The 72,089-nt window shown below is 43.7% G+C and overlaps 1 protein-coding gene across 1 annotated transcript; it reads left to right on the top strand.

The window, feature by feature from the left end:
• Nucleotides 1-34,396: 34,396 nt before the first annotated feature.
• Nucleotides 34,397-35,344, top strand: LOC147712735 (olfactory receptor class A-like protein 1). Its single transcript, XM_086919699.1, has one exon. The coding sequence runs from the start codon at nt 34,397-34,399 to the stop codon at nt 35,342-35,344; it is 948 nt and encodes a 315-aa protein (XP_086775825.1).
• Nucleotides 35,345-72,089: the final 36,745 nt, after the last annotated feature.

Below are 72,089 nucleotides of genomic sequence, written 5' to 3'. Positions count from 1 at the left end.
CTCAGCAGCTTTTCGGGCTAGGGTCAAAATGTCTGTTTGCTGCATGCCCGCTGAGGCTGGAGTGACGTCTATGATGACTGCATCGTCGTTGTGAGAGTCTTCATCAGCAGGATTATACGCCACTTCTTGTTCAGCGTCAGCATCACACTCCATAACTATGAGAGTTTCGGGGACTTTCCTTTTACGCTTAGCTACCTTTGTCAGATCATGGTGTGCCTCACTCTCAGACGGCAGTGGTGGTTCCCAAGTTTGATCCGTATCATCAGAAGGAGGTGGGCTTGAAGAAGATGTAGACACCATCCTTGATCTTTTTCTTGCTAGGGATGTGGAAGACAATGAATGATCATGAGGAGGAGTGGCTTCCTCAAATGATACCTCGGCTTGAATGTCGATTTACTGATGTGCCCCTACTTCGGGAGGAAAACCTGTTCTGGGCACTTGTGCCCCTCCATGCCCCTCTGCTTGCGCATCTCCTTGCGCTGCCTCTCCTTCCACATGTACTTGGGCTTGTACTTGCACATGTGGTTGTTGTTGCGGCTGTGGTTGTTCAACACTCATCAGATGAGTTACAACAACCTGTGTTGATTGAGGGACATTGCTGCTACTTTATTGCGATGAGCCAACATCACTGGTCGATGGTGATTGAACAAGTAGACTGGCTGCCTCTGCAGCACTCAAGGGCTTGGACTTAAGTTGGCGTGGTGGTGGTGGCACTGAGCCCAATAGAGCGGGGTTGCTGCTCCCTGCTTGGTCCCCAGCAGATCCCGCTGCTGCTACAGGCGTCCTTTTTTTTTTATTCCCAAAAAATGTGGCGGGCAGCACACCAGTCTCCATGGTAACTTGCTTCTTCGGCTCCTTACTGGCAACTTTCCTGCTAGAGGAGCTACGGGGAACTTTTTTTGGGGCCATCTTCTTCAGAGATCAGAACAGCAGGCTGCAGTTGCACAAGTTGCAGAGTTGTCTGTGGCCAGACGTGATGTCGCGTGACGTTATGCTGCACACACATACCGCTGCAGGACTTCTTCCTGGCACTGGTGGTTCTCTTGAGTCTTGTGCACCTAAAAGCAATGGAAGACAGAGGAACATCAGTTCAGTTATACACCCCAAAAACACGAAAAACACATAAAAATCAGCACAATCCCATGCCATCCATGCCCTCAATGATGTTTAAATTCAAGACACACCACAGAAAGACTAGGCCCATGCACCACTCACTAGCACTGGGCAAAAGGCCCCAACAGCAGCCAAAGAAATAAAAAAACACAGAAAAATCAGCACAATCCCATGCCATCCATGCCCTCAATGATGTTTAAATTCAAGACACCCCACCCAAAGACTAGGCCCATGCACCACTCACTACCACTGGGCATATAGGATGAAAGCTAGGCAAAATGGGTGCAGGTCTGAGAACACTGCCTGCCTTCAAAATGGCCCCTTGCCCCCAGCACATGGCCAGGGCCTGTCTGTACCAGCACTCAAAATGGCCCCCACCCACATGGCCAATCCCCAACAGCAGCCAAAAAAATCGAAGAACACACAAAAATCAGCACAATCCCATGCCATCCATGATGTCTACATTAAAGAGACCCCACAGAAAGACTCAGTCCATGCACCACTCACTAGCCCTGGGCAAAAGGCCCCAACAGCAGCCAAAAAAATCGAAAAACACACAAAAATCAGCACAATCCCATGCCATTCATGCCCTCAATGAAGTTTAAATTCAAGACACCCCACAGAAAGACTAGGCCCATGCACCACTCACTACCCCTGGGCATAATGGATGAAAGCTAGGCAAAATGGGTGCAGGCCTGAGAACACTGCCTGCATTCAAAATGGCGCCTTGCCCCCAGGCACATGGCCAGGGCCTGCCTGTACCAGCACTCAAAATGGCCACCACCCACATGGCCAGTCCCCATCAACACCCCAAAAAATCGAAAAATATACAAAAGTCAGCACAATCCAATGCCTCCATGCCCTCCATGATGTTTACATTAAAGAGACCCCACTGAAAGACTCAGTCCATGCACCACTCACTAGCCCTGGGCAAAAGGCCCCAACAGCAGCCACAAAAATCGAAAAACACACAAAAATCAGCACAATCCAATGCCATCCATGCCCTCCATGATGTTTACATTAAAGAGACCCCACAGAAAGACTCAGTCCATGCACTACTCACTACCACTGGGCAAAAGGCCCCAACAACAGCCCAAAAATCGAAAATTCCAAAATTGTAGTTGCAGCAACTGTAATGCCCCAAACAAACTTACTTGTGAAATTTCTAATCCAAAAGTGATCCAAAGAAAGTCAAAAATGCCTCAAATCCAAATATCCAGCAGCATCCACAAAAAGTAATCCTTTCTGGTCAAGATCCGAAGGAAAGTGACCAGCACATGAAGGAAGAAAGCACTGGGAGGAGCCTGCTGGACAGGAACAGTAAGTTGGAGACTGTGGGGCACTTCCTTCCTCCCACCCCCCCCTTAAAATGGACTCCTTCCAAAAAAAAGTGCAGGCAAATGTCAACCTGAGGAGTTATTCTGATAAAAATCATAATTTTCAGAAGGTTTATGCTGCTTGCTGGTGGATTTCTTGTGCAGAATTGCAAATTTCGTAATTTCGCGAGTGCGAAATTGTTGCTGCCCGCCGCATCTACGTGTTCGCATTTGCTAACTCCCGCGATACGTGATCACGGCGTACTCGCTTTGACAAACTCTCGCTGTGCAAGGTGGCAAGCCGCAATGACGAAATCGCGGTCGCCAAACTCCCGCGGGATCCCGCAGCAAGATCCAAAATGGCGCAGCACTCGCAAAATATCGAGAAAAACAACTCGGCAAACGCTGAATGACAGTAAGTGGACGCCGCGCACAGCAATATTGTATCACCAAGCAAAAAAATCCGCCGCGCGCGAATTTGCGGATTTTCGGCAAATTCGCGAGAGTTCACGGATTGCGAATTTACCGAAAATCCGCAAAATTCGCGAGCGGAACGGATTTTACGCCCATGCTTACTTAACACTCTTATTGCATTTATGCAGTTATACATTGTTTTACTGAATTTATTCAGCAATATGTTACAATATTATGAGCAAAGTGGAACCAACACTGAGTAATCGTCAATTACAAGTGACCTTTTCGGTGTCCATTGGGGAAAGCAGGTTTACTCTATAGTATGTTGTCTATTTTCATGGCGTATTCCACAACATATAAGAAGAAGGCTTGTAAATTTGCATTTCACTGTGATCAAGGGCATCCGCCTGAAATGCGTCAGTCCGCTGCGTGCTTTTTTGAAAATTGGTGTAATAAAATGTAAATGTGTAAATGTACATGTATTTATATAGCGCAAATCACCGACCCGGTATCTAAGCGCTTGCTTAGGGAACCCGTCCTGGTATTCCCCTGTGAGATAGCCCCGGCAGGGTATCCACAAGGTGAAAGCCAGGCATCCCACCGCGAGGGGCCGTTGTGGAGATTAAGCAAGCTATTTCCGAGAGTCACAGAGTGTGAACCCGTGAGTCGAGTAGGCACCGGAGCGAGAATTGTCGAGTCCGTGGAAATTTTGTAGCCCAAGACCCGCCGAGGCGGGGAATTGAACCCTGGTCCAGGGCCGATCTCAGCTTCCAGGTCTGCCGCCTCTAACCCCTGAGCCACCATCTTGCCTTACTTTGGGATTCGCTGGTCTTTGTTCGCCACTGGTTGGAGGTTCGAGATCGTCTACTTGGATTTATATATATATATATATATATATATATATATATATATATATATTACCTACTGGCGATAGCCAGTAGGTATATATAGTTAGGATTATTTGTCTATGGAACTTTTGAAAATTCTATGTCTAATAACTTTGGCGTTTGTGGACGGAATCAGCTGAAATTTTCAGGAAAATGGCACATTTTGTTTCTGAGCAGCCCCTGAAAATTTGGGGGGGTTTCGTCAGGGGGGGCCGAGAAAAAAGGAGGGTCCCAAAACACGTTTTTCCCATGTTAATTTCCATAGGGCCTTTGGCCTCACTTTTAGCTCGAACGGCTGAATGGATTTGCACGAAACTTGGCAAAATTGTAGGGACTGTTAGCCCGATGTGCCTTTGCTAGGTCTCAATATATGTGCTCCAGTGGATTTTGAGAAATTAACGTTCAAAACAAGATATATATCTGTAACAGCGCTCCGGGCTGCGCTCCGGTCCGCTTACTTTTCGCGAAACGGAACTTTGCGATGCGAAGCTGATTGGCTCCCCGGTGTCTGTCAACATTCTAAACAGTCCGGAGCGGCCGCCATCTTATCTCTCGGTAGGATCGAGAGAGAAGAAGAGGTGAAAAACGAAGGGGGAATTTAATGAAAGGGGGCAAGGTATACCCCTCTTGACCCCCTAGGAATGTTGTTGGGGTTATTAAAGGGTCCCATGGGGAAAATAAAAAAAAAATTATTTTTCACGGTAGAAGCGCTTCACGGGCCGCGAACTGGGCCGCAAACTGGTAGCGAAATGGGAATTTGCCATTTTGTGCTTCGTTTTAATTAAATTACTAGGTATAAGGGGGTGCGGGAGACGTATCCTAATCCCCTATGTTTTCTGAGGGTGGCTGAGGAGGCTCATATATGTTGATACATCTCTTCCAGCGGCTGTGCGTGAGCTTTTTTTTTTTTGCTGCGTGACGTCTGTTAACGTTCGATTCGATGGAAATCAGGAAGTGTTGACCGCCAATTTGTCAGTGCGATAAAATATTTTGTTATAAATGAATCCTTATTGATAAACATTGTCTGCGCCATCTTGCCTTTTTTCCAATGCCACAATTTTGTCGTGCACGGCAGCCATTTTAGATGCCAGGCCGGTCCCAGGCTATCACCTAGCCCTGCGGATGTAGTTTATGGCCCCAGCTGTAGAGAATCCAGACATGCCAACCCTCCCGATTCAGGCGTGAGACTACTGATTTCAGTGCTAGTCTCCCGCCTCTCGATTTCTGCAAGCAAAAACCCGGGGGCATATTACCAACAACTAGCGATAATTTTTGTCTCTAACTTGTTTAGAGACAAAAATTATCGCCGCACATCGGCGATTTTTATCGCAGATAAACCTTGCTATTAGCAAGGTTTATCGCAAATGCGATAAAAAACGGCCGCAATGCATGAATATCGCAGAAAAGTCAGCGATATTCATGCATTATCGAGCAAATGCTCTTAGCCATGTTATCCACCTCCCATTGGATAACATGGCTAAGAACTGCTCAGGTCAGGTGTTAGCTTTTGGAGATATTCGCGCTTAGCGCGAATATCTCCAAAAGTTGGTAATAGGAGATAGCGATGTTAGGGACTGTTTCCAGTCGCTAATATCTTGGCACGCCCACTTTGCATGTCATTAGTGATAAATATCACTGACATGCAAAGCGGGGCCCAAGATGGTTGCTATCTCCTTTTAGCTGTCACTAACTGGTGTTAGCGACAGCTTGGTAATAGGGAGATAATTTTATCTCCGCTTTCTTGGCTTTTAAAGCCAAAAAAGCGGAGATAAACCCCCTTTATAATATGCCCCACGATTCCTCGGGGGTTTCAGCTGACAGGGCTTGGTATTGTGTTACGTGGTAATTTTTCCAGGAAACATCAGAGGGTCGATGCAGGGGTTCTAGAAGGGGTGATAAACCATTTAAGCCTCATGAACAAGCGCATGGTCTTTTAAAGATCTGTGAAGTACTCGGGGCGGCGGTGTGTGTGTGTCCTCTTTCAGGAGCGGGCGGGGGGGGGGGGGTCACTGCCAGCAACTTCCAGGCCAGGCAGTGTTCAACAGTTGCATCACCCTTTCTCTGCCTGCTATTGCGCTCCATGCTTCGGAAAGATAAGAAAAAGAACGTGCATTTGAGTTTGAAATGTCCGATCCTGTAGCAGTACACTTGCAAAGCCCACATATGACAATAACCCGATTCAAGGCCCCATTCACCCGTTTTAAAAAAAATGTATAACACTCCGACAAAGTAGGATTATAAAACTTTATTAACTTTTAAATATAACGAACGGAACAAAAACTGTAAAAACATTTAAACATTTTTCACAAAAAAAAGCAACAATGGTCAGAAGCTGTCTTTTGTGCGAATAGTCCCAAGGCAGCACAACGTGCTGAGTTCTGGACGGCACCCAGGTGATGTCACCTGGGTGCCGCACTGGTTTTTGGGATCCTACAATGCAGCAAAGAAAAACAGCGTGGGGCGTCCAGGGTGTTGCGGAGGGAGGCCTCGTCAGTAGCGGTCTGTTGTGCGAATAGTCCCAAGGCAGCAGAACGCGCTGAGATGTTGATGGCACCCAGGTGATGTCCAGTAAACTGCCGCACTGGTTTTGGTATCCTACAATGCTGCTCCGAAAATTGGCGTGGGGCGGCCCGGGGGGTGGGCGTGGGGGAGGCGGCGTGAACGGGCATCCACAGGTGGCGGCCATCCAGCTGAGTTGCGCCCGCTCTTGCGGCTACAGCGTCTCGCTCACCATGTTGTTGAGTTGCTCCCACTCTTGCAGTGCAGCGATAGGCGGCTGCCACATGACTCTTAAAATGGCGGACGGCTCTTCAGTTTTGGGCCTGGTCCACTAAAATGGCCCTGGGACACCTTGGAACTCGGACGCTTGCCTGCTAGGGCTTGGGCTCCATTCTCGAAAGCGTCCCCTCAGCCGTGAAGATTCTACAAAAGTCTTGGGGGCCTTCGACTCCTGCAGGCTTCCGGTGGGGAGCGGCTGCCATGATTGCTCGCGGAATGACCACGACGGAGCCACGAGATGGTGGTGCTCTCATGCTGACGCCAGCTTCAGTCTGAATCATCCAGAAACAAGGTGGGGCTTTCATCGTTTGGGAAAAAAAAATGTTCTAAACCAATGAAAAGTGTTATTTTTAGGTCATATGACCAAGCCTTCCATCTTTAGGAAACCAAAAGTAAAATGAACCAATGAAAAGTTTTATAAACAAGTCACATGACCTGTTATGCGGCATAGGGCTACAAAAAGCGTAGAAAATCCGTTGGCACGTGAGGCGGCGTCAGTAGCGGACCGATGTGCGAATAGGCCGAAGGCAGCACAACGCGCCGAGATCCGGATGGCACCGAGTTAGTGTCCAGCAAGTTGCTGCACTGGTGTGGCTATCCTACAATGCTGCGCCGAAAGTCGGCGTGGGGCGCCCCGTTGGCCTGTGAGGTCGCGTCAGTCAGTGGGGGCTGTGCGTCTCCCCCAAGATGGAGGCTCCTCGGCTGCAGTGCAGTGCCCCTTAGCGTTTCACTCGCCGTCCAACTGAGTTGCGTCCGCACTTGCGGCTACAGTAGGCCGAAGGCAGCACTACGCGCCGAGATCTGGATGGCACCGAGGTGGTGTCCAGCAAATTGCCGCACTGGTGTGGCCATCCTTCAATGCTGCGCCGAAAGACGGCGTGTCCAGTTGAGTTCCGGTCACTCTTGCGGTACAGTGACTCGAACGCGCCGAGATCCGGATGGCACCGAGGTGGTGTCCAGCAAGTTGCCGCACTGGTGTGGCCATCCTACAATGCTGCGCCGAAAGACGGCGTGACCAGCTGAGTTCCGGTCACTCTTGCGGTACAGTGACTCGAACGCGCCGAGATCCGGATGGCACCGAGGTGGTGTTCAGCAAGTTGCCGCACTGGTGTGGCCATCCTACAATGCTGCGCCGAAAGTCGGCGTGGGGTGCCCCGTTGGCTTATGAGGTGATGTCAGTAGTGGACCGATGTGTGAATAGGTCGGAACCAGCACAAGGCGCCAAGATCCGAATGGCAAGTCCTGGATGTTGAGTGCCATAGTTGAGAGTTCTGAGCAGTGCTTGTAAGATTGTCTGAAGCTTATTTGCACCTGCTGCAGCTTCACTATTGCCCTGGTGTGGCCAAAGGTCGCACATGACATAGGCGGCCGGCTCCCGAGGTCCGGCGGATCTTTTTTCCTTTTCTTTTCTGCTTCTTGTCCTACAATCCGTTTCATCTGAAGACACGACCAGGTCCCTGAATGTGTGCAGGGGGACGCTATTGATTGAATGAAAATGGCGGCTTGACACAAAGCTGACTCAAGCGTTGCTGTTGATGCTATACAGACAAAAATTGGTTTTCAGTTTGTACATTCTTCTGGATTTTTTTTTCCATCCAAGGCTGATTGAGAGTTTGTAGAAAAATGGCTTCAGATTTTCCACATACTACTCTTCAACATTCTTCCTAAATGTAACAATGTGAGACTCACTAGGAGAACGGCTGTTTATGTTTCCTTTCAAAATGCTGCGAACAATATTTTCTGAATGGAAGACACCATCTTGTAGCATAAAGGGCCGAAAGGGGTTCTGGTCTGGCCGATGGTTGGTGGAGACATTTTGACTATATCTTGGACCTGCCCGGCCTCGCCCAAAATGGCGCCGGTATAAATGGGACTCGTAACTCATTGTTGTGTAGTGGTTGAACAACCTTGATATCACGAGATATGAATGCAGTTTTGATGCTCATGGCGGGTGGGGACGAGAATTGATTGAATATTTCGACATCTCTATTGATATTAAGTTCTGATGTGTTATTGATTACTGTACTATTGAAAGTTCGAATTAACGTCACCCATGGTACTTGCACGCAAATGTATATCTAGATAACTTTTTTGTAAGTGGCCCTGTGTATTTTAATTACAAAATGTACGTCCACCGATTCCGCAACTGTTAGACACCTTAGTTCTTGCAACCTAATGGCTAGTTCGTTACGTTCCTCTATAATGTAAATGTCTCCTCATCATATACGATTCCAGTTTGCTCCGTGGCCGGCCCACGTGGTTATAGGCCCGTATTTGTATACTGACATTTTCACAATAAAGGTTTTTAAAACAAAACATGGTAGTAGTATTTACATTGGTAACGTTTTTACTTTTAGTCACTGTTTTCGAATCAGTTAAAGGCAAGTGAAATAAAGTAGTCCAATTACATGACGGATAAAAGGTATAATATGTAGGAACGCAGTAAAGATAAATGGTCAAGGGCAGTTGTGTTTTCCACTTCTGCAACATAAAGTGATCGATAAGAATCTGATAATCAGACGTATCGGCGACTAAGACAGCAGGCCGAGTCTCTTTTACTCAACGGCTCCGTCATGGAACGAAGAAACGCCCTTTTTCTCGAAAAAGGAATATATTTTACTTGCAGTTGTAAAATTTTCCGGGAAAGTACATTAGCCTGGAATATTATAACATATATGTTTTTAAAAAAAAGTTCGAAATCAATAAAAAGCGTATTTTTTAGGTCATATGACCAAGCTTTTCATTATTAAAATAACAAAAGTAAAATGAACCAATAAAAAGTTTTATTAACAAGTCACATGACCTGTTATGCTTACGTTGCGCGCTGCGCCTCGGATTACTTCCGGGTGCGCTAACGCGGCGTGTCATATAACGCATTACGCGACAACGTAGGTCAAGAATATAGTCAAAATGTCTCCACCAACCAGCGTTCGGAACACGACCCCTTTCAGCAGTCCAAAAAGTTCTGTAAAATGACAACAGACGGGACAGGCAACAAGAACCATCAGTCAAAGAGGGGAGGGCAAGTTCTTCTCTACCGGGTCATGTTGGGGCGCTACCGGAACTGATCGAATTGGTAGTCTACAGTGTTTCTGGATGTTTCAGACTAAAGCTGGCGTCAGCATGAGAGCACTACCATCTCGTAGGTCCGTCGTGGCCATTCCACGAGCAAACATGGCAGCCGCTCCCCACCAGAAGCCTGCGGGAGTCGGGGGCCCCCAAGACTTTTGTAGAATCTTCACGGCTGAGGGGACGCTTTCGAGAATGGGACCCAAGCCCTATCAGGGAAGCGTCCGAGTTCCAAGGTGTCCCAGGGCCATTTTAGTGGACCACGCCCAAATCTGAAGAGCCGGCCGCCATTTTGAGAGTCCTGTGGCAGTCGCCTATCGTTGCATCGCAAGAGCGGGAGCAACTCAACTACATGGTGAGCGAGACGTTGTAGTCGCAAGAGCGGGCGGTAAACAGCTGAATGGCGGAAGAGGCACAGTGTAGCAAAAGCGGGCGGAATGGCAACTAAAACGGTAAAGGGGCGCCCCACTACAGCGTGTCTTCAGGTCAAACGGATTGTGGGACAAGGTCCAGAATAGAAGAGTCATCAAAAGGCAAAAAGTTCCGCCGGACCCCGGGAGCCGGCCGCCTATGTCGTGGGCGATCTCAGGCTACACCGGTGCTATAAGACTTGGGGAGGGGGTCGGAGCCAAGCGTCTTCTCCGAGTCCATGGCCATTACACCGCCCCTCGGGGGCCTCCGTCAAGCGGTTTAGGAAGGTAACATATCACATTGTTTTCAAATGCAGTGAGGTCCACAAACTACACTCACTTACTTTGAGAATAGTGAAGCTGCAGTAGGTGGAAATAAGCTGCTCAGAACTCTGAAGTATGGCACCCAACATCCAGAACTTATGCCATTTGAGAATGGCAGTGACATTGAAGCAACTCAGGGACCAAAACCATTAACGTACTTTCACGTATGAAAATCTTACTTGGGGAGGGGGCAGGAGCGAAGCGCCCCCTCCCAGTCCGCGCCACCACACCGTATGTTGAAAATCTGAAGCCATCGTTCTACAAAGTCAACCAACCTTGGATGGAAAAATCTAGAAAAATGTACAAACTGAAAACCAGTTTTGGTCTGCATAGCATCAGTAGCAACGCTTGCTATCAGAGTGCATGAGTTTCATGCTCGATTGATTGAGCTAGCCGGATCGGGCAATAAAAAGTATAAAATAGTTATGTAAATAGTTATTTAATAAAATGTTTTACCCTGTTTCTTTGCTGGTGTGTTGTCTATATTTTTAATATTTGCATAGGGTTTGTCGTTATTTTGGGCGGGATGGGTGACGGAGCCGAGCTGTCTTGCAGCCCTCATGGTGTGGAGCTCAGTTCATCTCACTATTTTCGTATTTCTCATGAAGGGTTGTTCATAATATTTCTATTTTAGCGAGGTCAAAAAGAGATCCAATTAGTGGCCTACTGATTTTGCTCGATTACTTTTATTTTTTTACACGATTTTTCACTATCTGCAAAGACTAAACAGAGTATTGCGACTTTGTGCTTGTTTGTAAATAGAGAATGAACTAAAGAGAATCAATTGTAAAACAGTAAATGCTTGGATAACAATCAATCAAATGGAGAGACAAGCAGGCAGGACGGATTACAACGGGGGTAAAGGCCTGCGTTAACTACTATTCACTATCTGCAAAGAGAGAGTACTACTAAGAGAAAAGAGGGGAGGGGGGCAGCGTTCAAAGCACATCAGCGTGCATAAACACGAAAAAGTTTTTACCTATCACGTACTTGACATTTTACAGCTTTTGATATTTGCTATTAAAAAACCAATGAAATTCACTGAAAAAAACCATAGGTTATAGGCCATATATAGTTAGGAATTTGCATTTACAAAACCTTGAAAATTCACTGAAAAAACCATTGGTTATAGACCATATATAGTTAGGGATTAGCCTTTTCAAAACCTTATTTTACTCACACAAAACCATTGAAATTTCATATATAGTTAGTTCCACTAACTATATATCGCGCACCCGCAATCCACTGCTGATGATGTCACATTTTACATCATTCATGACATGGTTAGTGACATCACTGATGACATCACTGATGACATCTCAAATGACATCACCGATGACATCTCAAATGACATCACTGATGACTTCTCAAATGACATCACTGATAAAATCACTGATAACATCTCATTTGACATGACTGATCACATCACTGATGATATCATTCATGTGATAATACCATGAACCTCTTCAGACTCTAATATAACCTTAGATACAATCAGTGTAAATAGACAGTCACAGACTGTCACTCATCCATGGAGTTACTCACACACCTAGTCAGTTATGCAAAAAATCAATCACACCTCCATTTTCTCAACTATACAGTTATACACACCTTACTTATTCAAACATATACTAACACATTTACTTTACTCTCTTATACAATCCCTGATACATGTTCACAATGATCCATACAGCCACTCACACATTCACTGGCTCTTATGCACAGTTATTTATATATGTCAACTCTCACATGTACTGTGTTTTACTTATGTACTTACTTTGACATGTAGTACTGAGATATCCATTCACTCACTAATACACTCATGCACAGTCAACCGCCCATACAGTTGTTTGCACATGCACTTTTGAACCCATACATATAGTGAATCAACTACTCACACATCTATGTACAGAGTCACACACCTCCCAGCCACCCATACACACACACTCAGTTTCCCATACAAATACTTGGACAACCAATGAATAACCCATACAGTTACTCATATAGCTACTGATCAACATATGTAGCAGTTTGTAGAACAACAGATATAATGATGCACAAATTAAAACAGTTTAGTCACTAACCCATGCACTCAGTGAGACACATTTAATCACTCACTCATACAGTCAGTCATGCACCTACTAAATCCTTCATCCAGACACTTATACATCCACTCATTCTTCAATATGTAAGACATATTTTAACTTTACAGAAACATACAGTCACTGGATGTTGTCATCAGTGATGTCATTTGAGATGTCATCAGTGATGTCATTTGAGATGTCATCAGTGATGTCATCAGTGATGTCACTAACCATGTCATGAATGATGTAATATGTGACATCATCAGCAGTGGATTGCGGGTGCGCGATATATAGTTAGTGGAACTAACTATATATGAAATTTCAATGGTTTTGTGTGAGTAAAATAAGGTTTTGAAAAGGCTAATCCCTAACTATATATGGTCTATAACCAATGGTTTTTTCAGTGAATATATATATATATATATATATATATATATATATATATATATATATATATATATATATATATATATATATATATATATATATATATATATATATATATATATATATATATATATATATATATATATATATATATATATATAACATAACAAAATGTTACTATCTATGATCCAGCTCTGTCTAGAACAGAGCTATTTCCTGTTTAATAATCAAATGTACCAACAGGTTAGGGGGGTTGCAATGGGGGCCTGCTTCTCCCCCAGTCTAGCTTGTCTTCATATGGGACTGTGGGAGGAGCGGGTCCTTGGTGACATTCTTAAACATGTTACTCAGGAACATATACCGATTTATTTAAGGTATATTGACGACCTATTCATGGTCTGGAAAGGATCACGAGAGCAAGCACAAGATTTTGTCAGAGAGATCAACAATAATGATTTAAATCTGAACTTCACTGCAAATATAGATGCCAGATCAGTGGTTTTTTCTGGACACAGAAGTATATATAAAGGATACAGGGATTGCCACTAGGTTACATAGGAAACCAACCGCAGGTAATACAGTATTACATGCGTCTAGTCAGCATCCTTATCACTTGATTAGCAGCATTCCCTTTGGGGAAATGCTGAGTTTCAGGCGTAAAAGCAGTACAGATGAGGAATGCATCAAATCACAGGATGAAAGTAAGGCACATTTTCTATCCAGAGGCTATTCCATCAAAACTATCCAGAGAGCCATCAATAGAGCAACGTCTATAACTAGACAAGAAGCTTTAGCAGTCAAAGAAAAAATGATTGTACAAACAACAGAGGATAATAGGATAAAACCTAGAGTCATCATAACTTATAGCAGACAACATAAGGAGATACGAAGAATCTTTTACAAAAACTGGAACCTAATTTCAGGGGATCCTGTTATTGGGAAATTTGTAATGAGTAAATCTGACATTACTTTTAGAAAATCTATTTCGATGGGAGACAAACTAATGAGTAACTTCCTGGAAAGACCAGTTTCTGATACTTGGGGTGCCATTGGAGGAGGGTTCAAGAAATGTACTGTCTGTAAGGCATGCAAGAATGGATGTAATAAAACCCAATATACGGTGCCTTTTAAAACCAAGCCCGTAATGATTAAGAAACGCATGTCGTGCAGAACGGATTTCGCAGTATACATATTACAATGCCCGTGTGATCTCCGATATGTAGGCAGCACGCGTTTGCCATTACACAAGCGCATGCTGCAACACATCAGGGCTATTGTTGGAAAAGACCAGGCGTATCCGGTGGCTCGCCACTTTGAAAGTCTACACAATAGTGACCCTTCTGTCCTTTTATATTATGCTATTGACTGTATAATGCCACTTAAGAGGGGAGGAGATAGAGATGCTCAACTTCGCCTACTAGAGACCAGGTATATAATAGAGCTCGATAGTAAGGCCCCGCGGGGCCTGAACGCGAGCAAAGATCTATATACTTGCCTATAAATTTATTTGCCTGGGTCCAGTTATCGGTCATTACACACTTTAGAGTTCATATCTTCCTTCAGTATATCAGTCTCACTGTAATCGAAAGTTGGTTTCTAAATGAAAATGAAAAACTTAATTAAATAAGGATGAAAAAGAATGTGATGCTTTCCCCTGACCATTTCCTCTAATTTTCCCATGAATATGTTTTTAAATTACACAGAAAGAAATATAATATTTTTGCTTAGATGTTTTGCACATTAATTTGCACTAGGGTTTTAGGGAAATTTGTTGATGAGGTACATTTGGTATTGAATAGCAGTTTACATTAAACGTGATGAATTTGGGCCCTTATGTATTTTTGTATTGAAATGCAATTTGATCATCTTTTTCAAAATGTATAGGTAGGGATGACAGGTTGATTAATGATCTAATTTATCTCATGGTCGCTAATTTTTTGTATGGATTTTATTAGGGTTTTTTATCAAGCCTGATAGATTTTGTACTTTTATAATCTTGGAATGTGTGCCTTGTGCTTTATAATGACATTTTATAGAAAGAATATAGGACACTTTGTCCTTTATTGTAAATAATGTACATATTGCAATGATGATGAATTGTTTTTATGGATATTTATACATATATCTAACATATATATATATATATATTTTTTTTTTCTAGTCTTTTATATTGTACAGTTTTGTATAGATTGAGATAAGTTAAAATTTGCGTGATTTTGCACAAGTATTCTATTTTGCACATCATAGCGACCATTGATTGTCTTTTGGAACCAGGGCACTTGCCCTTAATTGTCCCAACTAACCATTATGGTTCCCAATTTTCAATGTAAATATATAAAAAATGATGATCACTATGGGGTTAATTGGAAAAGGCGGGTTGGAAATAAATAGCACCGCCCTCCTTGTACATTTACTCCTTAAATACCCTCACCTATGTCAAGCAATGTATCATGTGATCAAGCCTCTGGCTAGAGGCGAAACGCGTCATACGGGCTTGCTGCGTTTTATTTGCTAAACTGAATTAAAACCACTGCACCTAACTTTGGGTCTGCCTTATTCGTTTTTTTGGACAGTCTGGATTTGACTGTGGATGCTGCGAGTGTGGTATCGAGCGAAGTAAAAGCAATATATATATATATATATATATATACACACACACACGCATGCTCACACATATATACATGCACACTCATATACACATATACCCACAAATATACAGGTCCACCAGGCCTTTTGGGACTCAGGGCCTTTAATTACTCGCGGTCTAGTAAGTCAGTATCGACCAAGCAGAGATCTTCGATCTAGCCAGGCTTTCATGGGTACAGCCCCGAGAATTAAAAAGACAAGGTCTGGTGGAAGGACTTTTGCCTACAATACCGCCAAGATCTGGAACTCCCTCCCTTTCCATCTTAGATCCAACCCCAACCTCTCTTCTTTTCGTAAACAATTAAAAACATACCTGTTTAATTCCTCTTAGTAAAACTCAGCCTCCTCTCTTGGCTTGCTATCTAATTTTTTTGGTTCCTAGCACTTGGACGCCTCCGGGCAGCAATCGCGCTGTTATAAATCTACTTTTCATTTCATTTCATTTCATTTCACACACACACATATATAAATTACCTACTGGCGGTCACCAGTAGGTAGTTATAATTAAGACCTTGTTTCTATTCAAAAAGCGTGTTTTGTTTTGCCAATATCTTTGTCGCCGGTTGACGAATCTTCGGGAAATTTTCAAAGCTAATGAGGAGCTCCAGTCAGCTCCTGTCTTGAAAGTTTTGGTGTGATTCATCAAGCAGGGGCCGAGGAAAAAAAGGATGTCCCAAAACGCGTTTTCTCCATGTTAATTTCCATAGGAAATTTAGACAAAGTTACAGCCCAAACTGATGAACGGAAATTACACCAAGTTTGGAAAAAGGTAGCTCTTGGTCCAGAAAGCACCCTTTTTTTAAATGATGTAAATCCGTTCAGTAGTTCCTAAGAAATTATAAAAAGAAAACTTTTGATATCTGAGCACTGAGGAGGGTTTGCAAACCCTCCTGGTCACGAGCTTCACTCTGATTGGCTGCCAACACTCCAAACCTGGAAGTGTTGGCAGGCATCTTGTGACCCGGTAAAACCGAATCATAAGAAAGAAGGTGAATAAAGGATAAGAAAACAAGAAAAGGGGGCAGGGTAGAAACACCCTGACCCCCTAGGCCTTCTCAGAATTTTTTTAAAATAATTTCAGCTGAATTTGCGCTGGGTTCATAAATCCGGTGCAAATTTTTTTAAATGAAGCGCGGGCTGCCCGCTTTGTTTGTTTCAAGCCCTCAGATGGGCCAGGTCCCGGGGCAATGCCAAAATAATTAACGGGGGTCCGCGAGACTCCCCCCGGATTGCCACCTGCTATAAGTCAGGCGGGCATTTGAAAGTACAGTCCAGCATGGCAGAATGCTATTGTTGGAAATTTTACAGTAACAGGACTGCGGTGAATAGTCAAACGCATCTTCAGATTTACATTTGTTTATATTGACAGAGTCTGGATAAAATCTGATCGTTTTAGGATACTGTTTGAGGGATCTTTAATAGTGCCCATATCGGCCCGCACACCAGCCCCCCCAGCAACAATCATAACCCGAAATAAATAGACCAGACAAATTGTTGATGGGAAAACGTAGCTGCAGGTTTATTAGCATAAACAATGCCAACAAGGTGGGTTATCTTACAGATGATCCAAAGGCAAGCTGCCCCTCGCAGCTTACTACCTGATGGGCCTTGTAGCATCGCAGCCTTGGCCAGACGGTGCTTCGCGGTTGTGGGGAGAGGAATAGCCCCTCCCAATTCCGGTGAACTCTTAGTCCACCATCTTGCTCACACACCCCCCTACGAGGGGCGGAGCGTTCAAGCCACCCCCGGTTGTCCAGGTGTCCAACCGCCCATGGGATAACAGGCGCTGTCCCTCCCAAGGGGCCACCTCACAGATCTCCCGGGGATATTAGGCCTCAGAACCCTTTTTGCTCCTGAATAGGGTACTTCTGCATCCCTTTCACCTCTGGATCATCCTGTAACTCCGCCACAGCTCTGGGTAAGGTGACCGCCACAACCAGGGCCCCCCACCTGCGCACACTTAATTATTTACATCCTGCTATTCCTAGTGCTTCTTCCAGGTCTAAAAGGAACAGGTCCATCCCCACCAGGGAAAGGTGAACCCCATCATCGTCAAAGCAGCCTGTGGATTTGGTGTGTAACTCCCCATGTCTTATAAAGCCAAAGCCCCCTTGGTCAGTGAATTTGTGCATAGCGCAGTTAACTCTCCTGCGTGCAACCTCCAGTGCCAGTCCTGATCGCGCCCCGTGCCAGACTAGGCGTGGCGTGATATCTGACCACCATAGTTCACAGGACCCCAACATGTTGCTTATTTTGCACATGGTCTCCTTCATGTCCCCCAGCAAAATTCTTTTGCCTAAAGTCGGTAAGTCGTTCCCTCCGAAGTGAATTACTAGCACATCTGGAGGAAGGGAGGTTGTATCCAATTCACGCTGTAGTGTGCACAACAACCCATTGCAACGCATGCCTGGGACTTCCAGCCAAAGGATGTCGGTGTGGAAAAACCCATGTTTCCATTTCCTGCTTTCGCCCCACTGTGCTATTCTGGCGACATCCGAGTGGCCCATCACCCAGACTTTCTTTCCTGGTAAATAAAGAGATGTGTTTGTATCAAACTTGTTTATTAAACACAACAACACACAACACTGGACTTCACTTAACACAACACTACAAAATTAAATAGAATAGGCACTTGTCACCAATGAATTCTAACATTTTCACCCTGTGACAACTCTCCCACTGCTTGTTCGGCAGTCATGCCTGCCCCCCCTTTCTGTTTCATGGTCTAATGTATCTTTTCAAACAGTTGGATTGCCACCAGCCAACCTTCTTGATGTCTTTCCCTGCCAAGCCATCAGTAAATACTGTGGTGGCTGCGAATATGCGGAAGGAATGCATACAAAATCTCTTACCAGGAGCATTGCCGCCTGACAGCGCCAGACATGCGTGCATAACATGTTCTACCTGGTATTTGGTGAGGGGGGTGCTGTCTGCATAGATCAAAAGATAGCCCTCCACTGCTGGGCGTGCTGCTAAGTAGGCAGAGAAAAGGTAAACTGGGCAGTGCTTGTCAGCTCCTAGGCTGTTCAGCAAAAACACTTTCCCTCCCCCCGCTGATCAGTCTTAGATTTTCGTTAGGTGATTTTGAGTGTGTCGCCAACAAGAGATACTTCCAGCAGCTTCAGTGCCAACCCTGATGTGTCATTCTTCGATCTAGCCACCAGATCACAGATGTTGAATCCCAAATGCAAAAATTGCACTCGCAAAGGGCCAGATTCTCAGAATCTGGCCCTTTGCGAGCGCAATTTGGCTTGATGAATCGGGGTAAATATCTCCAAGCGGGATGTAAACACATTTTACCAGTCGAGGATGCATTTTTGCCAAAGTGCTACTAGGCTAGTCTGTGTGTGTCATTGTCTGCCTCTTTCACACACCAGCGTCTCTCCTGGCATGGTAACCCATTTGTTAGACTGTTTTCAAGACAGCCACGTTACACCTCACAATGGCCCAAACCAGACAGAAGCGAAAGTGATAGTGGGACGGCAGACACAAATGCTCAACACATTATGGCCAATCTAAGCGAAGCACAAAGGCAAGGGAGTCACTGATGTGTAAATCAAACAACAGAGGAGGGGGGAGATGGGGGTATTGAATGTGGGTTTACCATACTGCTTGTGAATTGGTTATGTGCACAGCATTTTCCATATTTGTATATTTATCAAGAGGTTGCGTATCTTATGTTCCCCACATTATGTAAATTATGTGCACCTGCTCCCTCCATCGTGTATATGTATAATGCCTCACAGTACTACTAGCACACAATAGCAGCACAGCCGTTCCACTTTGTGCCACACTTCAAAAACCCTTCCATACACGCGGAGGTCTCTTTTCACTGTCTACCCTTCATGGGTACTGAGCACCGGATTGAACAGCTTTGCAACTATCTCTAGCCAGGCATGGGCGCAGGAACTGTGGGGGACGCGGGAGATATATCCCCCCCAGATGTTGGAGTGCAGGGGACGCGGGGGACAAGGGTGGGGGGGACGAGGGGACAAATTAATTTCCCCTCTCCCTTCTGTTATTCACAGGGCCATTAGTGCACGTACGCACCATCTAATGGCCCTGCACTTGACCTGCCTGGAGTCAAAGAGGCCACCCGCCCTTTGCCCTTTGTTATGCTGCAGGAAGGCTCTACGTTTTGGAAAGGGCAGAGAAGGAAAAAATTCCGTCTCTTTTCCTTCATGCCCAGAGAAGGCAAGGACAGTGTCAACTTCTCCTGATCTACCTCTGGCAGCTGCCCTCCTCCCCTCTCTCTCTCTTTATTCCTCCATCTCTTTCTGTCTTTCTCGCTCCTCCTTACATCCTGATTTCAAGAGACAGCTCCTGTACTATCTCTTGCCTCTCCTTTTCTTTATTTGTTCCCCTGTGAAATGGATCCAAAAAAGGTGGAACACTTTGGCTGGAAATGTCCTCATTTTTTTGACTGTTTTCTATTCAAAAGAAAAACGTCAGGACTGAGAGAAAAAAATATTTAAATACCAAAATAAAGCAATACAGAGTGGTCAGCAGACATGCCAGATTATTTACACCCACACACATTAGCGCCACTTTACAGAGCTTGCCAGTGAAAGCGCTACTTTCTTTTTATCTTCGTGCTTTGAACAACATTGTTTTCCCAGGTGGGGAAGTGCACCATTCCTAAAAGGACTGCAATACCTGGTTGAAGGGTGGAGTGGAAACTTAAATATGAGCGTTTTCAATTGTTTTAATTATTTTAGCCTATAAAATGCGGCTCTGTGTTCGGGGATGTGGTCTTTTTTAAACCAACCTGCTTACATTGTGAAAGGATATAAGCGATGGATATTGAAACGGGTCCCTTCCTGGTCCTGTAGCCATGTCCTGAACTTTTCAGGCAAAATTACTTACTGATTTCTGAATAATGAGTTTAAAACCATTAAGGTAACAATGTTGTTACTGATTACAGTTCACATGCTTTGCTTATTCTTGCATTCCCTATGAGTGTTTGCTTTTTCCATGGTGTTATTCATTTTTTCTAGGCAGCATTTTACTGTTGTCTAGTGCATAATTTGAATTTAGTCGCATCACAATTGAGTTGTAGCTGAAGGTAGTGCGAGTTTCTCTCAGTGGGGCAGTATGGTGTTCAGTGTGGCAGAGGATGTGGCACTCTGGCCAGAGATGCTGAATTTGGAACTGGAGAACCATGTTCAGCCTTCATGACCAGTCCACCAGACCACACTCCTGACAGACCTCATTCCGATGCTACACCTTAGAAGGACCAATAGACCTTAGTAGCCCTGGTGTCTTAGCACCTGCAGGTGGACCCTAACGATGGCAAGTGTGAGTTAACCTTGAAGGCCTGTCCACCACAATTCATACTGCAGTTCACCTCCTGACTTGCGAGCAAGCATACGAAGAAGCACACCCTAGATCGACAGTGACTCTGTCACTGAGGTCACAAGACCCTTGAGGGCAGTCCACCTCACCAATTGGTACCTCCATTGGCCTTTGTCTGCAGTAGTAGTGCAATTTACCAGGGTTTGGCAATGTAGGATTTGCATGCACACCAAACTTAGGGGGTGATTATAATGGCGGTGAGACCGCCATGTTGCCCCTTCGGTGGCGGTCCCTCCGCCTTTGGTGACTGCATCACTGCCCGCCATATTACAATGGCGGCTGGTTCCCTGGTGGTCGGAAAGACCAACTGCCACACACCCAACGGGCTCCTTCAGCCCGCCGGTGCGGCAGAGGGGCTTGTGGTTCCTACAATGCTAGTGGTGCCTACCAGGCCCCCCACTAGGGATTACGATATCCCTTACCAGCCAGCCTAGCCATGGCGGTTCACCCACCATGGAAAAGCTGGCGGAAAGGGACATTGGGGGCACGTAACATGCCTATTTCCCCCCAGACATGGGACCTGGGGGGGCATCAAATCACTGCACCATGTGGCAGGCACCGCATTGTGCCTGCCACGTAGTACAGTGATATATGTCACATGTCCCCTTTTTACATTGAGGGGGATGATGCAGCCAGCAGCACCGGCTGCAATGTAAAAGATAGGCATTACGAACGCCGCAGTGGTGGTCGTACTGTAATGCCTATCGTGTGGCCGCCACCTTGAAGGCCAGCAGTCCCATTCCCCGATTCGATGGCAGACAGACTGAAGTCTACCATGAGTCATAGGGGTCTTCCCGTCCCTCTACGGGGCGGGGCGTGCTACGACCTACGAGGTACGCAGGAGCACTGATATTAATGACGATAGGCTATGTGTGATGTAGGACAGTGATAAGTGATACGAGTGTAGGGACCTAAATACGTGGATGTAAAAAGATTAAAAATCCCCTGGCTAGTGGAAAAAATTGATTTATTGGCTTCCCTTGATGGGAATAGTAAAAAGGGGTTAGAGAGGTAGAACAGAATACGTTAACTACCTAGTCGACATGACATGTTTCGTAAGCAGTCCCCTACTGCTTACTCATCAGGACCTCTGATGGTCCCTACTAGTAAAACTCAATTACTAAATGTTGTATGCCTAAAGTCCTATAACCTAGTAGGAAAAATCGGATACTTGGTTAGGCTTCGGGGCTTGAGTGGGCCCTCAGTGAAGCAAAAAAATGTTTAGACCTGGTGTGGTCCAGTTCTTTTATATGCTGTGTGCACCATGAGTCTGCATGCTGGGGATCGCTATCTTGCGGTCTAGTAACCGCTACAGATATGCTTGCATTAATCCTACCCCTCGGCAGATCCGTGGCATCAGCAAGATTCATATACATGTTTTTTTTAACATTTGGTCTGACTACTATATGAATGTAAATAGCAATAAAGCATAATTCAAACTGTGACTACATGCCTGCTTTTCTCAATATTGCACTTCGAAAGTATGCGATTGTATTTGTTTAATGGGCGGTGATTTGTATAGGGTCACTGGAAAGTCCACAAGGTTGTCCCTGTCCCCCCAAAATGTTAGTGTCTCCTATGCCCCTGTAGCCAGGCCTGCCAATTCTCCATTCAGAATGGCAGAAAACATTGTATAAAGCAGAAATCTTCTGGAGTGATCAGTGTCACTGTAACATGGATTGAAGCTGACTAACACGGCTTTCAGAAACAGACACGGAGATTCGTCCAGCTGAAATTACAATCCGGGTAAGGTTAGATCCACAAGGCCGATAACTTTCACGCCCGTCCTTTCTTCAAGACATCAACCTTTTCCCATTCCTTAACTCCGCAGATTTAGACAGTGCACCGTCACTGTATCCAGCACTGACCAGGGAATAAAATAACCGCTACGGCTGTAGTGAGTTGATGGAAGAGCCTATTGGCCAAATTACACCCCTGAGTGCCAGCTCGCCCTCACACTGAGGTAAGAGTACCTCCGCAAACCTTTTTAAAAGACACATCCTGCCTTATCTCACCGATGTTGCTTAACCATAACTTTCTTTCTCTCTCATCGTATCACTGTAGTACCAGGCGGGTCCTCATGTGAGTAACACCCTTTCTTGCAGAGGCCGCCCCCGAAGGGGGCCTCGAGGGCCGGCGCCGTAATGACTGCCTGAGCCCAAAAAGGAACAGAGCCGGATTGCGCTGGGCAGCGCCGCCGGGAATCGCTGCAGGGCGAAAAGGCCGAGGCAAGGCCTCTCCTTCCCCTCCCCAAAAACAAAGGGAAGAGGAAAAGGGGGAGGGGGATATAAGGGAACGCTCCCCCTGGGCAGCTCACCTTTTGCATCAGGGAGCTGGGGGAGCGGCACCAACGTTTTCAAGTCCCACCCACCCACGCCTACACCAGCAGCGTCGCAGTGCTGGCAGGGATGGAAATGACGAAGGGTGCAGCGAGTAGCGATGGAAACACACCAGGAGTATGGCCAGGCACTTTTGGATGCCTCACGGCTGAGTGCAGTAGGCTAAGGAAAGGGGTAGCAAACGGAGACGGCACTCACGGCCCAGCCCCTGCCAGTCGGCAGGGCACAAAAGAATCCAACATAGTAGCGAGCTGAGGCCTAACTCCGAGAAGAGCCTACCCCCATACGGAGTGCGGGGGGCGCGCAAAGCCAGCCCAACGGGATGAAAGCCGGAAACAAAAGGTGTATTGGCTTGGTTATGACACACACCGACAGGGCGGTGTTTAAAAGGAGGGCCACTCACTCTTGGATGCCTCACGGCTGGGTGAGTACGCCCAACGAAAAATCAGGATAGCAAACGGATACAGCACTCACAGGCCTGCCCCTGACAGACGGCAGGGCGCACGAGAGACAAGGTAGCGAGTTGGGCCTGGCTCCGGGAAAAGGCTACACCCCCACATGCAAATGGTCATGGAAAACAACAAAGAACAATCTACAAGCTATCAGGGTGATTGATGACCATAGGATATGCACATGAGCAAAATACAGACCAGCGATTTATGGCCAGCCGATGATTTAAGGCCAGTGATTTAGGATGCCCATGCAAAAATGATTTATGACAACAGAACAATGACCGATTTGTGACAGAATGATTTATGACGTCCCGAGGATTTATGGCCACGATGTAGGACGCTGATTGATAATGACAACAAAACGATGACAGAATGACATATGATACCTGATGATTTATGACCCAGGATTTATGATGACCAAATGACAATGATTGTTAACCTATTTTGATAATGTATGATAATGATTTATGACCCCGGCCCGAGAAGGTGTCCAGGGGAGTTGTACAAAGAGGATGAATGTAATGAGTAATAAACTGCGGCCAACAACCACCACAAAACAATGACTGTTGGCTGTGTGTAGTAATACAGATACACATGTATGGTAGGGTTCCTGGAATGGCCACAGTGAGGCTGTTATTCACCTCTCACGTGTGGCACATCACTTTCAAGTGGCTGCGCATTTAGCATTTCAGGTATTTCCCTCATTTTGATTCCCTTTTGAATATTTCTCGCATTTGTGCGATGTGGGGTCTTATGCTCTCATTATTTTATTATAGTTACTTGTCCCTGCATCACTCGTCCTGAGGAGACCCCGCACTGATAGAGGGTCGAAACGCAGTTGACAAGCAGAAAGAGCGAACCATTACCCAGCGCGTATTATTATAATCTAATGCTGTTTAGAAAGAAACTATACAAGAATGGTCGTCTTTCATGATTTTCTGGAAACCTTGTATATAAATATTCACCTTGTCACTTACATTTAGGTTCCAGTTTCACTTGGGGACACAATGCACAAATATTTGTTCTTGTAAATTGAAACATTGTACATATCTTTTCTGTTTTTCTTGAGAATCTATAAAAAATGTTACATGAACCATTTGTGTTGATGGTTCCTTGCCCTCTGACATTATACTACCCTTTGTATTGCGATTGTGCATTTTTATTGCTTAAATCAGTTAAATTAGTCCACAGGAACCACTGTTTTCCCTTTATATAACTAGTTCCTTTAGTGAGTAGGGTTCCCCTGTTCTTCTCTTTGCTCAAACAAACATCGTCATCCTGCTAGAGCAGTTGCTCTGTCACTGGCATGTAAATACAACACTGCAGCTGGAAATGTACTCAAGTTTGGCTATGGGCACACAAGTAAATGTAACAATGAAATTGCTGGTAAAAGGGCCAAGGCTGAAAAACAACAGCCTTATCAGCAGGCCTGCTCCAAGGCTGGACATCTCTGAGGGCAGTCTCCTATCCTGAATGATTTCTGCACAACTCCAGCTTACTGACAGACGCCATGGCCTGCTGCCACCTGACCGTGCACTCACCTCCCTATCACTCCCTGGTACTGGAATTTGCTGACACTGACAGTGCTTGGCAGCGTGAATGCTGGGTGGGGGAATAGACAGGCAGACTCTCACAGCCCATGCTATGTGCACTTTTTTCCTTTTACAGGGGCACCTGGCATTCCTGTACATTGAACACATTTAGGCCTTTTCTTTGATGCTTATTCAAGTTTCTAAGGTATAGGTGCCCATGGCAATTAAAAAAAATAAATCGAACAGCATGTTCATAAGAATGATGGCAACTTTAAACAGCAACTGAAAGAGGTTTCTATTTTGTATTAACCTGCACAGTTGATAGAGTAAATGTCAACACTACAGTCTATTTCACCATTTCTATGGTGAGTTTCTGATGGAAACACATGGGACACTTTGGAAAGTGTTATCCGAGTTTTCTTTTAACCAGCACCCTGCTACTGAACTGGGTCCCGAGGCAGCCTCATGCGGATTATATTATGTTCTAACTGAACTATCTCATGAAACAATGATAACAAATTATCTTACCCAGCAGATTATGGGTGTACAACGTGATAGACAGGGATTCCAGAAACTCTCTGCCTCAAGCACTTATCAGTTAACTGAAGCCAGGGCAGAAGGTACAGAACTGGAAGGTTGGAGACGTGGTTGATAGAACTTTGTTTATCCTTGATGACGGTTTAGTTGCAAGAATATTCGTGCTTACGTTTTCAAAGTTACATTTTGCAGGGGAAAAAAAGGCTTATGTTCATACAATTTACCGGCACAATCATCTCCTGGTTCAAGCAAGGAACCTTTAGTCCTTCACCGCAGAAGTATATGGCGGTGACATAATTTCCTGTTACCTGCTCACCACAATAATCTGTCAACTCTCTACATTGACATGCAGGAGCACAACGCCCATTGGGCTCAAAGGGCTTCAGTCATCCCCCACAAGCCCCCTCCCTCGCCCCCCCCCCCCTGTCCTGTGTGGCAGCCGGGCTGAGACAGCTTATTGCAGCCACACCTGAGTACTTCACAGGTCTTTAAAAGACCATTCACTTGTTAACGAGGCTTTGTTGTTTTTCACCCCTTCTTATAGCCCCTGCATCTCCACTCTGCAATTTGCTGGATGAGTCATCCCACTCCCGCCCCCCACCGTGTAGTACCCCCTCCCCCGAAAATTGGGTGTAGTTGCGCTTCTGTTGACGTGACTGTGTTTGGACAACTTGAGATCACAGTATCACCGAGCCTCAACAGCACTCTTATGTGAGGTACTGCATGCCATAGTACAGGGCACCAGCACTGGTGTGTTATAGTACTGAACACTGAGGCTCCCACAGAGGCCCATCAGCACTCGTGTGTGGTACTGCATGTTGTGTGTATTACTCCATGTCATAGTACTGAACACTGAGGCTCCCACAGAGCCCCATCAGCACTTGTGTGTGGTACTGCCTGTTGTGTGCGGTACTCCATATCAAAGTACTGAACACTGAGGCTCCCACAGAGCCCCATCAGCACTTGTGTGTGGTACTGCATGTTGTGTGCGGTACTCCATATCAAAGTACTGAACACTGAGGCTCCCACAGAGCCCCATCAGCACTTGTGTGTCTTACTGCATGTTGTGTGCGGTACTCCATATCAAAGTACTGAACACTGAGGTTCCCCTCTAGAAACGACTCTATTCCTCAGAGTGAACTTCACTTATAGGCACCCTTTCTCAACAAATGCATCCATGGAAAACACTTAGATACCCCCCATAGGAAAAAAATAAAAACATTTGCCGAGTCTTCCACTCCACTCTGTAAATCAAATCCTATCTCATATATCTGGAACTGGCTGTGAGTCTAAATGGAGGCACAGGTTCGTGGTCCAGGTTATGAACACCTATGTCTCCATAGGTTTACTCTGCACTGTGCTATAGTCATCACCAATGGAATTATGTGGCAGGAGAGGGCCAATTTTTGTGGCAGGGATGAGTAAATTATGGAGCAAGAAAAGGCAAATTATGCAGCATTATACTGCACATTTTTTTTTGATATAGTATTATATTATTTCGTAATTTTTAAACTTGATAACACTCTCTGGGAATTGTTTGCACCTCACTGGTATCAGTTTAATGCCCAAATATAGCAATAAGCAATAGAAAGGTGACCAGTGCCACTATGCTAAGAGCCTTTCGTAGCACGGCAACACTGTAAAAACATTTTTGTACTTTTGAACTGTTTGAGCTAGAAACATTTTTTTTAAAATAAAATCTGCAGATTACTCAGCAGATAATAGATTATGTGACAAATACGGCAAAAATGTAATTATGCGAAATCGCTGAATTGCATAATTCCAGTGGCCCTGGCTATACTATGACAGCCTGCAAGAGATGCAACACCTACTCTCTGGGTAAACTTTCATCTGACTCCCCCTTTTTGTGCATATTTCCTGCAGGGCTGATTAATTTATTGTCCACGCCACATGTGAGCAGTGGGTTGCGAAAAGCTGTAAAGTGCCCTATGGCGTCCCGTGGGGAGAAGAACAATTAAAGTATTTTCAAATAAATAAAGTCGTCTTTTTGCTGCATTTGAATCTGCATGTAAAGCATGCGAGAAAGGGGTGCCCAATACACTATGTTATCATAAAACACTGCAATAAATCAGACTAGCATCTTGAAAATATGCGTGCATCCTATTTTCTCTGGCTGGCAGTTTAGTGCTGCGCCTATTGTCACTGATTGGTGTTGAGAAGTACTTTAAGACCTGCCATATTTGGTCTCTTAAGACGCATAGCTCCCCCTTGGTCAACACTGAAGACAGTATGCCAGTGCCCTGCACTTGTCCACACGTTCTTTGCATGGCTGTGTTGCACGTTCATAACTTGAACTGAAACCTCGGTGTTTGATACAAACCGCCTTTGAAATAACGCTATATGTATTTATTTCTGCAGTTTATTATCCCGCAAAGTCGTCCCAAGGGCATTGGAGCACTTTACATGAGCACTAGTAATATAAAATTACACAAGGTCAGATCTACTTTTTTGGCACAAGGAGATTGAGTGATTTGCCTAAAATGACAGGATATGGACTAGGCGCCGGGACTCGAGCCTGGTTCCCCAGTTCCGAAGTCAGCAGTTCTGGCAGTAATGTCACATCCTCTCTCCAATCTTGTAATCTTTACAGGTCCGAGTAAAACACTTATAGGGCCTGCTTTTGCCAAAAAGCACCTTAACAAAGGTGTAGATTCGAAATTATCAACTTTTGAACCTCCATTTGTCTGAGCCAGTTGTCTCAGAAAAGGTACAGCACACTGAAAAAAACATGTTTGGTGCACGTTTAGAAGTAAACTGCCTTTCGAGTCTGCCTTTGAAAACTTCCTCGTGTAAATAGTTCTTTTGATAGAGCCTGCAAGCTCAGACACTTTTTTCTTTCAAAGAACTTTAACAAACATACCTCTAGAAACCCCAAGAGAATTAAGGGTCAGTCAGCTACTTAACAATGGGACTGCATAACAAACCCAGAAACCTCACCCATTTAGCTACTTCATCACAAACACCTGTACACAGCGCCATCCTGTAGTTGGTGCCAGAACTGCGTTACACGTATGGGCAGGGGTGCATACTCATTGTCTTTGTGGCTCATCCTCAATTTTCATCTAAATTCAATCAGAAGAAAGCCACCTGGCTGAGACATCTACTAGTTATTGCGCAAATGCTCATGGGTGCCATTAAATATTTTATGAACTCTGATTACTTTAATAGTTAGCACCCCACCAATGGTGTAAGTATATGATGTCACCCCTCACTATTTTACTGGTGCGTTCTAAGTTGGGGAATTAAGTCCCCTTGAATACTGAGGGTCCTTGGGTCCAACTAGCCCACCAGGTACCTCCAGTAGGTGCCACATAGTGATGTCATCAGTGATGTCATTAACCATGGCATGAATTATGTATTATGGGAAGTCATCAGCAGTGCATTGCGTGGGCGCAAGTTATAGTTAGCTAAATTAACAATAATGGCTACATTTGTCTGGTTTTGTACAAGTGAAATGTTCCACCAACTTTAACGTCCCTGAAACCTGTGTTTTTTTCTGTGAATTTCTAAGGTTTTTTAAATGCTAATTTCTAACTATAACTTCCGTGAAACCTATGTTTTTTCGGTAAATAGATATGTATATATATACCTCTTCACAGGAAGAAAAACGGGCCGCACACTCAAAATGGATTTTCCTCTTTTTTTTATTTTTTAACTTTCATTAAATAAGGGGCTGAAAGCGTGTCTGATCGACGCGCTTCGATGTTACTCAACACCTTGCTCACGATCAACTGTCCTCTTGATTCAACTTCCTTAAAATGTTCAAAATTTGATTACATCACTTCCTGTTTTTTTGTGGGCATTTGCATTATGGTTAATGTAGTTGCCGCTATTTCTATTTTTGCAATCATGGAAAGTTCCTTTTTCATTTAGCTTGCCTTGTGTTGTTTTCCATTTCCACATGAGAACAAGTGCCACAGTTCAATAGTCCTTGTATTTATATATGGTACATATCATTCATTTTGTTTCATTTTTTTCTCTTTTTCTTTTTTCGGTTTTTAATTTCAACATATTGAATTGACTTATCCATTTATTCCCCTCCAGTGGGGCTAATCATTTTCATTTTCATTTGAAATTTAATGAACTGATGTATCTTTGTTGCTATTCATTTATTCTTGTACATGTTTATTGTTAAAGTTCCTCATTGGGGATCATAGTCACATCGCAACTTGTGGCTTTTTTTTAAATATACATTTTTTTTTATATGTCTATTATGTATGTTTTTTACTATTTACAGATGAATATACATTTCTTCCGACTGATTCAGACCATGTGGATATAATGATCTTAAATTTAAGATGTAGCGCAATTCTTTTTGACGCAGCAATTTTTCCCGATCTCCCTCGCAAACTCTTTTAGGGATTGTCTCTATTCAGTAGAATTTTAGCTGCTTCGAGTCTCCCTGATGGAATAGTTCCATGTGCTTTGATATTGTATTGGCCCGATCTTTATGAATTGTTGCTCTTACGTGCTCCAATATCCTCTTTTTCAATTCACAAGTAGTACTTTCCACATACAGTTGCGGGCATGGGCCTTCTACTATGTATACTGTGTAAGATGTTTTGCACGTAATTAGTTAGCGTATTTCCCATATGGCTGAGATACCCGCCACCCCCTCTCAACACAATCCCCAAATGAGGGAAACCGGAAACAGTTCTTGAAGTTTTTGGAAGTGGGAGGGAGTGACCCTCCCGGCCGTATTTATTAAAACAAAAAATTAAAACGGTTAAACATTAATGTACAATTTCATACCACATTGCGATGTTTGGCTAACTTTAACAGATTCTCTAATACAGAGGTTCTCCTAGCCGATCTAACATCCTACAAAACATTTACTTGAAATATTGAAATTGTACATCCTAACGTTTAAGGGCCAACGGCAAGGTCGTAACCGGTGTCAAGATCCCTAACCAGACATACCCCCCCCACTTGGGAGGGGCGACCGCACTGAGGCGTACTCACGTGCAACTACTACAATTTCCCTTGTCTTGACGGGGGCACTTATCAACTCGACGCCATTTAAAGGTCGTTCGAACTCGTGTGAGGTATCTAGAAGGTATCGTAGACCTCCCCCCAACCCCACACAACTTACCGCATCTGCCGTCGCAGATGTCCCTGGCCCCGGGAAATTCCCCAGGAGGGGGCTGTACCCCCTCCTACACAGGAAGGGGCCTTGACCGCCTTTCCTCTCCTTTCGGCGACCCATCCTTAGAAGGGACCGCCTCCCCGTTGAGGGGCCAAAGGCCACCTCCCCCGAGCGCTCCCATCCGTGTTGGGTGACGCCCACTCATAGGGATCTTCCAATTAGTGCTCACCGATCATGACCTTACCGCCTACCGCCTGACTGAAATAAATACGACAAAATGCTACTTAAATGAAACTACATTGGCCACTATGACCGAAACAACCTGTACTAAAATGGACCTTAAATCCGAAATTCTTTAATCACACAACCTGAAAATAACACCAATCTTTATTACACACTAAATATTAACATAACACCAACACAACCTGAAAACGAAATAGAATAACTGATCAACTTTATTAAAACAAACTAGCTGTCCTCAGGGGCTGGTGGGTGGGTCAAAATTGGCTCTTCGTTCCGTCTCGAGCTCACGTGCAGCGAGGAGGTGCAGCTTCAGAGCACAGGAACAAGAGGATGTCTTCTGGTCTTGCGTCTCCTTTTATCCATCTTCAGGGCGGGCGTAAACCCGCCCCTGCCTGCCCCGAGGGCGTGGCCGGCGGCATCAGTGTCTAGGCCAGCCCACTCAAGGGCGGGAAAAAACGCGCCCCGGCTACGCCGCTTCGGGCATACCAGCCGAGACACGCCTCCCGCCCAAAAAATGGCTTCCCGGGGGGATCGAGGCACTCTGCCATACGTTCGGGGGGACCGAGTGGTCGCCCCTTTCCATACTTTCTTGTTCGCCAATTTTATTTCTTTTGTAGGCTTTGCTATTTGGCACATTTTACATGAGTAGCACTTGACAAAACCCTTTGTTTTTAGCCAGGTTTCTTCTTTCGTTTTGCCTTGGAAATGACTATGAATCATATGGTCCTTCAAGTTCTTTGCTCTTCTGTAAGTTACTACAGGGTGATTTCCCACTATTTCCTTTACAGTGGCATCCAGTTGGAGAATTTTCCAATTCTTCCTCAGAATTTTCTCTATTTGTCTGCTTTCTTGAGCAAAGTCAGTGATCATCCGTATTTTTTCTGTTGTCTTTATGTCAGATGGGATTTTCGCTGCTAGGCACTCCCCTTGTGTTCTGGAGTTTGCTCTCTCCCAGCATTTTGATACCACATTTGATTTGTAGCGTCTTCTCTTGAAACGCTCCACTGTTTTCCCACTTTGTTTTCTCCACTCATCTTCTTCACTACAGATCCTACGGATCCTTAAAAATTCTCCATATGGAATACTGGAGATTAGGGAGTTCTGGTGGAAGCTAGTTGCTTCAAGGGTGGCATTTGTGGCTGCTGACTTTCTGTGTAGCGTTGTATGGATTTGGTTCGCCTTAATATAGATCTCTGTATCCAGGAATACCACTCTTTCTTTACTCATTGCATATGTGAATTTTAGATCCTTTGTGCAATTGTTGGTGATTTCGAAGTATTCCTGGAACTCTGCTACCGTGCCATTCCAAATTATCAGTAAATCATCAATGAATCTTTTCCAACTGACGATTTTGTTGACAAACTGATCGTGTGTTGAATTCCACGCTTTCTCCTGCTCCCACCATCCCATAGTGAGACACGCATAGCTAGGACTGAAGGCAAATTCCATTGCGGCCCCGCTTTTTTGTCGAAATAATTCTTCCCCAAAGGTTAATACATTTTCACTCAAACAGAATGATATAATTTTCAACAACATTTTGTTATGATCACTGTATTTGACATTTCTGTCTTGAAGGAAGTCATTGCAAGCATGTTCTCCAATTTCATTTCCAATGTTTGTATAAAGGGCAATAACATCCATCGTTATTAAATAATACGATGCTTGCCAAGGTGTGTCTTCAAGCGCCCTTAATAAATCACTTGTATCTTGTATGTAGGAACTCAATTTTGTTACATATCGTCTTAGAAAATAATCTGTGTAATCAGCCATTGGTTCCAATAGGGATCTGCCTGGAGGTTTTTTCTGATCTTTATGTAACTTCGGTAAGAAGTACTGAGTTGCCATGATTGGACGTGTGACGGTTAGAAATGTATGTTCTCCCTCGTCGATCAAACCCTTTACTGACCATTCTGCCAGATTTTCATCAATCATTCTCTTGATTTCATTTGTGGGGTTTTGTTTCAATTTTTCATAGTATTGGGTGTCTCTTAACTGTCGATGTGCCTCTGTCACATACGCTGTGCGTTTCCAAATAACGATGTTTCCCCCCTTGTCAGCAATTTTTATTTCTTCTGATTGTCCATTGATAGATTCTTTAACGCTTCTCGTTCTTCCTTTGAAAGATTGTCGATGTATTTGGGGCATTTTAACTTATAGAGGTCCTGGATCACAGCCCCTTGGAAAAGGTCAATTTTATTCCCTGGGCCTAATTGCGGATAACATTTTGATTTTGGTTTTTTTTCCACTTAGACCTGCACCAGATTGTTTGCATGCATCTTGGGGAGAGATTTCTTCCGCTCCAGTTGTGTCAATATTCCTTAGAGTTAAGAACCCACTTGAGTCTTTCACTTGAAGACCACCCGATGTTTCAACTCTTGTTTCTTTGTATTTTTATTTTAATGTTGATTCTTTAAACGCTTTTGCGAGTTTTATTTTTCTGATGTACAGATATAAGTCAATTTGTAATTGTGCCAAATCCATTCGACTTTTGGGGCAAAAGTTAATTACTCTTTTCAGTAGTGCTGTCTCCATGGTGCTTATAGGTCGTTTTGATAGATTCACCACCTCTAAGTCATCATTTATGATTTCCTCCTCTGGCGCATGCTCCTCGTTTCGGTGCCTACTTTCTCCACTCCACCGCTTGCTCCTTTTTCCTCTTCTCTGATTTTTCTTTCCTGCCATTGCCTTCCTCTTCCACGTTGTTGTTGGAATTGTTGCGTGGGACGGTTCTGCTCCCACTGACGTTGTTGGAGCATGAGGCGCATGTCACATACTGATATAGTACATAGGTTTATAAGTTGGTCTAAACGTTATTCATCCTGTAATTCAATTATAGACTTTACATCTTAACTATTACATTTATCGGTTGTCCCTACCTTAGAATTGATTGTGTTAGGAATCGATAACATATCTGTTGATCTAGCCTCATCTTATAAAGCAATGTTTGTAGACATAATAATTGCATATGGTTTGTTTGCTACTTCATGGCTGGATGCTAATCCCTCCTCCCATGACTTTTTTCAATTGTGAGCTTGATATATTGTATGCTTAAATTCAGAAGATTCACTTTATCAGTGTATGGATCTTGCTCATAATTGGGAGTCCCCAAAAGCAATCAGCAGGAATATCATTAGTTGTTTTAGAATGCAAAGAAGGAGAATGTTTGTATAATAGCATTTATTGTAAACTTTGAATCATGTACCAGTGGCTTTTAGTCTTTTTATTTTAAAAAGAATATGTATGAATTTGAACTTTACATTTTCTAAGAACAAAATAAAAAGAACCATAATATTTAACGACATGAATGCACCAACTTCTTCCTAAAATATACTAATTATTTTATTATATTTTGCCAGGTTTTATATTCCCAGATGTACTTGTCATAATATTTCTTCTTGCAAATATGGAATTCTACAACATTGTTCAAGGGACATTATACTTTATTGTGACATTCACTGGCACTGTGGGTAACATCCTCATCCTGCTTTTTATTTCCCTTGCTGCCTACCAGGAAGGTAAGCACACAACCTCAGAGGTCATTTTCTCCCACCTGGCTGCGGCAAATGTTATTGTGTACCTAACCCGCACACTCCCAGATGTGCTCTTCAGGTTTGGACTTAAAAACTTCTTTGACGACGCCAGCTGCAAGATCACAGCCTTGGCCTTCGGGACATGTAGAGGAATGTCCATAGGTTTGACTTGTCTACTGAGCTGCTTCCAGTGTGCCATTCTTAGTGGAACCAAAAGAAATGTAAGTGAGAAGCAAAAGATTCATAGATGTGTTAACCCAGTCACGGCGATCCTATATGTAATAAATATTGCAGTCAATATAGATTCAACCATTTTTGCAACCAACCCCTACAACTTAACAGACATGAAGTATGTATTCAATCCTGGTTACTGCATTATAGTTTACCCAGGAAAGCTGGCCTTTGAAGCCAAAGGATATGCCACAGTGACCATGGATGTTTTCCTTGTGATTGTGATGGCACTAGCCAGCTGCCAAATCTTGCTGATCCTTTATAAGCACAGGAAGAAAATGCAAGGTGTTAGAAGCTCTAGCCAAAGTCAGACAGGTGCTGAGTCTCAAGCGGCACAGAGTGTAGTGCTACTGGTCTTCTGCTACACCATTTTCTTTGGAATTGACAATGCACTCAGGCTGTACCAAACTGCGTCCAATGAGATCCTCACTATGCTGTCAGATATCCGTGTTTTATTCACCATGTGTTATGGCTCTGCATTTCCTATTATTCTCCTCTTTTGCAACAACAAAATTAAAAACATAGCAGTGTACTTGTTGTTTGAAAAAACCAAAACAGCTAAAGCTACAGTTTTTTATGTTTCCCCATAAAAACATTAATCTATTTAATTTGTATAGATGTTTCAAATATCTTGCTTATTTAGGTTGGGGCTGCATTTTCTTTACTGTCTTAAGATCTTAACGCTAGAGGGTGAGATCAGAGGAGAACATAAAGGATATTGGATAAATGGACTACACCTTTAAAGATATCAAGTAAACATTGACCTCTACACTTTTTAATATTAAATCTTCATATTGAAATTCCTGGCAATTCTGCCAAGCCCACAATCATACAGAAGTTCAAAAGTGTCTGTCTTGGCAAAAATGGTGGGACTGTGTTCATTCATTAACTACTTTCCAAATCAATACTTTGTGGCCTTTTATTACAAGATTAAAGTTTGAGACAGTTGTCATGAATCACTTTTCTATACATATTTGACTTTATTTATTATTTCCTTCATTAAAAGAGTCAATAATTTGTTGTTTCCGAACGACGCCGCATTTCTGCATCTAAGCATCTCATGCATTGAGTAAATTAGTACTCAAATTATACACACCTTTCTCCAAATGCATTCTCCCTTTTCCTTGTGCAGAAAGGAAAATTGTGGCATTTTATTCAATATTCAGAAGTATGGGGTGGTCTCTTGCAGGCGCCAAGTTTCTAGAGAAGGGTCAATTGCTATTATCCAACTTTAAAATAAGAAATCTTCCATGACAATGAATATCACCAAGCTATCTTCTTTGGATACCACAGTGACCCCAAGGTCAAAGAGGCTTGTCTGTCGGGGAAACAAGCTGCAGCATTATTCCAGTTTTGAAAAGTACACACTGTTAGATCTAACAGCCTTGGCGTGGTCCTACCTCAAACCTTTGTCTTCTTCCTTCCCATTTTGCTTGAATTTGTTTTTGTTGGCTTTAGAACTCTGTGGACTTTACCACCGCTAACCAGTGCTAAAATGCTTGTGCTCACTCCTTTAAACATGGTAAACATGGCTTACAACCAATTAGCACATCTAATTTACTTGACGGTCCCTATTAAAGTGGTACTACATATACACAGGGCCCTTAAATTAAATGCTACTAGTGGGCCTGCATTACTTACCGTACCCCATCACTTAAATCACCCTTTAAAATTATTATCAAGCCTACCTGTGTTTTGTTTTAAACTGCAATTTTGACATGGCAAAATAAACCTTTGCCAGTACTAAGCCTTCTGTTTGAATACATATAAGGTAGCCCTAGCGTAGGCCAAAACATCCCTTAGGGCAGAGCACAATGTATGTAAAACAATGGACATGTACTTTTAAGCTTTACATGTCCTGGTAGAAAACTCTTACATTTGTTTTTCACAACTGCAATGCCTACCTCACCATAAGATTGCATTGGGTTACCCTATTACATTTATTAGGTGATAACATTTGATTGGGAGCAGATAGGAATGTCATATTTACACTCAAATGAATTGTAATTTCAACCCCTCTTTAATGGTAAAGTTGTATTTTAAGTTACAATTATAAAAATTAAGCATGGGCTGAAAATTTGTACAGCTCGCGGAATTTGCGGATTTCTGGCAATTTGGCGGTCCGCGAATCACGCGAAATTGCCCAGAAATACGCAATTCGCTACTTGGCAAATTTGTTTTGCTTGGTCGCGCTTCAAAAATACAATCTGGCGCGCAAGGCATTGACTTACCGTAATTCTGAGTTCGCTGAGTTGTTTTCCTCCCGGTTTGCATGCGCTGCGCCATTTTGGATCTGGCTGCATGATCGCGCGAGACTTTTTGAGTGCAAGTACGTCATGGAGTCCCGCCATCTTGCACTGCGAGACTTTCAGAACGCGAATTCATCATAAGGGCCCGCGATCACACATCGCAAGAGTAAACAATTGCGAATACGTACATGCGACGCGCAGCTGACATCCGGGGGGAGATCTGACAGCTCGCTTTCTGCACAAGAAATCTATCGCTGGCAGCATAAAACTTCTGAAAATGATGATTTGGATCAGAATACCTCCTCAGATTGACATTTGGCTGCACTTTTTTGTGCAAGGAGTCGATTTTTGGGGGGTCGGAGGAAGGAAGTTCCCCAGAGTCTCCAACTTCCTGTTCCTTTCCAGCAGGCTCCTCCCAGTACTTTGTCCATGTCCTGGTCACTTTTCATTTGGATCTGAAGCTGGAAGGTTTACTCTTTGTGGCTGCTGCTGGATATTTGTATTTGAGGACTTTTTGTTTGGATCACTTTTGGATTTGAGATTTTACAAGTAAGTTGGTGTTGTTTGTTTGGGGCATTGCAGATGCTGCAACTACAATTTATAAACTTTTTCACAACTTTAAAAAAAATATATTGTGGGTAACCACAGTATCCAGTAGGCCCAGGGTTAGTCATGGGTGCATGATACAACTGTTTCTGTGAGTTTTGCTGAACTTATCATTTACGGCATGGATGGCATGGAATTGAATAGCTCACTGTTTTTTTAATTTTGGGGTATGTGTTAAAGCCACACTAGCCAGTAGGCCCAGGGGTAGTCAGTGGTGCATGGACCAAGTCTTTCTGTGGGGTCTCAGAATTTAAACATCATTTAGGTCATTGATGGCATTGGATTGAGGTTTTTTTTGTGTGTGTGTAGTTTGATTTTTTGGGTGTTGTTGGGGCCTGGTCCAGGGCCTGATCATGTGGGTGGGGGCCATTTTGATGCCTGTTCCAGGGCCTGGCCATGTGGGTGGGGGTCTAGGGGCCATGTTGAAGCCAGGCAGTTTGCTTTGTGCCATAGACCTGCACCCAGTCAGCCTTGCTTTCATCCATTCATCCATTATGCCCAGGAGTACTAAGCATGGGCGGAAAATCCGTTTCGCTCGCGGATTTTGCGGATTTTCGGTAAATTCGCAATCCGCGAGATCCGCGAATCTCCCGCAAAATCCGCAAATCCGCGAGCAGCGGATTTTATGGCTTGCTCGCACTGTTCGCGTGAGTTTGCGGCTTGCCAGTACAACTTCGCACCCCGTGAGTAAGTGCTAAATTGCAGAAATACGATCTTAGCAAAACTGAAACTACTTACCAGGTTCAAAAGTTCAGGCTCATCATTAGTAGCCATTTCCTGTAGTGCTTCCTGAGGGGCCCCTCCAGAGTTCAGTTGCCAGTTGCAACTATTATGTGACCCTGCTCTGAACCTCAGAATAGTTACACATATGCCACAAAGGTCCTGAATTACAGCTAAGGGAGACAAGCAGGAGCCAGGCTGGAAGTTAAAATCCATTAATCAGCCCCTAATTCATTATTGTCAGTTGGGGCAGGGCAGGTGTTGTAACTAATTTTGCAACAATGAAAGCACTTAGCAAGTGCAAAAGATCACTAATCAGGAAGCACTAAGGAAGCAGGTGCCAGCTAAAGAAATATTCTGTGACACATTAATCAGCCCCAAATTAATTCAGGTCACTTGAGGCAGGGAAGGTGTGCTTTGCTTTGCCGAAAATAATGTACACTGGACAACCAGAGGGTGTGGTGATGAAACAGAGGGTGGCATGGGTGGGCCAGAGGGTGGCATGAGTAGTCAGAGAGTGGCAGTGGTGACAGAGAGTAGCAGTGATGAAGAAGAGTGTCCCAAACAGGCTGGACACGTAGAAACAACAAGTTCGCAAAACTTGCGACCCGACAGGTAAGTTCGCAAATTGCCAAATTGTAAAAACCCTCGCGAACTGGCAGAAACACGCGCGAACACAAAAAAAAAAAAAATTGCGGGAATTCGCGGATTTTGCAGATTGCGAGTTCGCAAATCCGCAAAATTCGCGAACGCGAGATTCGCAAAATTCGCCCATGCTTAAGGAGTACTCAGTGGTGCATGGACCAAGTCTTTCTGTGGGGTCGCTTGAATTTAAACATCATTTAGGGAAATGATGGCATTGGATTGGGGTGATTTTTGTGTGTATTTTGATTTTTTTGGGTGCATGAAACAACTCTCTCTGTGTGGTCTCTCGTCTATTAATTTAAACATCCATTTTTTGCAATTTTTATTTTGGTTCTTTCTGTTTTTGGGTGTGCTGTGTTAATAATAATAAATGCCTAGTTGCAATCGTATTGTTTGAAGCACAACATATGCAACGGTTATTAAACTGATGTTCCTATGGCTTCTTTGCTTTTAGGTTCACAAAGACTGATAACCAGGAATCATCCTCATCATCATCACTTGTTGTAGTGGCAGGAAGAAGTCCTGCTGCGGTGTGTGCACAACGTCATGTGACGTCACGTGTGGCCATAGACAACTCTGCAACTAGTGTAACTGCGTCCTGCTGTTCTAGATGGGCCCAAAGAAAGGTGGCTGTAGCTCCTCTACCAAGAAAGTTGCCAGTGCCACTGCCAGTAAGAAGGAGCAGAAGAAGCAAGTGGCGCCACTTACCAAGGAGACTGGTGTGCCGACCGACACTTTTTTGGGGGGGAAAAAACTACGCCTGCAGCAGCAGTGTCCGCCGGGGACCAATCTGGGAGCAGCACCTCCACTTCATTGGTCTCAGTGCCACCACGCCAAGTTAGGCCCAAGCCCATGAGTTCCGCAGAGACAGCCACTTTAATTGCTCTTTAACCATCGACCATCGACCAGTGAGTAAGTAAGTAAGTAAGTAATCGTTTATTTGTACATGATTATTTAAAATCTTTACAAAATTATAAAAACATCAGTAAATACGTGTAAAATATTTGTTTGTACTTAATCTTATCAAATTAAAAAATTGGTTAAGATCAGTTCGTGGTTATCCTCAGAACCTTATAGTGTTCATCAAACGCTCTTAAGTCTTTTTCCTGTTAAATCAAAGAACTTTACAACCTGGCAGTTCAATTTGGTGTTGTTTAGGTTGAAGCACAGTTTAACAGCCTGCCTGCAAGTCCGAACGCCATGTAGTTTGAAGGATGGTCGTAATAAGTTATACCTCAAGTCCTTTAGTTTGGGACAAATGCAAATTGCATGGATGATGTCCTCCTTGCCGATTTTGCACAGGCGACACTGCTGTGGGGAGTTATTTCTCTACCAGGGTGGCAGGTGTGGGAGTATAGGGATTACTCTGAGGCGTAATTTTAGAAACTTTTTTATTTTCATACCAATATTGAGGTATGCTTGTGATTGTATCCTTCCATAATCACCCAGCGTTATCCAGCCATACACTCTGTTTGCTAGTTCCTTCTTGTCTTCAATTGCTGAGATGATACGTGCTGATTTTTTTTCGACTTTTTTGAAGGACAAGAGATCTATTGAGGTTTCCCAGACGTCGGTCAAGCCTAAAACTTGCAGTGATTCAAGTAAGTAATCTCTGGCCGAAGATTTACGGTGCCTAAGTAGCTCTTCCCATACGTTAGAACTTAAAGAGCCAGTCTCTGCAGTGCAAATCTTATGCCAGCTGGCTACATACGCACACCGCCTTTCTATTGTTTGTTTAAGGATGCTGAATTCTAGCTGGATCTGGGCAGGAGAGACATATTTTGGGAGGTTAAAAATAGCCCTGTATGAGTTGGCTATGACTATGTCCAGTAATGCGGCATCCTTCCCATGAAGCGATTCACTCCCGTATGTAAGGGTTGGCTGTAGTTTTGCAAGCACGATTTGGAGGAGAGGTTTAAGTGTGAGATCGGGAAGTTTGGCCTTTAATGATTTTATAGGCAAGTAGGTCATAGTCGCCTTCCCTCGTAAGGAGTCAAGTTGTGCCTTAGACGTATTTTTTTAATCCAAAATTACTCCCAGGTACTTGTAAGTGGTTACCAGATCCAGCTTTTCTCTGTTCAGGTGCCAGCAAACTCTCCTTTTTTCCCTATAATTCATAGCCATGACCTTTGACTTATTGAAGTTTATTTGGAGAGCATTCTTTACTGAAAAGGTATAAGCTACATTCAAGAGATGCTGAAGGCCCGTTGGCGTCCAACTTATCAGAACAAAGTCGTCCGCGTCTTACAGGTTGGAGAGGTTGATTGTCCCTCGTTTGGGTGCATGATTAGTGCATTTGTCAAGTTCCCCAGGTAGATCGGCTAGGAAGAGGTTGAATAAGATAGGTGCTAATACACAGCCCTTTATACAGCATGGGTGGAATGCCATTAGGCCCCGGGGCTCCAGTGGGCCTCCCCCTTGGTATTTGCCGTTTGATGTCCGCTGGCACAGTTGTCTTTCACCCGGGCTCGACAGACTTCGAGGAGCTTGCTTCCGGCTCTGATTTGTCAAGTTTAGATGGGGTCATAGCCCCATACTCATGCATTTCTTGGGTCCTTGTGGCCATATAGCAGTTAGCTTTTTCTTCTATTTTAGACCTCGTGACTTCTGTGCAGGGTTTATTTGTTACCTCGTCCTCTGTAGTATCCTCATTATTAAAATGCTTCAATAGGTATTTTGTCCATACCTCCTCTGATATGTGGGAGTTTTGGCCTAGATGTTCAGGATTCTTTATTCTTTTGACCCTTTGCCAGAACTTAGAGCTATTTTTCTGCTTCCCTTCATAAATAAGTTTTACCCATAGGTCTTCGTTTCTTAGCTTCTGTTTTTCCCATTTCATCCGTTTTAGCTGTTTTTTTGCTTTCTGTAGAACAATTTGCAGGCTATGGTTTGTCTGGTCCTTTCGCATCTGTCTCAATGTTTGATCCAAATGGGGAACTTACAGATCCAATCCTCATAAAAAGGGGAGTACGCCAGGGATGCGTACTGGCTCCCACCCTTTTCTCCCTTTACGTTAACGATATTGCAGCCTATATGGAGAATTGTGATAATGACTCGCCTTGATTGGGGGGTGAACGAGTGGCGTCCCTCCTCTTCGCGGACGATACGATCCTCATTTCACAAACACCTCGGGGCCTCCAGACCTTACTAGACAGGTTCCAGCAATATTGCACTTTAAAAGGGTTAGAAATTAACATAAAAAAAACAAAATACATGGCACTAAACCCGCACAAAAGTTTAAAAAGAAATCTAATGTTAAACGGCCAAAAACTTGATTACGAACATAGCTTTACCTATTTGGGGGTTTTACTAGATTCGTCAATGGGATGGAGTCCACAGCTAGAAAAATCAAAATTGGTGTTTAAACAAAATTGTCTTCCAATATTACAAAGACACAATAAATGTCTGAACAAGGCAGTTACCCCAGCAATAGAGATTTTTAGGTACAAGGTTCAATCAGCCGCCTTGTATGGGGCAGAACTATGGGGTCCAGTATGTAGGAAGACCTTTGAAATACAGGAGAATAAGTTTATCAGGGGACTATTAAAAGTACCTAACAACACTCCACTGACACCTTTATTTCTAGATCTAAATATTAAACATACTGACCACCATGTAATGCTGAGACCATTATTACTATGGGTCAGACTATGGACAACCCCCGAACTGAGTGATTATAAAAATGGCCTGAAAGAAGTTTTGGACCTAGATAGTGGCAGCAAAATCTTTTGGTTCAAACACGTAAGAGCTTGGTTAACCAAACTAGGATTAACCAATTTCTGGAGTGAGCCGGAGTCTCTAAGTACGGCTTCTAAGAAAATCGTTAAATTGTCTTTTTGGTCCTATGTGAGCCATGAGTCTGTGTACATAAGAACTCATGGGCCTCTAACCGAAAAAATTTTAATGGCCAAAAATGTGGCTTACTTTGAACCATTTCTCAATGAGATCCAGCCACCATTGGCCAAAACATTGTACTTAAAATATAGATAGGGAACTCTGAGGACAAAGGCCACTGAGGAAAGCTGGGGGAAGACAAACAGCGACTACTGCACCTTGTGTACAAATAACCAAAGGGAGGACGTTCTACATATATTGTTTTTTTGTCCTAGCTATGGCAATGCAAGAAAAAAATGGATAGTGCCTCTGTGTTACAACATTGGTTCTATCTCCCATAAGGAAGCTGGCAGAATCTTAAGTACGGACACCAGCCAAGTAATTGTGTTCAGAATCAGTAAATTTTTATTGGCTGTAAACTTTATCAGACTGAAAGTGTCTCTCCTCTTCTAAATTGCATATCCTATGGATTTGCTTAAACCACGAATTATGTTTTTTTTTTCTCTTTTTGTTAGGCTGTGTGAATTTAAACCTTTTCTTGCCTCGGCTGTTATAATTTCCATTTAATGAATTTTTAATCTGAATTTTAAACTTTTATATATATTTATTTAATTTCTGTGATAAATCCCAACTATAAATAGTGTGTCCTAATATGATGAAATGTAGCATTGATAATAGTGTGCCCTAATATGATGCAATGTAGTATCGATTATTTGATTTCTGATGTTATACTTTGTATTTTTATGCATATCTTTTATGTTGCAAAAGCAACGAAATAAAGATTGATTGAATTGAATTGAATTGATTTATTAACTGTTTTTGTGTTTTCATTTCTGGGGTTAGTTGATTTTCACTTGAAATTCCCTTCTCTTGACGTAAGTTATTTGGCAAAAATTTTATCAGTTTCTCACAAATGGTTTGAATGAAGTTTTGCCAGACTTCCGACAGCTTAGTTGAGGATCTGGCAATTTGGGTGAAAAGAGTTTTCGCTATAGAGCTTATGGAATCGATATTATCGGCCTTACACCGTAGCTGCCTTAGATTTGACGTCACTTCTGTGTCAAGGCCTGTATGTGGTGCGGTTTCCAGTTGCGAGTTGACTCTTTTTTATTTTAGATATTTTTTATTATTGCAAGATCAGAAAATAGGAAAAAGTACATTGAATCATATAATAATACAGTAACATAATATTAGCTTGTGTTAAATTTTGCAATATAAAAAGATCAACAGAGAAAATAGGGAAACAAGAGAAAAAATTGCGGAGTACATTTTAGCAAGTTATAGATAGTGCCCAACAAATAGTAGATAGTCACAAGTAAAAAAATTCCAACTTTTATGGTTCAAAAAAATGTTTCCAAATCTTTTCTTTTTTTTTAAAGGCTTTTGGGCCTCTATGTAAGTTCCATAATTCTTATTTCATTAACCAAAGCACACCATTCTGAAACATTAGGGGGATCCTTAGATATCCATGTTCTAGCTATAACTAGTCTTGCATATGCAAAGAGTATAGTTATGAGATCTTTATTAAGACAGTTAGTTTCTTGTAGATCTAATAAAACTAAATGTGCAGAGAGTACCGGAGTTGTTATCTGTTTGTGTTTTAGGACTTCCATTATTTCGTTCCAATATATGGATAGTTCTGGACAAGAAAACAGCATATGTTCTATTCCAGCTGCACGTGTGTCACATTTTGGACATTTAGTTTTATCTGTTATTGAATTCCCCTGTGTCCAAGTAGATATTCTTTGTGGGGTATAATAAAGTTGTGTAATTGTTCTGTAGAGTTGTAATCTAAGATTGGAGGAATGTACTATGTTATTTAAATGGGATAGTGCCGTTGCAATCTGTGTAGGATTAATATCCATGTTAAGTCTACCAGACCATTTTATTGCAATTTTGATCGTGTCATCGCCCTTGCCCTTAGCTAAGTGTTGATAACCCAATCTTATTAATGATTTTGTTTTATCGGAGTATAAACACTCCAGTAAGTCCGATTGGGTTACTTCCGTTATTTTCATTTTGCAGAAAAGGAAGTCTCTTATTTGTCTGTATTTAAAGTACATATCGTTTGTTAGACCATTTGTTGATTTCAGTCTTTCAAAGTCTAAAATACCATTTGATCCATAGAGGTCTCCCAGTGTGTTAATTCCATGTCTAATCCATCGGCTTCCTGTCCCATCAGAGAAAATACCAGGAAGACCTGGATTGTTCCAAAGTCTAAGTTCAGCATTAAAGAATGAACTTTTGTCAATGGACAAGATTTGGTCCCAGATTTTTTTGATGGGCTTAGCCGTCTTAAAATTTGACACGTTTAAAATAATACGGGTCGTGTGCGCGAAGTAAGAATTGTTTACTATCAGGCCCTAGCATGTAGTGATGAAAAAATAGTGGATTTTTGTTCTTCATTAATCTCCTTATTCTGCGAAAAAAGGTTGCTAGAAAGTACAGATTAAAATCAGGAAAATTGAGACCACCTTTTGATGTTGGCAATTCCAGAAACTTGATAGCCCTTCGTGCTTTTTTGTACCCCCATAAAAAGCTACTACATATGCCATGTAGTTTTTTAAAGAAAATTTTATTCGGTTGAAGTGGTATTTATTTTTATTTTTATTTATTTATTTTTAGCTGTTTTATAACGCGCTCCGTTACTACCAGAGTGTCCTGGTAGCCCTAAATAAGTAAAGTAATTTAGATAATATCTTCATTTTTATCAAATTAAGTCGTCCTATTAAACTAAGTGGTATCTTGTGCCATTTTTTAAGACTTAGAACAGTTTCTTTTAGAAAAGCTTTGTAATTCATGTTTAGTATGTTTTCCACATTAGCAGCTAATTTAATTCCTAAATATATAGCATTTTGGCATATATCATATATAGGTTCTTCTGGGGTATAATTAGCAATGATTTGTTTTTTACTCACATTGAGTTTGTACCCAGATACATTCCCAAATTTTGTCGCTTCACTAATAATCTCAGGCATTGCTTTGTTTATGTCTGTTGTATAGATTGCGATATCATCAGCAAAAGCTGTTAATTTGAGGGTTTTTTCGCCGTGGTTAACCGGAATGATGTTAGCTTGTCCGTTTAGTGCATTTAGAAAGGGTTCAAGAGAAAGAGCAAAAAATAATGGGGAAAGGGGGCAACCTTGCCTTGTTCCTCTTCCTATCTTGAAATTAGCTGAGTCTTTACCCCCATAACTAATCTTATCCAGTGGTTCATTGTATAGTGAACTAGCCCAATCCAGATATGGTCCGGATATTCCCATTTTCTTTAGAACTTCCCAACTTCCCACAAGTATTCCCACCCCACTCGGTCAAATGCCTTTTCCGCATCTAACATGATCATACCGAGTGGGGTGTGAATAGTCTCAGCCACATCAAAAGCTGTGATTGCCATATTTACGTGGGCGGTGGTGTCTCTACCCGTTACAAAACCGTGTTGTTGTGAATTAACCATATCAGGCATAATAGGAGCAAGGCGATTGGCTAAAATCTTAGAGAAGATTTTAACGTCTGAGTTAAGCAAAGAGATTGGGCGGTATGAACCACACTCTTTTTCAGGTTTGCCTTTTTTGAGGAAAACAATTATTTTGGCAATTTTCCAAGATGGTGGTGCTTGCTTAGATGAAAGAATTGAGTTTATCACATTTTCCAACAGTGGTAATAGTTCTTGGGCACAAGTTTTATATATTTCCAAAGGCAAACAGTCCTCACCTACTGCCTTTCCTAGCGGTAGAGCGTCAATTGCTCGTTTTATTTCAAATAATGTTATTTTTGAGTTTAATTGTTGAAGAGCTTCTATATTTAGAACCCTTTGTGTTGACAAATATTTATTGAGGTATTGTGTTATTATACTTTTGGGGGGTATATTATCTGGAGTGTATAAGTTTTGGTAATAATTAACAAATTGATTTAGTATTTGGTCTGCTTGTTCATAAATGCCTTGATCTAACCCTATTATTGCCTTAATTTTAGTTTTGGCTTTTTTATCCGCAGTCTTATATGCAAGTACTTTGCCTATACGATCGCCACCTTCATACTGGGCAAGTTTATATTTATGTATTTTTGCACTATATCTTTCTCTTAAAGTTTTTTTTATACCAGACTGTAATTCGACTAACTTTATTCTAATCCCATCAATATCAGTTTTTGAGTGTCGCGTAGCGTCGGCAAGTTGTTGTTCAGTTTGTAATATGTTAGAGGTAATTCTCTTGCTAGCACGGCGATTCTCGGCGTTTGTCATCAATATATATCGTTGAGCAAACCCCCTGATGCTACATTTACAGGTATCCCATACAGTATTTATACTAGCAGTATTGATATTAAGTAATATGAACTCTTGTATATGTTTTTTCAATAGTGTTATAAACCTAGCATCAGCCAATAAGTATCTTGGGAATGTAAAGTTTCGTGTTTCTTTCTTTTGATCTCTTATTACAAATTCAAGTAGCAGAGGGTTGTGATCTGAGGTGATTTTTGGGCATATTTCAATTTCACAGTTATCTGCTATCTGGTCTGATGCCCATATCATGTCTATTCTAGAGCAAGATCTATGGGGCGCAGAGTAGTAAGTATAGCCTGCTATCTGAGGGTATTTAGAGTGCCATAAATCTTTCAGATTGTTTAATCTAGCTAGTTCTATTATTGCTGATCTAACTTTGTGCATTCTGTTAGGGTTACTTTGCCCTGTGGAATCTATTTTATAATTAATGACACAGTTAAAATCCCCCGCAATTATACTTTCTCCCTCCCATTCTAATAGCTCTATACTTAGTTCTTCAAATACTTTGGAGTCATCGATATTGGGTCCATATATCACACATAGTACAAATTTTTTGTTATCGCCTTGTATCTGTGCAATTGCCCACCTACCCCGAGTATCTGAAGCTGTTTTAATTGTTTCAAATCGAGTTCCTCTTTGTTTTAAAATGGCTACCCCTCTAATAGTCGCATTCAAAGTAGAGCATACAACCAATTGGTACCCCATCTGGGACAGCAATTTTCTATCCTGATACTTAATGTGAGTTTCTGAAAGTAGCACAAAGTCTGGATTGTACATTTTAATCTCTTCTTGTACTAAATTCCTTTTTATTTTACTATTTAGACCATCTACATTCCAACTTAATAGTCTTAGTTTAAGCATTTTTGATAAATTATAATCTCTCCCGTGTAATTAGTTTCCCTCTGTTGATACCTTTTTTTTAACCAAATATTTTCTAGTGTTCTTTAAAACAGATTCATTTCTTGCAATAAACTTTTTCCGCATTTTTCCCCCGCCTTTTCCCACCCCCTCCCTTGTCAGAACCCCCCCCCCACCCTCGCACCCTCACGTCCCTTAGGGGGGAGCACCCCTCTATCTCCTGCTGCCGCTGTGTAGGCAGCATAGTGAAGGAGCTTGCATGAAAAACTGCCCCAACCGCTTCATAAGTATGTCTATATTTGGCCACACAAAAAAAAAAATAATATATATATAAGCAAACACCAAAAAGAGAGAAAAGAGAAAGGTGAATGAGTGATATGGAAAAGTAAAATAGGCCAAGGGTTATTTAAGTGTTATAGCAGCAAAGTAGCCGGACAAAAGAGATAGTGCCATTATTAATGAATTTTAGGTTCTAGTTCCATTATCCTCTTTTTCTTTTTCCAAAGTAATTTTTTCTAGAGCTTGTTCTGCCTCTTCAAGTTCAGTAAAAAAAAACGCTTGGCCATTACGTATAACTTTGAGACGTGCAGGTTCTTGGAGAAATGCCATGCACCCTATGTTTTTGAAAGAGTCAATCATTTTCTGAAGTTCCCATCGTCTATCCATTGTACCTTTACTTAGATCTGACTTCACGAAAAAGGTTAAGTTATCAATTGTTACAGGGTTATTGGGTTTGGCTTTGAGTGAGACAGCTTGCCTCAATAGAAAGTTTCCAAAGTATATCAGAAATGGTCTAGGAAATTTACTATTTTTGTTTTTCTGAAACAAAGGCAGTCTATGTACTCTCTGTAGTTTGGAATCCCAGTCCCAGTCAGATAAATCACTAAAGGCTCTTTGAAATAATTTCACTACAAAAGATCTCGGGTCGGCCCCATCCATTCCTTCTGGAATTCCAAATAGTCTAAGATTTTGTCTCCGAGCGTGATTTTCCAAATCCTCTACTTTAGCTTCCAGTTTAGAGACCCTTGATGTATTCTGTTTTGCTGTTGATTCTGTTCTACTGGCACCTTCTTCCACTTCTACTATACGTTGTTTTATGTCCTCTATTTCTTTTGTAACCCCACCAAGACCTTGACAGATTTCTCTCATGCAAACTTGTAGCTGACTATTGTCTTCTCTTAGCTGTAAATATTGCTGTTGACTCTCCATTCTATGTGCCAGAAGAGTTTGCATAATTGATTCCATAGATATAGTATTTGATGAAGTTTTTCAGAGATCTTGTAATGGTATTGTGTCTTGTGCTTGTGTTTGACCCTGCAATGCAGTTGGATTAAGAAGATCCATATGAGGTTTTTTTGCCTGCAATTTATTAACGTCCAATGGATAAGTATTCATGTCTGTTTCCTCAGTTACATCAGTTACATTGTTTACCGTATCAGGCTGTCCCACTGAGTTATCCACTGACAATGTTTTAATTGGTTTTAAACTTGATATTATATAATCCGGGTCCTCCCTAGTCGTATTAGAGTTGGATATTATATCTTGAGGGTTAATGTCCACAAATTCATCAAACTCCATATTATCAGTAGAGGTAGAAGTAATTGTCGAGGAAGCACCTTCGCTGTTCTCATTATTTATGTTAGCGCTAATTTCACCTGGGGGAGTTGTTGATTCTTGGTTCGCAAATGTTGATTTCTTTATGGATTCCGTTATGCGTACTTTATTGCTCCCCTGAGAGTTGTGCTCATCTTCGGGCTTGTACCAGAAAGTCTTAGAGCCATATTCTTTACTCCACCCTTTGCTTCAATCCATCTTCTCAATGGACTATCAGCAATTAAACGACTTTTATTATTTCCAGCTGGCTCTCTAGTTAGTGATTTGAGAGTTATATTTTTTTGTTTATTTTTAGCCTTCATTTTGGTTTTCCTTGAACCAGTTGTTTTGCTAGAGTTAGTTTTAGGGGTGCCGTCTATTTCGTCCTCGTCTGTTATTTCCTCATACTCCAGGTTGGAGTCATCATCTGCTAGCTCGATAGTTTCTTGAATTGGACCAGCTCCTGTTTTTTTTCTCTCCATTTTATATTTATTCGTTTGTAAGTTGGGATTAGTGTTTAGTTCCACTATGTCCTCTCCCTTTTTAGGCATTATATCTTGCGTCTTTTTTGGGCTAGCGTTTTTCGCAAAGGTCCCTTCTTCACATGTCGTCTCCATACCAGTTTGGATTTCGTTTGTTGTGACATCTCCAGTATTTGATTGGCTTTCTAGAGAGAGTACTACTTTATTTACTCTAGAAAATTTATCAGATCCCTTGTTTCTACTCCTGTTTTCCACTTTCTCAGCTATAGTGGTAGTGGTGACCATCAGAGCAACATTTGCGCTATTAACTGAGTTTTTGTTTTTATCTGCCAGCTCTTCTACCTCCATCTCTACTTCTATCTCAGACTCATACTCTTTACGTTCTTTTTGTCCCTTTAGGGTAGTTCCACCATTCTTGTCCTGCACAGGCATTGTTTCTAATTCCATGTTTACTTCTCGGTCTAGCGTGTCTAGCGTGTCAGAGTTTTTTTGTTTGTCGTTTATTTTTTTACCAATATTGCTAACACATGTGGTTGACTTAAGCTTCGCTGATTGCTCTACTAATGGTGTATTGGGGCCGCCTGGCGCCGCTGCTGCCGCCATCATACCTGTAATTCCTTGTTTCACCGTTTTACAAACTTTCCGGCTTCTTGCAGAACGCGTCTGCCTTGATGACATCTGCTCCGTGAGCTCCAAACTATTCGGCGCCTGTAGCACAGAGCGCGGCGTTAGGCATGCACACAGCTGCAGGGGAAACAAAAAAGATCCAAGACCCGCCCCACTAAGCAGCCTCATCGGCGTGCGAGTGAAGCAGGCTCTAGCGAGTGTCCAGGAGTGGAGAAAAACCCTGCTTTGGCGAAGCACAATCAGGAACATTGGATCTTTGCCGTGCGGTGGAAAAGCCCCACTTAACAAGCGAGCAAAGTTACACCGGTGAGTTTCAATAATGGTGCCGCTATTCCCAGTGCGCCTTCTCTCTTCTCCCTTCACCGGCTATCGTAGTCAGCCAATTCAGGTGTGTCTCAGCAAAAACGTATCCAAGTCGCGGCGGCGGAGCAGCTCCATGTAGCAACCTTCACCTGGCGGCTTCAGCCCGCCATCTTGACTCCTCCCCCCGCGAGTTGACTCTTATTGTGGCCTCTTGAGGCAGGTAGTCGCTGAAGTCACTTGTCCCTATTCTGAAAGTTGTTATCCAGCAAAACATGTTTAACGATATGAACATGTAATCAAGGTGGGAGGATTGTTTGTTGGAAAGGAAGGTATCAACTGGTGGATCGTCTGCGACAGAGCAACCATTCAGGGCCCTTAGGTTAAGTTGTTCCAGGTATCGAAGTAAGTTTTTTGAGTACTTCGTTGATTTGTTATTTATTGTCGAGCCTTTTGTTGGCATGCCCCACGCCACATTCAATTCTTGCTGATGAGGAACATGTTACAGTCCCTTTTCTTCCATTATTTTTTCCAGGGCTTTCGCCAAATCTTTGGCTGCTTTTTGTTTCTGTTTAGGATGAATGTATGTATTGATTATTATTACTTCTTGGGGCTGCTTCTTTAGCCAAAGTGAAATCTTTACCGCCTGTATAGCACTTGGGGGAGATATGTGAAAATCTATTGCCTTAATTTCACCTATTGTTGGTATTGAAGCAAAGAACATCAGACCTCCTGATCTTCGTCCGAAGGTGGAGTTTTGTTTGCCGGGATACAACAAGAAGTGCACCCTAGCCGCTCAAATGCCTTTTCTTCCCAAGTTTCTTGGAGCAGTAGAAGGTCAAATGTATTTAGATATTGTAGGAACTCGGGATCATTGCTTTTACTGGCTAAGCCATTGATGTTCCAGGAGCAAATACTGATTTCCCTGGTCTTATCTGAGGGATTAACAAATTCTTTCCCTTTTTGTCAATTTGCGACAGTCGTTGTTTTGAGTGTACGTTGGATTGACTTCCAATTGTGGAGGGTGTTTGGCGAAGGATGGCTACTGTGTCTTTGATTTTGTCCAGATGGAAGTCTTTTTGTATTTTGGGAGTACATCCTTGAGGAATTACTCCTAGCTCCCTTTAGTACTGAGTTGGTGCTTTTTTGTACTGAAGGTCTGATGAGAGGTAAAAAAGGTGTCGGATAGCGAGGTCGCTTTTCAAGTCTCAACTCTATCCCCCATTTTCGGAACTTTGCTTCTTCTTCCATGATTTTATTGGCTATCTCAGAGGATTTCCAGGTTGCTTTTGTTGTATCTGGGCGATGCGACTCGGTGTTTGGCTGAAACTCTATTTGCATAAGGTCAGTGGAACTGATGTTTACTAGGCTTGTAACCGAGTGCAAAAGTCTTAATATATTTCCCCTGTTCAGTATGTCATCCCTACCCCGGGATGTGTATTCAGGAATGAAGATGATTGATGTTGGACTATTCAGATGCTGGGGTATTGTTGGATTAGCTATTGATCCCACATGGTCATGTTGAATGGACTGAGGGGAACAAGTTAGGCGTGCTATGTCTGAATAATTTGGTTGCTCACTTTGATAGTTGTCTGTCCTCAGTTCCCTTGTCTTAATTTTTGATTTTCGTTTTGGTTGCTGAGGTGACTCCGCGTTGATGGCCGTAGCGTTATCCTCACTTTCTGTTGTTGAAACATCTTCAAATGGTATTAAGTCAGTATTGTGAGTATTATGTGCTGATTGAGTTGGTTTGAATCAAGGAAATTTCTGTTTGGGTTCTCTCGGTACAGGTTTCTGAGTGGCACTGGTTGTCAGTTTTGCACAACATACTGGGGACGATGAGGGAGTACTATCTGGGACCTTGTGCAGGAGTGGTGATTGTTCATTGTCTTTTGGTTTCCGACCACGGATCACTGCTGGAAAAGGAGAGTTCGATTGTGCTTCTATGTTTTGTCTTGCATCCGTTAACAGACTTTCTACGGGTCCTGTTCGAGGCCTGGAAGTTTGTTGGAGTTGGTTCAACTGTAGTCGCAGTAATGATCATAGGCTCAATTTCCAATGATCCAGAGGATGATGTTTGAACCGAGGGTAAGATTATAACCAAGCTCTGCTCAGCCGGATGCCCGGTCACTAGGCCTGTTTGTACCATTGAGAGTTCTGGAGGTAGATCCGAAGTTTGTGGGATCGAGATTTGTGAAACTGTTGATTTTAGGTCGCTTATCAGGTCCCCTAACATAGATGGTAAAGATGATAATTTGTCTAAGATTGGATCACAGGGTAGTGATTGTGGTGGAGTTATTTGAGCCACAGAGGCGGCGTCTTGGCCCCTCCTTATGAGACCGTTTAGTTCTGAGATTTTCCAGTCAATTCCTGAAATAGAATCGGCCATTGTCTGCAAGACAGAAAGCTACAAATCCATTTTTTGAGATTGGAATTCTAGGGCTGTGGCCGAATGTTGCAGAGTGTTTAAAATTGTTACCCATATGGATTCAGGGACTGGTTTTCCAGGATTGTTGCTAATATCCAGTCTCAGAGATACGTTGATGAATGAATTGCCTTTGGATGGTTTAAGATTATAAGTAGCAACTAGTTCTTCCCACTCCTGTGCTGCTATGGAAGACATGTCATTGTTTATGGAGTTGTTTATGGATTGGGACTCGTTATACGGTAGTAAAATACGGCGTTGGGGTGACGTTTGCACTGCTAGCCTGTTATTTGACACCATTTTTTCACAGGTGCTGTTGGAGTTTGTTTGAGGTATCTTAGTTTGAGTCGAAGGAGTATTAGGCGATTGAAGGAGTTGCATTCCACTTCCCTGCTCTTCAGTTACTGTTGGCAGTTCTGTTTGTATGTCTCGGGTTTCCTTCATTAAATCTGGCGAGCTACTAAGTAGTTGAGGAGAAAGTAGATCTTCTCTTTCCTCCTCGTTGTGAATCTAAACCTTAATTTCCACTAACAGGTCTTGATTTCCAAAATGCGGTAAGCTAGATTTTCTAAGATGAGTCTCAACCTGACTGGCAGAGTGTAGGTGGGTTACTGCCTCTATGGGCTCAGCTTTCTTTGATGGGCTCAAGGCTTTGGTGATAGTTTTACTGATAGACACCGTTTCCGGAATGTTGTGATTGGTAGCTTCTTGGTCTACTAAGTGGGTGAGTGCTGCCACTCCTCTTATTTCAGGCAATGTTAATGTTGATGTTGCAGCAGCTGCCTCAATGCTGGATAAGTTGAGGGCCCCGGCTAACCGGGGTGAACCTACTAGGTTGCTATTAGTGCGACTGCACTGCAATCAGGTTCGCTTGATAGAAGTGGTGTGTGGAGACCTTTGATGTTCCCTGTCTTGGAAAAAATAGCTGTCCCAGGGTCTTTTAGAAAAGAAAACTTTGTATATATCTTCGGTTGATGGGAACATATATTTTTCTTCGCTGGCATTCCTTCAATGGTTATAAGGTTGTTTGAGTCCATTGGTGACGACTTTAATACTGGGGGTGATGAGGTTTATGTGGGTCTCTGTGGCTGCTGAAGGACTATAATTAGACAAGGTGATGCGGCGGAGTCCTTGATATGGACGTTTTTATTTGGGGTTTGAGTTGAGGTTAGGTTTTGAGTTGTTGCTGACATCGAAGTTTCCATAGCTCCCAGAGTTGGACCTTCTTTGTTTTTATTATGGGCGTTTTGATTGATTTCCGGAGAGTTGTTTAGATGTGGTGACGGTGCTGGCTCCAGTTTCCTTTTCCGTGACTTAGGCTTAGAGTTGGATTTTGGTTTTGATTTGAGTGGTAGTTGCCTAACTCTGCCTGATCTCATTGCTCTGCTTTTTTTCCTTGTTGTATCGAATCGTTGGTAGTTTTGAGAATTAGGCACACAGTTGTGGTAAATTTTAATTACCTATACGGAATTTATGCGGTAAAGTTCAATAAGAATAACTCAGTCAAAAAATAAGAGTCAGAATCTGTGGTATTAGAGGTTTTAAAAGGGGTTTTATTCCTTAAAAAGGAATTGGTTTAAACCAGGCAATCATGTTCCATCACCACGAAGGTTCAGGAAGGGATAGACAATATTTTATTGACAGGTTATCATATATATAGTCAATGCATTACAGTAAGACATATGCAGGAGGCGTAACAGCTGAGAGAAACGAGATAAGGACGTATGCGCGTAACAGAAGGCGTGCATGAGGGTGTACACAGAGGTGTGTGCTTAGACAACGTCACATGAAACGCATTACAAGTGGGTGGATCCAAAAGTGAATCCTGCAGTGTCAGCAGAAAATATGTGGCAGAGATGCGCGCGCAGCAGCATGACGTGTGATTGACGTGGAACTGGAGGGTGAAGGGGACTTGACATTTAGCCCTACATGAGGAGACAGAAGTCTGGGGTGTCAGAACAACCTAATCCCAAATCATATCTGGTATCTTGTGTTTGAGGAACTGTATTATCTAGAAGGAAAGGTCTCTCGGGCAGAGGCTATTCTATACTGACTGCTAGTGCGTGCATATGCGACTACGTGTCTACATGAGATGTGAGGGGCCATGGGCCTACCATGGTAACGGAAGCTATGAATTACTTGCATGGAGACAGTGAGGCCGGGCCCTTTGCTCTGCAGCTGGGAAGGATGTTTTCGTAAACTACTAGACAGGAATGTATTTTCGAGGAGCGGAGCAGATAACTTGAAGGTTGAATTCAGTCTTGGCAGGAAAGGCAGGCCGAGCCAGGCACAGCTCACCGCGCAGGGAGTAAGTCAAGGGTCAGGAAGCAGCAAGCTGCGGTTTTCAGAGACAGAGGGCAGAAAGAGGCTCGATGGCAGAAATCAGGGCCTAACTCGCCAGAGCTAGAAAACATGAAAGTGCACCACATAAAGACGTTGGCAAGGTACACATAGGAACGGAATATCTGACCCATTCATGGTGTTGATGTTTGATGTTTGATGTTTGTGGTGTTTTATATAGCGCTCTGTCACTCCAGGGAGCATCCTGGCGCTTCATTTCATTGCTGACCGGTAGTGTGATGTTTTGACTGTGTTTGGGATGTTTGGGTATAATCAGACCAAAGTTTTACACTTGGATTCTGGGAGTCTGTATATCCAAGTTTTTAAAGATTTTTTGAAAGAGGACATGTTAACGTTGGACGCAAATGTATTTGCGTCTTCATAGCTGGAAGTGGAGGGAACTTACATGTACTAGAAGCACGTACATGGAGCCGTTGGGGTCTACGATAGGGGACATAACTGACCATAAAATTCATATTACCTCATTCCCTCCTTGTCCCCTACGGACCCTTCATGATATATCAATCCTCATTAACCTATCAATCTGTTCATGTAACATCATTTGCTCTTCTTTCTTCTTATGGCGTTTTGAATGCGGATTTGAATGAGGAATTCATGATGTGGCGCACAGGCCGCAAATCGCTGGCCCACATTGTAGACATAGGCAGCAACTGAACACTATGAGAAGGCCAATACCTATGAAGGATAGGATTTTCCATCCCCAGGCTGACAACGTAGTCCAGAACCAACCGGACCAAGTCCAGGTGCCTGGATTCTGGTGTATCAGACTTGCAATCTTGTGAAGACGAGTGATGGCTTTATATACTGATGGCGCGTTTTCTGGAATGAAAACACAGCAGCTCGACCCGATGACCTTACAGGCTCCGCCCCTATCGGCCAGGATGACGTCAAGGACGAGACGATTTTGAAGAACAACAATCCGTATAGCAGACTGCTCCTCTGTTAAGTTACTTAGAGCGGAAGTAGCTTCATTCACTACTGCTTCAAGGGTTCTGGTTAATTTTCGTATCAATTTACTATTGGAGACAGTACCTAAGTAGGGAAAGAAACCTTTATTGAAGTCTGTGTATTGCTCCCATGCCGTTTCAGTGTAGTCGACAATCGGGAGATCTCTCTGTGGTCTATTGTGTACTAGATGGGTGTCCCTATGATAATCAGGAGGGGCTAGGAAAACAGGTGACAGAAGGAATGCAATGTAACAGGTGCCATCCCAATCTAGAGGTAAGCGTATATATGCAGTATGACCACAAACGAAGTAGGAATGACGTGAAGCTTTAAATGTAGACTTGCCTTTGTCACTGAATTCAATCACAGTAAGGCATTTACTATGACCCAGGTGTACTGAACCATTCTTTCTGACACATAATTCACCTTTGACTGGTAGTACGGACATAGCAGGCAAGACTGGTTCGGATTCAGATTCAACGTTCAGAATCATGAGGTTAAGTGTAAAGTTACCTAATCCATATACTTCATTTTCTAGATCAGTTCCTGTCCTTTTTGGAAGACCCTCCTTGTCAGGAAAACATACTTTATGCAAAACAGTGTTCAGATTTCCCCATACCCAGTTGCCCTGGTAAACTACAGAATCTGAATCCAAGGAATGAATCAAACTAAACCATGCCCCACAGGAACCATTGTGTGTAAACGGGTACGGGAAGAGGGGCAAAACTCCCTTGTATTTCTGATAAGGAGGGAGTCGGCCACATATCCAACAATTTGTAGCGTTGCTGGTCTGATGGGAATGATGTAACATACTAATGAATGTGTTATTGCGCAGCGCAAGTCGGTAAGATAACTCGTGCGGGGGCAGTTCACTGAAAGAATGCTCGGCAGTGACATTGAAGGGAGAATGCGCACGCTTGAAAATAGGATAGTACATATGTAAAAGTACACTTGCAGCAATAATCAGAAGACTTAGAAAAAACATAATCAGAAGTGTCACTATACAGTGGCTGCGAAGAGATTTACAATATTCATGTTTCTTGAGGATTTCTGTCTATCTCTCTCTCTATTGGGGTCTAGGGGATACATGTCAGAGAACACGTCTAACCGATTCACCTAGGGGAGGACTTAAACAATTAAACTGTCTGACTTGCTAGACCTCAATTTTTGTTTATACTCCTGCTGTGGAGTTTTCTCTATCAAGGGAAGTTTAGAGTCACTGGAATCTGGACAGTCCTTAGAGGGGGAGGGTGAGTCAGTCTCTGGCAGCAATGCATGAAATTTCTTCATGTGACTTGAATGAAGCCATCCCTTGCGGCCCTCCACCTTCACCGCGGTCCTGGTTGTAAGGAGTACCAACTTCGGCGCCTGCCAACGGGGCTCCAGCGGACTTTTCCTGTCGAAGTTCCTCACTAGGACGATATCTCCCGGAACAACGTCGTGCGGTTTCACCTCGGTGTTGTCGGGAAAGGATGCAGCGACCTGTGAACGACATGATTGTAGTGCAGACATCAAGGAAGCAAGGTAATCTGTCAGCATGTTACAATCGACATCGGTTATTTTTCTAGGCAAAGGCGTCCCCCACATATTTGGTGTCCTACCAAAGACCACCTCGTACGGGGATAGCCCTGTTCTGGAGTGCGCGATCATTCTCATATAGAAGAGAGCGACTGGCAAAGCTACTATCCAGTCGACACCCTTCTCTCTACAGATCTTAGCAAGGCGGATTTTCAGAGTCTGATTGTGTCTCTCTACGAGACCGGCTGCTTCGGGATGTCGGACACAGTGGAACTTCCACTGATAGCCTAGCAGGAGTGATACCTGCTTCATAAGCTCGGACGAGAATGGCTGACCGTTATCGGAGTATACAATGCGGGGCAAACCATATCTGGGGAAAAATTCACGAACCAGCTGATTGGCAGTGGTCGGAGCAGTGTAATCTGGGACGGGATATGCTTCTGTCCAACGGGAGAGTGCACATACAACTACGAGGACATATTTAAATCCTCGACAACGTTCCATCTGGATATAATCCATCTGGAGGACTTCAAAAGGGTGATCGGGAGGATGAAATCCACCTTGCTCTACGGGAATGCTTCTACCTGGATTGAACTGGCAACATATCATGCAAGTACGCACTTTCTGTTTGGCTGCTGCTCGTAAGTGTTTATTAAACCAGATATTTTGAATACTGTCTAACATGGCTTTTTCTCCTAGATGTGCTGGACTGTGTACTGTGTTAATGATTACTTGGACCATAGAGTCAGGGAGAAACCATATAGATTTTCCCTTCGTCATCCATCCTTGTTCTGTCTGGATCCCTCCTAGTTCAATCCATCTCTTGATTTCGTCTGGTGTAGCATGTGTCTGTATGTCAATTACATCTAGGGCGGGATCCTTAACTGTCATGCAATGTGTCGGTGTCGCGACTATTGTCTTTGTCAGGTCAGTTGCGTGAATCTGAGTCTGGGCTGTATGTTTTGCGGTTCGGTCTGCCAGGTCATTACCCTGGGAAATGGTATCTGTAACCTTTGTATGTGCCTTGCACTTCATGATGGATATAGCTGTAGGCAGATGTATTGCATCTAACAGAGTTTGAATGAGAGGACCGTGCTGAATTTTGGCACCGTGAGAAGTCAAAAAACCTCTCTCTCGCCAAAGGACACCGAAGTCGTGTACGACTCCGAATGCATAACGGGAATCTGTGTATATGTTAACTCTCTTGTTCTTGGCTTGAATACAGGCTTGTGTCAGAGCGATGAGCTCTGCTGCTTGAGCTGACAGGGTGTCAATACGATGTGTTTCTATGACTTCAGTTTCTGTCGTGACTGCGTAAGCGGCCACTAATTCTCCTGTACTTGTTCTCATACATGAACCATCCACATAAAGTGTCAGGTCTGGATCCGGCAGTGCGGTATCTGTCAAGTCTTGTCTGGGTTTCGTCGTGATGGTAATGACTTCAATACAATCATGTGCCAATGGATCTGTCTCATTTAACGGCAAAAGTGTAGCAGGGTTTAATGTGTTGAAACGTCTGATTTCTATGTGTGGCTGAAACAATGTCAATTCATAACCTGTCAGTCGTGCTATAGTCAAGTGTTGAGTCTGTGTTCGGTTTAGAAGAACTTCCACGAAGTCTGGAACCTGTACTGTCAATTGATGTCCTAACACTATGGAATCACTTTGTCTGATTGCTAAGGCTGTTGCTGCTACTGATTTCAAGCATGCAGGCAAAGCCTGGGCTACTGGATCCAATGTACTAGAAAAATAAGCACACGGTTTGTGTGATCCTGCTTGTTCTTGCGTCAGCATTGACAATGTGGTACCTTCGCGTTCTGTGACGAAAAGTGTAAAAGGCTTACTGTAACATGGTGTTGCTAAAACTGGTGCTTGACATAAGGCTTTCTTTAAGTCATCAAAAGCTTGTGTATGTTCCTGAGTCCAAGGGAGGGCAGTCGAAGACGCTGCCTCCTGGGTTGTCAACTGTAGGAGTGGCTTTGCTAGAAATGCGTACTGAGGAATCCATTGTCTGCAGTAAGAAGTGAGGCCTATAAAGGCTCGTACCTCCTTTTGTGTCTTGGGTGGTAACATGTTTGCAATTAACTGAATGCGGTCGGGTGTTAGCTGTCTCCCCCATTTGGACAGCAAGTGCCCAAGGTACACCACTTGCTGAACACAGAATTGCAGCTTCGAAGGGGACACCTTGTGCCCTTTGACAGCCAGAAAATGCAAAACCGTCAGTGACGCTAGTTCACATTCAGGTTCACTTCGGGCGGTGATCAACAGATCATCGACGTACTGTAACAGGGCAGTGTTATCAGGCATGTGTATACTGTCAAGTTGTCTTTTCAGTGCTTGGCTATAGATGCTGGGGCTTTCTGTGAATCCTTGAGGTGCGCGTGCAAATTTGAAGCTTCGTCCATTTAAACAGAATCCGAAAAGGTATTGGCTTTCCGGGTCAATGGGGACACTAAAGAAGGCGTTCTTCAGGTCAATTACAGTAAAGAACGTTGCTTCAGAATCAATGGCAGTCAATAGAGACGAGATATCTGGAACCACGGGGTATTGTGGTACAATGCATTTATTCAATTCGCGCAAATCGATGACTAATCGATAAACTGGAGGTGCATTTGGATCAGTACGTTTAAGAATCGGAATGATGGGGGAATTACATACATTGGAGTCGGTTTCTACAACCACTCCTTGTGCAATGAGCTCGTCAATGATTTTCAGTAAAGCCACTACAGCATCTGGAGGTAACTTGTATTGTCGAATTCGTGGCAAGACCACTCCTGGTCTGAGTGTGACTCGATATGGTGTAATGTGCATACAACCTACATCAGTGGGGCCTTGTGCCCATAAATGTGCAGGAACATTCTGTAATCTGGGATCAATATCTCTCAACACATAGTGACCTTTAAAGTCACGTAGGAACAGTCTTACTCCTTCCGGAGAACAGCAAATAACAGCTACTAGAGCTTTCAGTGTCTTGATACCTAACAAGTTTTCTGGACATGACTTCGTGAGTAATAAATCTGTAGTACGTGTCAATGGACCAACTGCAACGGGGAGTGGTTGCGATACTTCATTAATAATAGGTTTGCCTGAAAAACCAAGGGAAACATTCTGTGAGCCTGAGAGGGGTGCACCTGGAACCTCGTCGTGACTTATAGTTGTCCTGCTTGCCCCTGTATCAATTAAAAACTTTCTGTCTTTCCCTAATACTTGACTATGTACATAAGGACCTTCTTGATCTACAGGAACCTCAATAAGAGGCAAGCCAACTTCCCTCTCTAGGCTGTTTCATGTGTATCGCTGATAATCAGGATAATCTGTCTGTGCATACTGGTACATCTGCTGAGTTGCATGTTGTGTTGCGGCAATGTTTACAACAAGGGGTGGTGAGGGACAGAGTCTCTGAATTAAGCAGAAAGCTCTCACCCAGTCAAGAGATCAGGGCTAGATCCAACACCGTTTTTTAGCTCACTGCACCATCCCAGTTTCAGAACCTGGCTGTATGCAAATTAGTCTGTTCCTGTCCCAGTGCATGATGGGAACAGGGCAAACCAAACTACAAAAGCCAATTCTTACACTGGGAAGGAAACAAACTCCCGGGGACCGGTTTCTGGCATTACAGCCGTCTTCGGCCCGGTTTGCTTGAATCCTGATGGTGCAATGAGCAAGGGTCTCACATCTGAGAATACCCTTCCACGCTTAGGGTGGACAAAAATATTTACAACAAGGGGTGGTGAGGGACAGAGTCTCTGAATTAAGCAGAAAGCTCTCACCCAGTCAAGAGATCAGGGCTAGATCCAACACCGTTTTTTAGCTCACTGCACCATCCCAGTTTCAGAACCTGGCTGTATGCAAATTAGTCTGTTCCTGTCCCAGTGCATGATGGGAACAGGGCAAACCAAACTACAAAAGCCAATTCTTACACTGGGAAGGAAACAAGCTCCCGGGGACCGGTTTCTGGCATTACAGCCGTCTTCGGCCCGGTTTGCTTGAATCCTGATGGTGCAATGAGCAAGGGTCTCACATCTGAGAATACCCTTCCACGCTTAGGGTGGACAAAAATATTTACAACAAGGGGTGGTGAGGGACAGAGTCTCTGAATTAAGCAGAAAGCTCTCACCCAGTCAAGAGATCAGGGCTAGATCCAACACCGTTTTTTAGCTCACTGCACCATCCCAGTTTCAGAACCTGGCTGTATGCAAATTAGTCTGTTCCTGTCCCAGTGCATGATGGGAACAGGGCAAACCAAACTACAAAAGCCAATTCTTACACTGGGAAGGAAACAAGCTCCCGGGGACCGGTTTCTGGCATTACAGCCGTCTTCGGCCCAGTTTGCTTGAATCCTGATGGTGCAATGAGCAAGGGTCTCACATCTGAGAATACCCTTCCACGCTTAGGGTGGACAAAAATATTTACAACAAGGGGTGGTGAGGGACAGAGTCTCTGAATTAAGCAGAAAGCTCTCACCCAGTCAAGAGATCAGGGCTAGATCCAACACCGTTTTTTAGCTCACTGCACCATCCCAGTTTCAGAACCTGGCTGTATGCAAATTAGTCTGTTCCTGTCCCAGTGCATGATGGGAACAGGGCAAACTAAACTACAAAAGCCAATTCTTACACTGGGAAGGAAACAAGCTCCCGGGGACCGGTTTCTGGCATTACAGCCGTCTTCGGCCCGGTTTGCTTGAATCCTGATGGTGCAATGAGCAAGGGTCTCACATCTGAGAATACCCTTCCACGCTTAGGGTGGACAAAAATATTTACAACAAGGGGTGGTGAGGGACAGAGTCTCTGAATTAAGCAGAAAGCTCTCACCCAGTCAAGAGATCAGGGCTAGATCCAACACCGTTTTTTAGCTCACTGCACCATCCCAGTTTCAGAACCTGGCTGTATGCAAATTAGTCTGTTCCTGTCCCAGTGCATGATGGGAACAGGGCAAACCAAACTACAAAAGCCAATTCTTACACTGGGAAGGAAACAAGCTCCCGGGGACCGGTTTCTGGCATTACAGCCGTCTTCGGCCCGGTTTGCTTGAATCCTGATGGTGCAATGAGCAAGGGTCTCACATCTGAGAATACCCTTCCACGCTTAGGGTGGACAAAAATATTTACAACAAGGGGTGGTGAGGGACAGAGTCTCTGAATTAAGCAGAAAGCTCTCACCCAGTCAAGATATCAGGGCTAGATCCAACACCGTTTTTTAGCTCACTGCACCATCCCAGTTTCAGAACCTGGCTGTATGCAAATTAGTCGGTTCCTGTCCCAGTGCATGATGGGAACAGGGCAAACCAAACTACAAAAGCCAATTCTTACACTGGGAAGGAAACAAGCTCCCGGGGACCGGTTTCTGGCATTACAGCCGTCTTCGGCCCGGTTTGCTTGAATCCTGATGGTGCAAACGGCAATGGGCTGTGGCTGTGGTACCGCTACTGTCTGTTGTGAGGCCTGCATAGGCTGGATATTCTGTGGTACTTGTTGTTGGACCTGGTCCTGTCTAGGAGGACGCGGTCTCTCTTTAGTCTTACCAGTAAGTATATTATGTTTCAAGACTGCACAATCGTTTATATAGTGACCTGGCTGTTTACAATAATTGCATGTCCCTTTAACAGGAGCTGCTGAATTATTAGACTGTGTCGTGCCCTTTTTCTGACCGTCAGCTGGAACTGACTGAGCAACTAACATCTTCATTTTCGTGTCTTTCATACGTCTTTGTTCGTGATCATGTTCTTCTCTAATTCTATTCTGGTGGTACTGTAACATTTGTAACATTTGTGAAGGTGTATTAGCTTGCCATGTGCTCTCGACTTTCAGAACACGATTCTTAACTTGGGGCAGAGAATTTTCGACCAATTTAGATACAAAAAGATGTGGATATGACTCGCTACTTGGTTTCAAGCCACTATTAATACCAAAACATTTTTCAAATCGGGAATAAAAATCACTAGTGTCTTCATCGGGTTTCTGTTTGCAGGCTGAGATTGCATCCCAGTCTTCTTTTTTCGTTGCTAACAGACGTGGCAATACTTGTACTAACAATCCTGGTAATGCTTTAGTTTTGTCCCCGAGCCCTAGGCCTGGGGTTCTAGTATTTTCTTCGTTCTCTAATTCAACCCAAATAATCTTTGACTCTCCCACCTCCCATTCTTTTTCCTTGAGTTTCTCGTAAATACCGGCAGGCAATAATACCTTTAATATTTTCATGATGTCGGGATAGGTGTAATCACCCATGAGTAACATGTCTTTTATTTCACGGTGAAAACCTGCTGGATCTTTGTCATGGCTGGGCACTAATTTCTTCATTTCTAATAGTTCCATCTTCGTTATGGGCGTGTACACAAACACGCGTCTAAAGGTATTATCATCATTCTTGACTGGATGTACTTCTCGCAAGGGATTCTGTCTGTCTATGTAATACATTTTTCTGTCTATGGGTGGAGCTGGATCAAGCTGCGGACACAGGAAGGCACTATATCTGTGCCGATGTTCTAGAATTATTTTAATCAAGTCGGTACCTAGACCTCTCCATCTATTCAGGAGTAATTCTATTAATATATCAGGCAGGGGACCTGGATCAGAATGTTGGCTTTTGTACAATATCAGGAGATGTTGTATCATATAGATACCAGCTAAACGCTGTTCATCTGGAGAGAGATTCAAAAACGTGTGTGCTAATGCGTGATCACTATATTTATCAGAACTGTCAGCCCATTGTACTGCTGACCTGGCTAATTCTTGTTCATCCATAGAATTGAGTACATGGTACCCCAATCGTTCTTGCAGTATTTTATCGGTAGCCTGAAATAGATGTTCAGGCGTCTTCGGGTTTGACATGGCAGCCTGAAAAAGTCTCTTACTTTCTGGACGTACCGGGCGCATTGAATTATTAAAGGGCCTTCCCTTACCTACATATGCTATCATTTCTCTAGCTGGTAGCTGTAATTGTCCTGTTGTCGTTTCTGTTGTTTCCTCCTCCTCCGAGGATTCAGTCTTATCTGCTTCTAGCTCTCTTTCGGGCCGTGGTCTTTCATGTATTTGTTCTACTGCTTTTCGGATCCTTCGGCACATATTTTCTATACTATTCTGTCTATCATGTTTTCCGTCCGCTATATTCTGACCCCATTTATTAAGTGCTTTCATTTCTTCCTGATCTGCACCAGGCCTGTCTTAGTTTCTTATCAAGCAGTCTATGAAAAAACGTAATATCATTTTCTGAGTGTCAACTTTCTGGTATGCTATGGCATCGCCAATACTTTCAGGACCTTCCCCCATCTGAACAAAGTGATATATTCTGTCTAGATGATCAATCATTCCTGGTAATATCATTAAATAGTTTGCAACTCGTCGTAGACGTACTGATGATAGCATCATTCTGTCATCTTTACCGGGTACTGGATCATATCTACAGTCTGTAAGAGGCTCATTAAGTATGTCGTAACCCGCTGTTTGAGGTGTACGTTGGTGTGCTAAATCCCTATAGGTCAATCGATGTGCTTGTGGCGGGGTCTGAAAACCTCCTGAGGCACCTCCTGCGGTGCCAGGTCCAAAAGGATTCGTTGGGTGTATGGCAGGGAGAATAGGTGCAGGAAGAAGCGGAGGAAAAAGCGGAAGAGGTGGAGCGGGAGGAGGAGTATGTCGTTGCGGAGGTGGCGGTAGGTTATCTCGGGGTGGAGTGCCGTCAGCAGGTGGTGTGTGTGGCGGTGGAGCATTAACATATTCGGGGGCTACATCGTCTAAATAGGAAGAAAGGAAAATGTCCTTTGCGGTCTTGTGGTGTAATTTTGTCGGGAGTAATGGAGGTGGCGGGTCTTTTGGTACTTCCGGGGTGGCCTTAGGTAAACCCTCGGCCAGAAGAGGATACATACCATTCATAAGAGTGTTTCGTTGTCTGTCTACTTGTTCTGTTTTAACTCGTATACCTTCCTCAACTAATACGTTTTCTCGGGCTTTTTCAGAATCCTCTCTACTTTTCTCTTCTTTTCGAAGTGCTTTCTCTGTCCGTCTATGCGATTCTTTACGCCATAATTCAATGGCATCTTTCTGTGACTGTCTGGCTTTCTTTTTCCATAATGCTTCTTCTACTCTCATGATGCAATCGGCATCCCATGTCCCAGCAGCGGGCCATCTCTGATTCTCTGCTAGATCTTTGGTGTAGTCCTCCCACAAATCGAGAAATAATACGGCATCTAGGCCATGCTTATGGTACATAAAGTACCCTGGAGTGTCCCTAGGTGGAATGGGAACAGCTTCCTCTAGTATCCCTTTTCTAGTTTTTATCTGTCTTAATTTGGAGAACAGCGGCATGTTTCAGCCGTACTACTTAATACTGGATGCTTACTTGGACTTGAACACAATTAATACAATAAACACGATAATTCAGATCGAACAATCACTCATACCACAACATTAAAACACATTTTAAACATTTTGAAAACGAACAACAATAATTAGAATAAAACTAGCTACCTTCATACTCGATATACTGCTAAACAGTACAGATACACCGCTAAAACAGTGCAGACCGGGTCTGTGTACCCAAACCCGTCTTGACCGGCACAAATTAATGCGCTCGTCTAGATGCGTCCCCAGCAACGGTACTCACCGGGAAGCACGGAACAGAAGGCCTCGGAAACTCGAAACTGGACTGGACCGGACTGGACTCGACTGGACTCGTGACGTAGGTACTTCGGAACTTCGGAAACTTCGGAACTGGTGGGCCTCTGAATACCTCGGACTTTGTTCTCTCAGCTAGGCTCTGGTCGGGATCCTCCGCACTCCTCACCGCCTCGTCTGGGTGTTGATCGCAGCCTCAGTCACCTCCGTTGGCCTGAGGGAGATACAGGAAATCATGCGGGTACGCGTAATTGTCCGTCAGCGCTGTGGCAGGGGACCGGGCCTGCAACGCACCGCCGGCGCGTGGGGTGGGGGAGGGGTCCCTATTCGGGCGCCAATTATGTGGTAAATTTTAATTACCTATACGGAATTTATGCGGTAAAGTTCAATAAGAATAACTCAGTCAAAAAATAAGAGTCAGAATCCGTGGTATTAGAGGTTTTAAAAGGGGTTTTATTCCTTAAAAAGGAATTGGTTTAAACCAGGCAATCATGTTCCATCACCACGAAGGTTCAGGAAGGGATAGACAATATTTTATTGACAGGTTATCATATATATAGTCAATGCATTACAGTAAGACATATGCAGGAGGCGTAACAGCTGAGAGAAACGAGATAAGGACGTATGCACGTAACAGAAGGCGTGCATGAGGGTGTACACAGAGGTGTGTGCTTAGACAACGTCACATGAAACGCATTACAAGTGGGTGGATCCAAAAGTGAATCCTGCAGTGTCAGCAGAAAATATGTGGCAGAGATGCGAGCGCAGCAGCATGACGTGTGATTGACGTGGAACTGGAGGGTGAAGGGGACTTGACATTTAGCCCTACATGAGGAGATAGAAGTCTGGGGTGTCAGAACAACCTAATCCCAAATCATATCTGGTATCTTGTGTTTGAGGAACTGTATTATCTAGAAGGAAAGGTCTCTCGGGCAGAGGCTATTCTATACTGACTGCTAGTGCGTGCATATGAGACTACGTGTCTACATGAGATGTGAGGGGCCATGGGCCTACCATGGTAACGGAAGCTATGAATTACTTGCATGGAGACAGTGAGGCCGGGCCCTTTCCTCTGCAGCTGGGAAGGATGTTTTCGTAAACTACTAGACAGGAATGTATTTTCGAGGAGCGGAGCAGATAACTTGAAGGTTGAATTCAGTCTTGGCAGGAAAGGCAGGCCGAGCCAGGCACAGCTCGCCGCGCAGGGAGTAAGTCAAGGGTCAGGAAGCAGCAGGCTGCGGTTTTCAGAGACAGAGGGCAGAAAGAGGCTCGATGGCAGAAATCAGGGCCTAACTCGCCAGAGCTAGAAAACATGAAAGTGCACCACATAAAGACGTTGGCAAGGTACACATAGGAACGGAATATCTGACCCATTCATGGTGGATCTGAAAGAGGACATGTTAACGTTGGACGCAAATGTATTTGCGTCTTCATAGCTGGAAGTGGAGGGAACTTACATGTACTAGAAGCACATACATGGAGCCGTTGGGGTCTACGATAGGGGACATAACTGACCATAAAATTCATATTACCTCACAGTGCTTTCCCCTTTGATGAAACCCTCCTAGTAGGGTCTACTGCAGGAGTTCTTGCTTAAGCAGGTCCTCGGTTTTTTCAGTTTTTAATGTTTAATTAATATATGATGTTTGCTTATGTGCAGAGAGGTTTTGATAAGCTTTTAATAGCTTAGAACTTGCTGGCTTATCGACCTGTTGGGCCTGCAGTAACCCCTCTAGGTCCTAGCTCCTAGCTTCTGCGCCCTCAATCCTGAGAGTTGGAGTGCTCCGCTGCTCCTCCCTTTCACGTGGCTCGTGGCTCGTGACTCAGTGACCCAGTGACTCAGTGACTCAGCGACACAGTGGTGAGTTTTGTGCAGTTCTGCCTGATGCTGCAATTTTCTGTGGGTTTCCGTGGCTTTTATTGCTCCTACGAGCCACTGGGAATGGTTTGAGGAAGATAGAACCAGTTTTGTCAGCTAGACAAGTTTGCAGCAGTGCCAATGAGACAGGATGATTTTCTGGTCAGACCATCAGACCATCAGACAGTGGCGGACTGGGCAACTTGATCCCAATGGCTCCTGTGGCTTTTTTAGCAGCTGGCTACTAGTTATTACTAGTTACTGATTACTAACTACTAACTACTAACTACTTACTGATGGCAGGTGTTGGCAGGGGGAACCCAAAGAAGATGGAAATAGTGGCGAGCGGTGCTCATGGAGAGGACCACGGCAAGCTGGACCTAGTCGAGCTGCCTTCCAGTCAACACCCGGGCTCTTACTTTGCGGCTGCCTGTATCGGCAGCCGCGCTCACGTCTTGTGTCTCTGCCCCCCCTCGTCTCAAGTACAGCCTCGCCTCACCTCGTCCAGACGAATGAACGGATGGAGCTGCATCGGGGGTACGGCCTCTTCTCCCTCTCCTCCCCTGCTGGGGTACGAATTCTGCAAGTCTGCGGATTTCAGGGAAAGGCCGGGGAAGACCGGGCGTTCTCCAGTAAGCCGGCAGTCTTTTGGCAGTTTTTTGGCAGATTCTCGCCGCCTTCAGCCTCCTCTCTCTGCTCTGCTCCGCACGGCTCCTCCTCCCTCTCACCATCGACCAGTGATGTTGGCGTTGACTCATTGCAAAGTAGCATCCAATCAACGCAGGGTGTAACTCATCTGACAAGTGTTCAACCACAGTCGCAACGACAACCACAGGTGCAACAAGGAGAGGCGCAAGGAGAGGCGCAAGGAGAGGTGCAAGTAGAGGCGAATGTAGAGGCGCAAGTAGAGGCGCAAGTATAGGCGCAAGGAGAGGCAAAAGAGTGGCACAACTGCCCACAATGCTTGTTCCTCCAGAAGTAGCGGCACATGAGGAAATCGAGATTCATGCGGAGGTATCAGCTGAGCAAGCCACTCCTGATGATATATTGTCTTCCAGATGCCCAGCTAGGAAAAGGAGGGCTACTAGTACAACTTCTTCTTCAAGCCCCCTTTCTTCTGATGATCTAGATCTTGTTTGGCACCCACCAATTCAGTCTGAGAGAGAGGCACGCCATGAGCCGACAAAGCTAGGTAAAAGGAAGGTTCCCGCAAGGCTTTCAGTTATGGGTGATGACGAAGAAGAAGTAGAACTGGTGTATTCTGCTGCTGATGAAGAGTCTGACGATGATGACCCAGTCATCACAGTCGTCACTCCAGCCCCAGGGGGCATGCAGCAGACAGACATTTATACCCTATCCCGAAATGCTGCGGGGGATGGGGGCGGCGTGGCACTGGTACCACCACCAACACAGGTAACTACTACACCAACTCAACCTACAGCTTAAATATTTTCTCTTCATAAGGGCTGGCGGGGACCTCCATCTAGCTCGACCTCCATTACCTCAAGTAGTGGTGCTGTAAGTGCACAACGGAGACAAATTCCGCCACGCCCATCCTCCACTTCATCTGGCATTGAAAGTGGCACCTCCACCACCACCACCAGAAATCTCAACTCCCCAGTTTGGGACTTTTTTAGTATTAGCAAAAAGGTGGAAAACCACATTATTTGTTCGATTTGCAAACAAGTAGTTAGTCGGGGTAAGCTTGGTACCAACTATGGCACCGGAGGCCAGAGAGGTCATCTCCGAAAACACCACAGCATCCAGTGGGAGGCGCACCTAAGTAACATTCGGAAAGCCAAAAGTACAAATCCAAATGTAGCCATTGATGTTGCATCTGGTGATGATGAGGAGCTGATCGTGCAGGGGGGACGTGAATAAGCGAGAGACATTTTTGTCTGGTGCACACAGTACCCCTGGCAGCAGCACTGCAGCACCCACACCATCTACCCCAGCAACATCTAGGAGGCACAGTAAGAGTCTGGTAGAGACACCAATGCGAAAAAAGACATTAATGAGCCTAACTGGGTTGAAGAAGTCTGGATCATCATCACATATGAAAACGGTCCAGACCACCATTAAAAGCATGTTTTTGTCGAAGGCGCCATTTGAACGCAACCATCCAACGGCACGTCTGTATAATGCAATGCTGGCTAAAATGTTAGCGCTGGACCTTCTCCCTTTTTCTTTCGTGGAAGGGGTGGGTTTTCTAGAATTTGTGGCAACAGTCTGCCCTAAATGGAAGGTTCCTAGCCGGTCCTATTTTGCCAGAGTTGCGGTTCCAGCACTACATGAAGATGTGCTGGACGTGATTGGGGCAGCTTTGCAGAAGAGTGCTGTTCACACTATCCACCTGACAATAGACATGTGGACCAGTTGCCAAGCCGTTGATTACATGTGCATCACTGCACACTGGGTCTCTTTTGCGGGGCTTAGAGAGAAGATAGCTACAGGTGTTGACAGTGTCACAATTTTTCAAGCTACACGGAAACATGGCACAGTAGTCATGTTTGCCATGGAGAAATCTCATACTGCAGTAAACATTTTGGAGAAGTTTAACAGTAAGGTCTTTGAATGGCTGCATCCAAGAAAGCACATGATTGGTTATGTTTCCACTGATAATGGCAGTAATATAGTTAAGGCCATGGCTGATGGTGGCTATTTCAGAGTGCCGTGTTTGTCGCACAGCATTAACATTATTGTTCAAGATTTCTTGAAAAAAGAAAACACAGTCAGCAAGTTGCTGACCCCCTGTCGAAGAATCTGCACTCATTTTAGCCATTCTTTTAAGGTCCCGAAGCAGCTGAGGATAATTCAAAGTGACCATAGAGTGCCAGTCAGAGGACTCATCCAGGAGGTGGCAACACGTTGGAACTCAACCTTCTACATGCTTGAGCGTCTTTTTGAGCAGTACTTGGTAATCAATGAGTATGTCTTTCACGCACGGGCTGTTTTTATGAAAGACATGAGGCTAGAGGTGGAGGAATGGGACCTAGGTAAAAGCCTGACAGACATGCTTCGTCCTTTTGAGATTTTCACCCGTGAATTCAGCAGGGAGAACTGTACTTTGGGCAAAGCTATCCCATTGTTGCGCATGCTAGAACACCAACTGAAGGCGGTGTCTTCAACATTCCGAGTTGATATTGAAAAACAAGACGCATATCGGTTGGTGAAGAGCTTATTAAGCCGCCTAGTTGACAATGCAAGGCTAAAGCAATACATTCAGAACAACTTACATTTGTGCCACTATTCTGGATCCATGGTACAAAAAGGCACTGGACAGCAATACATTAATTCCTTTTTCTGAAGCAGATGTTTCCAAGTACAAACATTGGCTAGCTCTGTCAGCCACTAGGTTCGAAAAAGAGCGGCAGGAAATTGAAGGAACCACCACAAGTACTACTGAAGCAGCAGGCCATCCGGCATCAAG

The sequence above is a fragment of the Lissotriton vulgaris genome, chromosome 5 (assembly GCF_964263255.1).
Source record: "Lissotriton vulgaris chromosome 5, aLisVul1.2, whole genome shotgun sequence".
Classification (NCBI taxonomy): Eukaryota; Metazoa; Chordata; class Amphibia; order Caudata; family Salamandridae; genus Lissotriton; species Lissotriton vulgaris.
Note: the sequence above shows the minus strand (reverse complement) of the source record. Positions and strands in the feature narration are given on the sequence as shown.

What these genes read in the sequence shown, in the direction of transcription:
- LOC147712735 (XM_086919699.1), top strand. Translation starts at nt 34,397, where the DNA reads ATGGAATTCTACAACATTGTTCAAGGGACATTATACTTTATTGTGACA.